The sequence below is a fragment of the Diospyros lotus genome, chromosome 15 (assembly GCF_014633365.1).
Source record: "Diospyros lotus cultivar Yz01 chromosome 15, ASM1463336v1, whole genome shotgun sequence".
In the NCBI taxonomy this organism is placed as follows: Eukaryota; Viridiplantae; Streptophyta; class Magnoliopsida; order Ericales; family Ebenaceae; genus Diospyros; species Diospyros lotus.
The window spans coordinates 16,663,786-16,733,409 of record NC_068352.1 but is presented as its reverse complement, the minus strand read 5'-3'; the positions used below and the strand labels follow the sequence as shown (position 1 = coordinate 16,733,409).

General features: G+C 38.7%; 4 protein-coding genes across 4 annotated transcripts; all 4 read left to right on the top strand.

Moving 5' to 3' along the window:
• Positions 1 to 24,474: 24,474 nt before the first annotated feature.
• Positions 24,475 to 24,885, top strand: LOC127791605 (uncharacterized). Its single transcript, XM_052321590.1, has one exon. It carries the CDS (start codon positions 24,475 to 24,477, stop codon positions 24,883 to 24,885), a length of 411 nt encoding a protein of 136 aa, XP_052177550.1.
• A 20,890-nt stretch (positions 24,886 to 45,775) lies between these two features.
• On the top strand, positions 45,776 to 48,156 carry LOC127791468 (uncharacterized). Its single transcript, XM_052321365.1, has 2 exons — positions 45,776 to 45,957; positions 46,138 to 48,156. The coding sequence occupies exon 2, from the start codon at positions 46,140 to 46,142 to the stop codon at positions 47,181 to 47,183; it is 1,044 nt and encodes a 347-aa protein (XP_052177325.1). The 5' UTR covers positions 45,776 to 45,957; positions 46,138 to 46,139; the 3' UTR covers positions 47,184 to 48,156.
• A 7,652-nt stretch (positions 48,157 to 55,808) lies between these two features.
• On the top strand, positions 55,809 to 56,957 carry LOC127791604 (uncharacterized). The gene has a single exon (XM_052321588.1). It carries the CDS (start codon positions 55,809 to 55,811, stop codon positions 56,955 to 56,957), a length of 1,149 nt encoding a protein of 382 aa, XP_052177548.1.
• A 19-nt stretch (positions 56,958 to 56,976) lies between these two features.
• On the top strand, positions 56,977 to 58,011 carry LOC127791603 (uncharacterized). Its single transcript, XM_052321587.1, has 3 exons — positions 56,977 to 57,379; positions 57,454 to 57,658; positions 57,747 to 58,011. Exons 1-3 carry the CDS (start codon positions 56,977 to 56,979, stop codon positions 58,009 to 58,011), a joined length of 873 nt encoding a protein of 290 aa, XP_052177547.1.
• Positions 58,012 to 69,624: the final 11,613 nt, after the last annotated feature.

Below are 69,624 nucleotides of genomic sequence, written 5' to 3'. Positions count from 1 at the left end.
CCACCAGTGTTCTCTCATGATCATTTGGCTTTCGCTTGCTCTTGAACCCCTGCAAGGTATTGGCCACATGAATGGTTGCCCCAGAATCAAACCACCAAGTATTCAATGGAACATCAATTAAATTGGATTCAAAACAAACAAAAGCAAGTGGTTTACCTCTACTTTTGTTCTTTGCCAACCAGTTCTTATACTTGTGACAGTCAAATTTCTTATGACCATTTTCTTGCAGAACCAGCAACTGATCTCTTTCTTGATAGTAGGTTTGGGGCCATTGCTCTTCTGATTTTTGATCTTGTTGCCACCTTTGTTATTTCTGCGATAATTGTGGCTCAAGGAATGCCCTTTCATGTTTGGCTGACTCACAAAATTCACACTACCACCAGAACCCCTAAGGATCCTCTTTTCTTCTTGGTCACAAATAGAGATTAACTCATTGGTATTCCACTTATCCTTCTGAGTGTTATAAGAAGTCTTCAATTGGTCAAATTGTGAAGGCAAGGAATTAAGAGCATGATGAACAAGGAATGACTCAGTAATGGGGATCTCAAGCTCAGTCAGTCTAGTAGTTATATCAACCATCTTCATAATATATTCTTTAACACCACCTACCCCATCATACTTCATTCCTGTCAACCTATCCATAAGTTCTCCAGCATCTGCTTTTTCAGACGATTTGTATTTTTCAGCTATATCATCAAAGAATTTCTTAGCATTTTCTGTCTTAGATATGGCGCCAATGAGAGTATGGGAAATAGACCTTTTTCATTATCATCAAACTTAAACGATTCGCCCTTCCCCATTTTTCATACCTAGCTTTCTCTTCAATGGAACTCCTCGCAGTTGGCTTAGAAGGCTCATTCTCATGTAAGGCTACGTCGAGATCCATTAAACCCAGTTGAATTTCAATATCTTCTTTCCATCTCTTAAAATTGGTTCCAGTTAGAGTCTCAATAGTCGAAGTTTGATTACCGACATTAAAAGCGCAAGGGGCTGTGAAAAAAAAAAAAAAATATCGCAAGTGAATATAGGCAAAAGATAAACAGGAATAAGCCCGAAACTTTTATGGCATTATTCTCACAAGAACTTAAGATGCACATTATAAAATCACCTTTGGGCAGAAAATATAATGCACAAGTTAAATTCTCCAGTAAGTAAATCAAGGGCAAAGGATAAACAAGAATAAGCCTTAAACCTTTATAGCATCATTCTCACAAGAATTTAAAATGCACGTTATAAAATCACCTTTGGGCAGAAAATATAATATACAAGTTAAATTCCCAAATATGAAAAGCAAGTAACTCAGAAACAATCTCTTTTGGGATAAAAGTTTCAGGTCACAATGCATTTTCACATTTACATCATGTCATCTAAATTAAAATACACAATTAACACCTTTGGGCAGAAAATTATGCACCTCAATTCAAACAACAAATATCCCAAAATAATTAAGTGAAATCAATCAACTTAAATTTCCCCCCCTTTTTTTTTTGAGTAATGGATTTATCATTTAATTATTAATTTTTAGGCTCAAAATAAAATTTTAATTTCAGACCCAAGAATATAATTTAAATAATTAAATGAGTAAAGCCCATAACAAAAATATATATATCCCAATAAACATATGGGCTAAGTTAATAAAAATATGCCCAAATAATCAAATTTAAAACCCATAACAAAATAGGCCTATGAATTGAAATTAGCCCACTTGATAAAAGGATTGCTCAAGCCCAATAAAAACAAACTTTGGATCTGCTGGAACAGATCTACTTATGGATCTCCACGGATCGAGTCAGACGGCCTAGATCCGACCCGAATAATAACCCAGCCCCATTTAAAATCCCATCTTCTTCCTTCTAGGGTTTCTTCTCAAACTGCCGCCGCCTCCACAGTCTCTCTCTTCCTCTCTGTGCGCCGCTGCCGCCATCTCTGCTTTCTCTTTGCTTCACCGGCCGCCTCGCCTTCTTCTTCTCCATTCAAGGCCGCGATCGGTGACGCGGGCCATTGGCGACAACAAACAACGCCATGGCCGACGCTGCTGCCGCCCCTTTTCTTCTTCTTTCAGCAGCGACTTCATCTCTGCTCACCGCCAGCCGCGCTTCATCTTTAATCGGCCAACAGGAAAAAAAAAAACAACGCCATAGCCGAGAAAAGCAGCTCAACTGATCGGCCATGGCATGAATCGACCGACGGCGAGAGGGTGAGCAAGGCGGGCAGAAACAGTGGGTGCTTCCATGGCCAACCTCAACATGCGCCAATGATCCGACGGCGGCATCTCTCTCTCTCAGATCGGTAAATCAGTTTGGGAAAATATATATGTATGTATATGTTTTGTTCAATCGTAGAGAGCTTAGAGAAGAAAGGGAATGGCAGATATATAATATATATCTTGTATGTATATATGTATTTAGTTGCAGAGAGATTGGAGAAATAGGGCAATGCAAGACATATATATATATGCGTATATATATATATTATATATATATATATAAGTAAATGTTCAAGGCAGAGGTGGAGCAGTTTGCAATACATGGAAATTGCGCAGTAAAAATTCACAATATGTGTATTGAAACTCACAGTACGTATAACCAGGTCCTATATGAATATGTGTTTGCTCTGATACCACATGTTAGATATAAATATCACAGTATATATATTAAAGTCACATATCATATAAAACACTGATATCTATAAGAAGAAGAATACCTCTCAGCTCCATAACAGCGATGAAGAATCTTGTTTGCAATGGCCAGCACAAATGCACTGCACCAAACCAGATCTTCCTCTTCTTCTCTACTATTATGCCTTAGCCTTTTCTCAATGGGAAGAAAATGGTGTAATAGATTGATTGATTAGAGAGAAGAGGGGACCTAGCCATATATATATAGAGCCAATAGGGTTTTACCCATCACAAAACCCTGTTGGGCCTACACTTTTTTTGCAAATCACATATGAATACAAATAGGCCTAAGCCCATTAAGGTGTACCAAGCCCAATGTCTAATTATGATCACATATAATCTATTTGGGCCTCCAGGCATTGTTAAGCTATAGCCCAACTGACTTTTTCTTAAAACAAGATCTAATTAATATTGCACACATAATGGAAAAATTCTAACAACAATTGCATCAAATAGATGTCAAAATAACTTTTCTTAATGGAGAGCTAGATGAAGCAATTTACATGGAACAATTTGTAGGTTTTGTTGTTAATGGCCAAGAGTGCAAAGTTTGCAAGCTTCAATGATTAATATATGGCCTAAAACAATTATCCAAGCAGTGGTACATCAAGTTCCACAAAACTGTATTGACTTATGATTTCAAAATAATTTATGAGGACCATTGTGTTTATATTAAAAGGTCGATGATAAATTTGCAATTCTATCTCTTTATGCTTAGTTTTTTGCTATCGTAGAGTGTTACCTATGGTTATGGATGATTCGATCTATAGAACATGTTTGGAAAAGCAACTAAGTATGAATCGCAAATTTTGAGTGAACACGAAAGAGTTTGTCCGACGTGTTCATTGGTTAGCCAATCTTGTGGCTTAAGAAAAGTAAGACTTGATTATGAATACATAAGTGAAATAATTTAGAGGGTTAGAGATGTTACAATGATGATAAAAAAGAACAAATCTAGGGCATTGTGAGTTCAAATAATTAACTTTTTAATTATTTTACTTAAGATTGAAGAAGCTCTCACGTGTAGGTTTGCTCGCTAAGTCGCATGTGATTCGTTTACTAGTATGAAAGTGTTGGTTGTGTTTTTATAGAGAATCTCGCAAGAGCAGTCTTACTCATCATGTGTGAGTGGGAGATGTTGGTATATATGGATCGGGTCGGGTGTCCATGATGGGTTGATCCAGACTCGAACCCATTTTGTTAAAATTATTATATATATATATATATAATATTGGATAAAATGTGAATGTTGAAAATGGTTGCACCATTTTGAATTATAAGGTGCACCTGTTAAAAATAGTTGCACTACTTCGAATCGTAAGGTGCAACTATTGGTTTATATATATGGGCAAGCAAAGATAATAATGGTAATAAGAATCAATGCACAAAAACTCTCTCATCAAAAGGTCCATTCTCTTCAAATTGAAACAAAAACTTATATATAGTAAATAAGATTTTGATTAAGGATGTATTTACATTAGTGATTTACACTAAACCTCAGCATTGAATCAATTGTTACTCTTGTGGAATCATCAAGGTAAGTGTTCTAACTTGATTTTATTCTATATTTCTGCATTTTAACATCAACCAATGAAATCAAAAGGGATTTAAGTGTTTTTTTTTACCATTTTTTTAAATTAAATTGTGAATTAGTTTTATTCTATCTTTTGTATGCTGATATTAATACAATATCTAAACTAATATTAATATATCAACATCTTTAAAAAGATAAAACTATTCAAATCCAATTGCTCATTAGTTTTGGATTTGGATATTTGTTTTAAGGATTTTGATGTGTTAACACCAATATGAGTTGTGTTAATGTTGCTTCTTCTTATCTTATTTTAGAAAGAATAAATTACCCAAAAAAGTACTCAACATCTAGTGAGCTCTGAATTTTAAATTGACTTTTTGATTTTTTTTTGTTTTCAATAACTATTCCTAAGCGTTTCAATTATGTACCACTGACAACTTTAAGAAAAATTCACTTATAATGTGTTTTTAAATGAGAGTCAAAACCCAATTTTAAGAAAAATTCTTTGTTAAACTTAGTTTAGCTAGGGACTATAGACCAACTCAATAAAACATTTATCACTTATTACTATAGTTGGCAAGATGTGTTGATTTTTAGGGTTGAACATGCTTTCACATTTCGATTTTCAAATTAATTAAAATTTTAACAATTGAACAAATCAAACTTCACTTACTAACCGAATTGAACTGATTAGATTTTCCTACTGAATGAACCGATCGAAGAAAACTTCAGTTCATTCAGTTAACTAAACAAGTGGAACTTTTAAAATGATATTTTTATTTTGTATTGGATCAAGTTAAACCAAAACCTATTTAGTCAATAACAATTCAAATATCAATAACTACAAGCAAAAAAGAAAATACCAAATAAATTATATTATAACATTCAACATAAAACTAAGTTTAAAAATGCAACGTTTTGTTATACTTTGATTGATTCGATTAATTGGTTATTTTAGGAAATTATTTTTCTCATTTTTTGTTATTTGAACAAAAAAAATAATATGAAAAATATTTTCTGTAGAAAAATATTCTGTGCTAAAATGGGAAAATGACTTAGAAAATTCAAAATTTATAAAATTGTAAAAAAATTTAAATGATATTATTTGAAATATTTAAAATTTAAATTTAACCATGTGAAATGACACCTATGCTGGTGTCATTTCAAATTTTTAATTTTTTGGTATCTAGGTTGCTGATTGAATTTGAAACTAGATCAAAATGCTTTCTATATAATGGATCCAACAGACAAATGATAGGGATTTGTCGTTGTCAAAATACAACAATTAAAATTTGTATGTTTCAGAGAAATCCTAACAAAAAGTCGGCAGGGTTTGGCAGAGAACAAGGTTGCCTATGCCAGGGGAACCAGTGCTAAGAGAAAGCAGTAGAGGATTGAGGCAAGCTCGATTCGTTGTTTGGAAGAGATAGGGTTTGGGCTAAAAGAGATGATAATGGTCAGCCAAGAGAGTCTTCATTGTTCAGGAGAACTTATGTGTTTCTAGAAAATATTTGCAAGACAAAATAAGGTCAGAAGGCACATGGAAATTTCTCTCGCGTTAGCCCTCCAATGCTCAAGTCAGATGGCATCATGGTGAAGTCCTAGATGTAGTATGTAGTGAAATGTCATGCTCATGAGTATTCAGGAAAAAGGGCTTCTCCGGAAGAATTGGTGTTGGGTGTTTGGAACATAAGAGATCACCCAGTGTGAGAGGAGAGAGAGTCCAAAAGTTAGAGGAAAAGCCAAAAGTCCAAAAATTAGCACTTGAATATGATGGGTCGCGACCTATTTATAGGCATTGGTTGGTGATTGGGACACGTAACACACACGTGCGAAGGTAAATACGAGTTTTCTCTCAACTGCACATGGTGTTGTCCTGGGGTTAATATCGGAAGAAAGCCTTTGTGAGAACCCCCGCCCCCTCCCCGCACGTGCGATGAAGGAATGATCCCCTAGAAGAAGGAAAGCCTAAAATAGGCGAGCCAAGTTGTGTGGGACAACGTAGGGTGGAGCTGTGCAAGAGATGGGTCTCCCTCAATCCTTCCCCAGAGCTTGGCTCAACCAGTTAGATTACTAACTTGCAAAATGTGTCCTTAGGGATTAGCCCAAGGGAGAGTGTCGTGTGGTCTTTTGGCAGGGCAAATCCAGAAGAACCCTTCTGGAAGAACATCTCCTGAGGATGTTGCTTTTTCCAAGAGAACTGCCCCAAGAGAAAGGGCTATAACATAACCTTATCCAAACAAAATTTAAGTTATTTTTTTCTATTCATACCAATATTAATAAATTAATATTCCTTATATAAGAGCACATTTTTAGATAAATGTATATCTATATATACACATGCATGCATATATCTCGTAAACTCAAAAATATTTCAGAAGGATAAAGATTTGACCCCTTCGATATGCATATTACTTACTTATTTGACCCCATTTGATCTAGTAGGGATGGTAATAGGAAGTATTGTTAGGGATCTCTCATTCAGTTTTGTACTTGCAGGTTGCATCTTTATTTTAATTCTCATTTTTGTACTTGTATTCTAAGAGTATTTTGTTTAACTTTTTATCTCTTTATCCATAAAGAAAAGGGCACTTGATGAGAAACTGTATACTCCCTGTGTTTCATTTTAATAAATTCATATTTATAATTTAAATAATTTCACAACAAATTAATAATAAAGGAATTTGACATTAATATAACAAAAAAATTAAAATAACAACAATTGTAATATTTTAGATTATTTAAATATATTAAGTGATAAAAATTACCACTTTAATTTGTCCATGGCGAGAGTGGGAGATGAAAGAGGTCATAATTAAGTTAGGTTTCAAAATTGTGAGAATATATTTAATTTGAGTTTCTTTTTTGAATTTATAAATTGAATTAATTAAATAAAATAATATACATATATATATATAATTATTACAAGATAAGATATGAGTAGTGTTACGGGTATTTCCCACTCTACTTTGTGTGGGTTGGACTTAATTCAGTGGGCCAACCCAACCACTTAAGATTCAGTAGACCTTGAGCTGAGCTCATTAAAGCGAACTCACACGCTGTTGAAGCTTGGGCTTATACGGTGGGACCCAGCAAGCTCCCGGTAATGCCTCCTAACTTATCAACGTATTCGAGAGAACTCCCAACGATCTTTGCAGTTCGTTGGCTCAGCCGATCAGCTTGCATGATGGAAGGGACGTATGCTAGGATGTATCAGTGGGCTAGGGGCTGCCCTAGCTGGACTATTCAGGCCCATTTTCTCGGCCCATGCCAGTCCCATCCTGACCCATTTGCTACAACATCATTGTAGCTGCATCTGGATTTTCGCACGTTCACCTTAGATTCCATCCTCATTAATGATGGATCTCATCTATATTAATGAGGGTCTCGTCGACACCTTGCTGCTGCATGGATGTCCCCGCCGACGCTGGCTATTCCATCCCATCATTTGTATATGTGCGGTGCATGCAGGAGGGTATGTCCTCCTATATATCAGCCAGCTCTTCTGAGAGCTATGGTATGTTCTTTCCCTTTCACGAATACCTTGCATACTTGCTTACTCGCTCATTGACTTGGGTATCGGAGAACTTTGCAAGGACGGGTCGGCCAGTCAATAGGTTGAACCAAGTATCCCGCTTTCTCCTTCTAGGATTCACCATATCAGTGCGGGCCAACAAATCACCGTCAACCAATTTCAAACGTCGACAAGCAGGTAATTCTATCTCCAAATTTGTTCTTCTCTCTGTGTCAGATTTGCTTGATGGGCATACAATGGTGGGGAGGGGGGGGGGGGGGAAGCCCATGCCTTTCTCTTATTTTGCCCACGTCAGATAAATGTGATGTTGTTCGACACAACCAATATAACATTTTCGACTCTTATCTCTAACATCTTATTTGTACTCGACCAGTACTTTAAATATCTCACTCATATTCTCCAAATAAGTATTTATTGAAATTTAACCCCTTTCCGTTGGATGAGGATTTTGACATATACTTGTGTTTGTTTGATATAATTGTATTTTTTAAGCATAACTTTTCAGTTTTCAAAAAATTTTGTTCAGAAGATAACAATATTAATATACTATTTATTTTTATAATAATTAATGTTGCTCTTTAAAATAACTACTTACTTAATATCTTCGTGTCTTTTTTAATCATTTTATATATTTACAGTAGAATAACAAAATATTAACTAAGTATTTATTATTTATTTTTAATATTAATAAGTACAAGTACAGTACTACATTTAATTATTAAGTATTACTTTATTCACAATATTTTGGTAATTCTACAATCACAATGCTTTACAACATCACAATAGCTATTTGAGTCAAAAATTAAATATTTATCTATTGAATATTTTGATTCAACTATTGAATAAAAAAATTAAAGTTAAAACACTAAAAAAATGGGTTTTTTTAAAAGTAATTTATCTTTTTCAAAATTAAAAATTCATTTGAAATTGACTTAATTACTTCTATTTTTTTTCTTTAATGTAGGAATCAGAGAAAGCTTGATACATAAATCTTTGGTAGAGATCGACATCTTCTTTCTTATAATCTAGGGGTACTAAGCCAATTGGGCATTCAAGGTGGGTTAGGTAAATTCAGTTCGAAAATCCTTGTCCATGACCTCTCTGTGGCAAATGCGATACTTATTGTGCTATCCAAGATTCGAATACGCAACATTGGCATACTCAACACTTAAATCCCATGCAGTCAACCGCTTGAGCTACCCAAGAGGTTAATTATTCCATTTTAATAATCAAATTATTTCAATTTTAACTAATGGAAGCACTTTGATTTTAGTAAATTTCTATAAAAATAAAAGTTTGATCTCTCGTCTCATTGTTGTCCTCTGTATAGTAAAATCTAAGTGGATTAAGATTGTGCCCAAACGTTTTGAGTTAATTAATGTAAGCTCCTCTTCAATCAAATAAGAAATTTAAATTAGAAAAATAAGAATTTATAATCAATGTGAATGAGATTTTTTTTTTTTCAGAAAGGAATGTTAGGAAATTAACTTACTAGTACCACCTTAGCAGAAGATTAAAAAATGAGAAATAGTGCTTTTTATCAATTAAATGCCACAAAACAATAATAATATTTATTATTAACTAATCTTTTTTTTCAAATTATTTCATAAATCTTTAATAACCTCAAAACAAATGCCACAATAAAGTATTTATTATTAACTAATAATAATATTTATTTTATTTTATTATTAACTAATAACAATAAATATTTATCAAATTGAAAAGCAACCAAACAAGGCGTTAAATAAAAAAAAAAAAAACACTTTTGCAGATTTCAAGCCACGGATTTACATTTCAATTTTAATATCAATTTGATAACTTGCCAAACATGCCTTTAATTGGAAAGATGACCTTTCACACACACAAATCAAGGAACCCTCTTGCAACTCTCAATCTAAATTTTCCATTTCATTCTAATTTCATTTGCATTTGAATACTCATTTCAATGTAAACTTTACGTGGAAGCAGAGGAATGAAGAAAACTTTAATAAAAAAAGCCACAATTTTGACTATTAAGGCATTTGCAAAAAGCTTATTTTCTGTCAGAAGATTTAAACTCGCAACAAACCCATTCTCTGGTTTACTATATAGCAACCACCACCATCTTCTCCATCACTTCCAGCGACACTTCCGTTCTTCTCTGTTAACATCTCTACCACTTGCAGAAATGAAACCGCAAGGAGAAGATGAAGAGAGATAGACAGTTGATGGTCGTTGCAGTCATCATAAAAGTGGCAGCAGTTACCCTCACAAAGAAGATGACTGACAGACTCACTCTTCACCGAATCTCCGGTATTTATATATTCTAATTTCAAATGCATACATACAACCACACATCTTCTTACAGAAAAAATACATATTCTATGTATATGTGAATACATCTACTGAATGTATATGCACAAGTGTTCCCACTGTATGTATGTATTACATATATACATCACTCAACACAGACATGTATACACATATTATAACCAAAAAACAACCAAAACTTGGGTCTAATACCAATGTTGGAAATAATGAAACAAATAAATCATTAAATCTAACCAGACTTACCTGGTTGCACAACGGAGATAGGATCAACAGTTGAATTACTGTAAACAAGATCAGAATGGATCTTGTTTGTATCCACAGCCTAAGTGCCTTGTACATAGAGAGAGTTTTCTATCGAGAGAGTTTTTCCGATGCATGTATATTTTTTTCTTTATCATTCTAATAGATACACACGAGTAGACCATCTGCCCACTTTCTCCATGAATGGAGGGAGTGGTATTCAATTGCCGTAGCAGTTTTTTTCTTTTGCAATCTCTGTCCAGATTTGGATTTGGATCCGGATTGGTGCTGGATCCGGAACCCATGACGGGCGGATCTACCCGGGTACAACCTGGATTTACTTCAGTTTCTAGGGATGGGCTTCGAGCGAATTGATGACAGAGTAGATGGAAGGCGACTACAATGCTGAGGCAATGATGATACCATGGAATGACGACATCAATTGAGCTGAGAACAAAGGCAACTAAGATTTTCTACGGTGAAGAGAACAAAGGCGTTGGCGACTACAAATAAGGCGTTGGAGATTTTTTACGGTAGTAGAAAACAAAGGCGTTAGCGACTGCAACAGAGTAGATGCGATAAAGCAGATGCAATGGGGTTAGAGCAGAGCAGATGAAATAGATGCAATATGAGACGTTAGAGATGTTTTAGAGTTTTGATGTTTCAATCTGATACCAATTTGATACAAATTCAGGTATATCAAGAAACAAAGTACATAAACAACACACAATCAACAGTGGTCAAATAAATAATATGTTAGTGTCAATTCGGTGGGTTGTGAGTTCTATTCTTATTCTACATAAGAGGTAAAAGTCTAACCTGCGATTTACCTTTCATAACGTAATCAAATGCACGAACATCAAGAGCAACACAAGAACAATCATCTCAAGCATTTACTTTGAAAAACCCAAAAATAGGGATAAAAAACCACATGCAGAAAAAGAGATTTCTCACTATGAAGATTGAGATTACAAAGCATAAATGAAGATCCCAACGAGACTATAGAAAGAGAGTGATGAACTGAAAGAATTTTTATAAATTATATTATGTTTAATTAATTTTTTATTAATTTATTATTTATTTTTAATTAATAAGTCATGATCCGTGAATGATAGAAATTATATTTATGTTTATTCAAATCATTATGAAATTTGTATTTAATTTTAGATTAAATAACTATTTTTTATATGAAAAATTATATTTACAAAAAACCCTTATATTTTTTGTTTATTTATGCCTTGCTATTTTTTTGTTTTCATTTTGTATTATATTTGTTTTCTATTTTTATTTTTGTACAATCTAGCTAAATGTCTTCTTTTAAAAAAATCAAAGTAATTCAAGGACAAAGTCATGGTTGCTACTTTAAGTGATAGCTATAGTAGTGAACAAGAGGATGACACTTGAGAAAGAAGTCACTAACATGGCATCCATGGCTCTAGAGGAGAAGGTAAAATTTAAGATTGTGTTCTCTTTATTGTTTTTAAGTTATTTTTAGTTTTTAGTTTTTTAAAACAAAGAAAATGTATTTACTTTGTCATTGTTAAAAATGTATTTTCAAAAATAAGAAAAAAATTTATAAAGGAAACTTAAAACAATAAAATATTGTTGTGGTTATTTTTAACCAAAACAATCTCTAAATTCAAAACATAGAAAATATAATCCATTTTTCGATTTGAAAAAAGAAAAGTGAGAAAAAGAAAAGAAGGAAAAAAAGAAAAAAAATTATTCTTAAAATTTAAAAATAAGATTATATATTTATTTAAAATTTTAAAAATATAGTATATCTATATTATAATTAAAAATATAAGATAATATATAGTATATTATTAAGTATATTACACATATTATGTATAATAATATTTAATATAAATTATCATTAGATGTCAACAATTTATTAATCAAATTTATTATTTTATTTTAATAGTAAAATTTTATTAAAAATAGTTAATTTTATTATTTAATAATAAAATTTATTGAATAAAATATCATAAAATAATTTTTCGCAAAATTCTAAAGTAAACGCATTTTATAATTTTATGTTTTAAGAAATAATTTTTTAAAATGATAAAAAGAATACGTTTTTCATTTTCTGAAAACTAACTATCAAAATAGAAAATTGAAAATAAATTTAAAATTAAAAATGCAAAGAGAACGCAATCTAAGGCTTCTATCTCTAAACTTACTTATGCCACATGGTCCATAGCATCAGATTTGTCACTGCGAGCCTTACACTCGTAATATTAACACTACATTAAAGCCTCCGCAAGTTACGATAGTTCCACCACCATCTAACGAAAGTAACCTCATCAAGTTGTCATTGTCTTGATAACCTCAAACTTACTCCATGAGCGTTGTTCCTCAAGACTTTACATCTCTTACAACCTAAGAGCATCTCAAACCAATCTAACTCTTGGGTCTCATGATCTTACCCCACGAGTTCATACCTCACAACGTTTAACCACAATTCGAAAGATCTATCTTTTCGCAACAATGGGTCCACGTCCATCATGATTCACTTTGCTACCAAGCTCATTCCAAAGCTTAATCATCTTTCCTTCGATGGGTCACTCACCGATAGATATATCGGGCTTCATAAGAAAGAATAAGCTAAAGCTTATGCCTATCCATCTCTTAACGACCCAACTAGCATTGATCTCTCAATCCATACCCATCATGCTAAGTCTACCTCAGGTTTCGGCACCTGTCGTCCGGAGCACCTATTGCCACCCTCCAGGTGAATCGAGACCTCACATCTCCCCTTGCATACCCACGTATGCATACAGTCACTACACCCAGCTCGTCCTTTCAACACACCTTACTTAGGCTCCCAAGACTTTGGAATTTCAACCCGGGGTCTTTACATCACTTGCCACGCCTTTGCATGCTCGACATTCGAAGTTGGCATTACTTGTGTGCGTATAGCCCATGGATGTCAAGTTGCCACAAACTCATGGCCCTCGGCCCACATACCCGTTCATACCCCTCATTGAGTGACCTCCTCGCCTCCCAAACAAGGATCTTGTGACCCTAGGCGTCATCCTCGACCCCAAATATCACAACGAGGGTCTATTCACCTCTCATCTCCCGACCTTAGGCGCCCCACCTGGCCCCAAGCATCATAATGAGAGTTTAATTGGCCCCTCATCATCATTCACATGAATGGTCTCTTAGCTCTTCACAATAAAGACTACTAATCCTATGGCTTCCACACGCACGTCAACTCATGTCCAACTCATACATTCCCAATCTAAATCCCTTTAAATCTCAACTCGACTTGTTAGGGTTTTTCACCTCATTCTAGGCCTACTAGGGTTCATTTTCCATGCACCTATCCTATCTCAGGATAGACCTCACTTCATATCGAACTAGCTAGGGCCTACTCATACTCTAGGTACATTCCCTCTAAGATCATTGTAATGATACTCTCATATCGTATCATATACATATAGCAGGCATACATCATACACGATTGCCCTCAGAGTCCTTACTGCAAGTAACCTTACTCATTTCTTGGAGTTAGTCACATGGCTCGTTAACGACTTATCTCCTTAAGCTTCGAGCTAAATCCCACTTTAGCTCATTTTATCTCAAGCGCATAAGCCTTACTACACTTCAAAGGGAAAACTTCTATTCCCTCATACATGCTTGGCCAATCCCTAACATAGTGGCGTTCCACTAATCCCCTCCCGGATTAGTTATGCCCCATGCTCTCTTTGCCCCTTTATGACTCTTGTCCCGACTCAGTTTCGTGTCCTTACACGAGCCTCCACAATTTAATCTCAAGGAATTCCCATCCTCAGAACACTTAATATCACCCAAATTCCCACATTTGGGTTTCTCGACACCAACACCCACACTTAGGTTTTTGGTTCTTCATTGCCTCGACCCGTATACCTCTTACGATATATCATTTCGATCCATGGTATTTTCCTATTCCTATAACGGGAATATCCGAGCATACCATTCAAATCATCACAGGCCTCACCACATTGACCTAATCCTTAGGGTCCTCTGACCATATGTCTTTACTTTTGAGGTCATTAAATCAATCACACATCGCAACCTCGAAGTCACAAACCAATTGTTCCCAACCCCAACTCAATAGCTAGGACATTCCAACTTATATCCAAATCATGCAAGATATCCTCGACTCCAAATTTTGGCAATCGCTCACATCAATCACTTAACCGACCATACACAACACCTCAACACGCTAGCTCTCCCCACTCATACAGCTAGCCATGCTCTAATACCAACTATAACGACCTGCTCCCACCTACGGGCACTACTGATGAATAATCGACCGGATTACTCACACACAACACCAAACTAATGAAGAGATGGACTGTGTTTCATCAGGAAACATCCTAGGTGGGGACTAGGCTTTGTCCTTCCCTTCGCTCCACTCGAGGAGTAGGTCTCAAAATATAAAAAAGAAGCACAGCGGACAGGACCCGAAACTTGAGTGAGCTTCACCTTTCTTCAGCTCGCCTCACAACAAGCCAAAGGTGACCCAGGCACAAAATTAGAACAATAAACATCTACTGAGTACTGGGAATTTATGAGAAGTACCTCTTTGATCCTTACTTGATCGTAAACTTGGCTCCACTAAATAAGCCACTATCAACTAGAAGTCTAGACAATCAATTCTACATTATACCGATTACAACAAACGGGATACCATCCAGTGCCCAACAACATACACATTTACCCACAAGGACATATAACATACCACCACATGAATACATATAGGAGATAATACAATTTACAATGCGGCAACAATGCTAGTCACCACTTCAACCTCTGACATAATCCCTGCTTGCATCTGAACTTGCAACATCTACAACACGAGGTAAAACCTTATGAGTTACATTGACTTAATAAGGGTGCAAATGAGTGTAAACAAGATAATATATGAGATGCAATGACGAGTAAGTATGCATGAATGGCGAGGCATCATTGCCCTCCGAACCCATCTATTTACCCCTAGCATGCATCTAATCTCTCCCATGGCCATAGGACTCCACTAGACTACCTATAGAACATGCACAACACACAACTGCACACAACATATATTTAACCATATTACCGAACATTCGCATGGCCGCCACCATTGGGGCCGTCCCTTACCTGGCTCGAAGCCTCTCCTACCATGAGTACGAACTCCACCTGAACTCCGGGCTCTTCTAGGATCATCGTCTCCCCGATCAAACCTAGATGCCACACAGATCCCAACCAAATCAGAAATTAAACTAAGGCTTATATTTTTGCCACAAATCACAAAAAAAATCACCCATCAACAACTTCCAACTGACCCCAACCAAGGGTTTAATCCAACCAACAATTATACTACATTAACACGATTAATGCAAATAATTTGAAAAGCAAATATTAATTTACCTCAACTAATCTGGGGGAGAAAACCGGCCAAACGCCCACACCGGCGTTGCCTTCTTGACTACCATCATGTGCCCAAATCTCCAATTTTAAGCCTTTGGCAAGCTCCTCTAGTCTCGAAATAATTTTCAGACTTTTTCTCAAATTTTTTGAGATTTTTCAGTATTTTTCTCCCTTATTTTCAGATTTTATTTTATTTTATTTTTCTTTCCTTTTTCTATTTCTCTTTTTTTTTTCTTATTTTCTTCTCACTTCTTCTTCTTCATCTGTCTTCTTCTCCCGCCCGGCCACTGTTCACCTGCGCGCACCAGCGCCGCCAGCCACTCTGCTTCGCCTCTGCCGCCGCCGCCGACCGTTGCCACGCCACCGCCTCCATCAGCTGCAGCCATGGCGGCTCGCCCACGCATCTGGTCACCCTGCATCACCTTTGGCCATCGCAGCCAGGGGCGGAGCCAGCATAGGCCCAGTGCAGGCCATGGCCCTCACTGGGCCTTTGCCCTCCATTAATTTGGCCCACACTGGGCCTTGGCCCTCCATTAACCTTGGCCCTTCATTAATTTGGCCCTCACTGGGCCTTGGCCCTCCATTAATGATGAGAAAATTTTGATCGGCTTTGTGGTTTATACTAATTTTTAATATATTTATATTATTTATTATTTTTTTCTTTAAATAAATTTTGCCCTTACTGAAAATATCTTTTGGCTCCGCCCCTGACCGCAGCCATGGCCGCCTGCTTCGCTGCAAGTCTCCACAGCCACCATTGGCCGTCACTTAGCCACTGTGCGCCACCGCAGCCTTTCACGCCTCCACGGACGATACCATTGCAGTTGTTCCATCTTCGCTTGCTACTACCTCCATCGGCCATGGCCGCTGCACAGCCACGGCCGACGCCGCTGCTTGCTGCTCGACCCTCAGCCGGCCACCCTCACGGCCTCTCGCTTCTCTCGATCTCACTTCTCTCTCATGATCTCTCATTCTCCTCTGCTCTTTTTGCTTCACGGCCATTCTCTCAAATGAGAGAACCCAATTTCACATCCAATGCAGATAGGTCCCAAGCCATAATTATGTATATATAATTATTATACATTAAATCCTCAAAATCTCCATTAATTTCACTTAAGAAATTTTTAATGTCACTTGGAAATTTTATAAATCGTACTTGGACCCTTTATGGTTTTAATTTAAATACCATCAAGCCATTTAAATTCTTGATTTATCAAAAATTAATTATCCGTGCTTACTCGATAAGGGTTGATTTCAGCTCTACGCCTACACGGGACCTTTTCTCAGCCTAAAAACGCTTCAGCTTGACTTATTCATAAAACCAGGCCACCCTTCGGGCCCCTCTGACTTACCGGTAATTTCCCTGTTGGCCCTCACAAACATTAGATTCCACCAATAATTTAAGCTTATACAGTAGCTATACCGGAAACTATTCTCGATCTGACTTCTTTCAGCGTCATTATCCTCATCTCGAGACACTTGTCAATCTCATGCCCTCTTTCTTGGCATCCAAATCTTAGGGCATTTCTTGCTATTGATTCGGCAATTTGTTACTTTACTTCTCAAAACTACCCTTAGGGCTCACCGGACTGCTCATTATCCAAATTATCAAAATGCTCATCTCTTAAGGCACCATCATTTTATTTCCTGCCTCTTTCTTAAAGGCCACTCTTGGAATTTTATCTTATTTTCTAACACTAGTAACACAGGGTGTTACAAATGGTCAAAGGAAGATTTAAGAAAAATAGAAATGGACCATAGGGCAAGGTATTTAATTCTTAGTTCTTTAATGCCTAGTGAGTGTAAAAAATTATCTTCATGCTCTACATCTCATAAATTATGGAAAGAATTAGAGAGAATTCATAAAGAAATAAAATAATTCTAAAATGAGTTTTCTTATGTTTCAATATCAAAGATGTAAGTTATGGCTTAGTGAGAAAATTAGTAATTTGAATAGATGGTTCGAAAAAATCTCAAATATTTTTAGAATGCTAAGGAAAATGAATGAAAATGCTAAAGAGTATAATAAAAAGAAAACATTAGCATTCAAATGTGAGGAGAAAAAGAAAAGAAAAAGGAAGAAAAAGAGCCAAGAAATCAAAGAGAAATGTCATTTCCGCATGGGATATGGATGATTCTAATGAGTCATTCCAATCCAAACAAGGAAAAGACACATGTATGCTTTATGGCTATAGAAGAAGATGAAGAAGAGAAAGATAACTTAGAGTTAGAAGAATTACAAAAAGCATACAAAAAAGCATATATAAAATATATATCTATTAAGAAAGAAGTAAAAACAATCAAGAAGAATCATAAAGAAGAAAATGAAAAATTAAAGAGTGAAATAAAGAACTTAAAAGAAAAATCACAAGAACTCAAGAAAGAAAATGAAGATAAATTAAATGATCAATTAATTAATCTTGAAGAAGAAAATAAAATATTAAAAACTCAAAATAATAAACTATTAGTTGAAAAGAATGCAATAGAGAAAATTTTAGCCACATTAATTTCAAAGAAAAATTTAAAACCCAAACCAAGGTACAAAACATTAAGAGAGAATGAAAACAATCTAGATGGAGACCCCAAACTAAAAGAAACAACATAGTACAAATGTGGATACCCAAAGAGGTAATACAAATAATGAATGAGTTAGATCATAAAATTTTAAATGTTGTTTCTCGTCCATATACATCAAGAATAGTTAAATTATTTGATCCTAATGAAGAAAAATTCAAGGGACCCGTTTATAAATGGGTACCCAAACCTAAAACGTGATCTTATCAAATATGTAGATGAGCATGAGGACCATGATGAGAAACAAATTATATATGGATAGTGGATACTCATCGAACATGACTATTGGGAGAGATTTATAGATCTCACTCCCAAAGAAAGAATATATGTCACCTTCTTGAGATAATGCCTAATAGTAAAGAATGACAATATTCTTTTTGTGGCATAAAATATATATTAGGTTATGAAAATCCAAACCTAATCAAGGAAATTTTGATCTAGTTGTTAGGCTTTCTAAGAATGAAATATCAACCAATAAGCCTTTACAACTCTCACTTAGATTTATTTGGACCTCCACAAATTAGAAGTTTTGGTGAAAAATATTATGTATATGTTGTAGTAGATAATTTCTCTAGGATTACTTGGTTGTACTTTTGTTTTCAAATGATGAAAATTTCCAAATCTTTAGAAAGAAAGTTAAGAGAATTCAAAGAGAATAAGATGATAAAATTGTCTCTCTAAGACGAGGATGATTTAGGTATTTTTTTCAAGAATTATAAATCTATGCAAGATCATCCAATAGATCAAATAATTGGAGAACTAAGTCAAGGTGTAAGGACTAGTGCATCATTGCACTAATATTGTAACAATGTAGCATTCATATCTAATGATTGAGCCAACTTGCATGAATCAAGCCTTACAAGATGAATTTTTGATCAAAGTTGTGCAAGAAAAATGAAGATTGAAAATTAGTTTCAAAACCAAAAGATTTTTCTATAATTGGAACAAAATGAATTTTCAAGAATAAATTAGAAGGGAATTAGGGATAATAAATCCCTTTAGGTAGCTTACAATATTGAAGTGAAAAAAAATTTCTTGTGCAAATTTCGTTTCTACTCTTAAAAAAAAAAAAAAAAAAAATAATAATAATAATAATAATAATCATAATAATAATCATAATAATCATAATCATAATCATCATAATCATAATCATAATCATAATAATAATAATAATAATAATAATAATAATAATAATGATCATAATACTAATACTAATACTAATACTAATAGAGGGTCGACCCAAATAAGGTCAAACCTTTATCTTGTTCGTGCATCGGCATCCCTCTCCCTCAAATCTCTTTGTTTTCTCTAGTATTAGACCACCGGTTGTCGCCGTCGTTCGCTCTTCCTCCTCTCACCCGATTACCCTTTTCTTTCTCACTCTTCCGTTCCCTCTTTCGTTGCTAGGGTTGTTTTCATTTGTTGTCGCCACCGTCATCACCTTTATTCTTCTTGCGTCGTCATCACCTCTCCGTCGTCTCACCAATCGATTCCATGGTGAGTTCTTATTTTCAATGCCTCTTGTTCATCTATTTGTTTTCTTAGTATCCTGATCGGACATTTGTTTGCTTTCCCTCTATGATCTTCCTCCTTCATTCGAAGCTGCCGTAACTTGGGGTCATCATGTTATTCTCACCAGGAAAGAAAAACGAGTAGTTTACGCTTTAGTAACAACTGTTTCATGTCTTATATTTCGTAGATCTCTCCGAAGTTTCATTCTAGTCTTCGAAGTTAGTTTGAATCAACGCCTATCTAGTTTTTTGAGGTAGGTTTGATTCACCTAGAGCGATTTGCCTACTTCTTTCATGGTTACTCAGATATATCATCTGAACAGTAGTGTCAGATCTAGTTGAATGAGATGTTGATCTAATATGTAGGGGTCAGATCTAGATGAGCGAGGTGCTGATCTGAGCATTGGTAACACGGATCTAAGCAGCAGTGGTCAGCCTTTCATCCCCCGTTTCATCCATCCATTGCCCACAGTCGTTCGTCAACGGCTTACTCACCAGCCAAAAAATAAAAATAAAAATAAAAATAAAAAACTAGAAGATCATGTTAGGACCCAGTTCTCTGTGCGGTGCTTGCAAAATATTAAGAAGAAAATGTACTCAATCATGCGTCTTTGCCCCTTTCTTCTACCATGAAGAATGATCTTATAATTTTGTAGCTATCCATAAGGTTTTTGGTGCCAGTAATGCCTAAAAGCTCCTAGCCCAGCTTCCAGTTGGTGATTGTTATGGAGCTGTCGCTACACTCTTGTATGAACCTCAAGCTAGGCTTCAAGATCCTATATATGGTTATGTATCTTACATTTTTGCTCTCCAATAGCAAGTCGTCGGTCTTCAATTTTATCTAGCTTTATTGGAGCAATTACTATTTGAAAACCCTCTCAATGTTCAAAATTGGTTTCACCCAGAAACCAATTCAAACCCATATTATGACAATGGATATTTCCTTGTGGATAATCCAAACCCTATTTGAAATTTTGAAAACCCACTCATTCAAGAAGAGAATGTATCATTTCCTTATTTTCAATAGGTTAGTTTGCAACCTTACCCAGTCGAAACTAGCAGCAATCAGTGGCCATTCCTAGATGACATCGATGAACTTGGATTCGTCATGTTCGACAACCAACATCAACACTGAGCATTGGCGAAATCCAAAGCAATCAACACGGATCACTTAGATTACTGCTTTGTAGATTTTGTAATGCTACTATACCCATTGACTATTTTATGATTGCTTTCTTTATAGATATATATTCTATGTTGTGTAATCTTGAATCTATGGTTGGAATGGTTAGAGTGAAATTCCATGATGGGTATGATGTACTGTTTTTGGTACTTAACATTGCATCTATATTTTCAGTACTCTTTGTTTATTATCCATCATATTGTGGATTATGCTTGATTCATGTCTCTCATGGACTGTATTGTTTAAAATTTTATTTTCTTCGTTAACAATATCTTTTTGATTTTAACAAAAAGGGGGAGAAGAATAAGATATTATGAGATGAAAGATTGTATGTATGAGAGTATGAATTGTATATTATTTTTGTATAGGGGAAGAAAAATGTATTATGATATTTTTTTTCGTGTATGTGAGGAAATAGTATATCTGAGAGATAGGACATCAAGCAGGTGCAATCAAGACAATCAGATTTGGCAATCAAGTTGGTTTTTAAAACTCTTAAAAATTATTTTATCTATTAAGCTATATCCAAAACATTTTTATGTTATTAATATTTTTGAAATTGAGAGTTTATAATATAAAATTAAGGGGGACTTTAAATTTTTTTTATCACATTAATCACCTCATAAATTATTTTTTTGTCATCATTAAAAAGGGGGAGAATGTTGGGCCAACTTGCTCATATTAATTAAGTTTTGATGATTAACAAAAATATTTTTATGATATAAATGTATTTTTTTCTCATATAAAAAAATAAATTTATTTTGAATTAAAAGTGGGTAGAAAGAGTAAATTTATTTTGAATTAAAGGTGGATTGTTTTTAAACATGTTTCCTTCTTTTGATAATTTATGTTTCAAAAGTTTATGTTTGAATTTTCATTTATTGATAATGCTTTTATTACTTATGTAAAAAGTATATCTATTTTGAATTAAAGAAGAATTACTTTTAGACATGTTTTTTTTTCTCATATAAAAAGTAAATTTATTTTGAATCAAAGAGAATTGGTTTTAAACATGTTTTCTCTTACTCATGCAAAAAATAAATTTATTTTGAATTAAAGGAGATTGTTTTTAGACATGTTTTCTTGTTTTAATTATTTATGTCTCAAAAATTTATATTTAAATGTTCAAATCTTAATTTCTCATATAAAAAGTAAATTTATTTTGAATTAAAGGTTAAACATGTTTTCTTATTATTTGAAAAAGTCTAAACATATTTTGAATTTTAAACTTCATATTAATCATTTCTTTAGTGGCTAAAATGCTTATAAATACCCCCCAAACTCATTTTTTGAGCATCCAAGTACATCTATTGCACATATTGCACATCCAAAGCTCCCAAAAGCTCACAACCTAATTTTCGAGTATTCCAAGGCTCTCAAAGATTTATTATTCATCCACTGAAGAGCCACAAGTCAAGAGGAGAAAAGTTATTAAGTCTTCTACGACAAATCCAAATTTCTCCATTTGAGATTATAAATTTATTTATTTAAATATTATTATCTTGTATAATTTGTTCTTAATTGCTTATTTGTATCCAAATGTGGATAAATTATTTGTAAACATTTAAATTATTATTGAGGATTGTATAGGCTTCCTAGATCCGTTAAAATCTAGGTGAATCTAATTTCCAAGGTAAGTTAGGGAGAAAACCTTGGTGTAGTGGTTACTTAGAGCCCATTGTAATCTAAGTGTGTATCTAGTTTCCAAGATGAGCTAGTGTGGAAACCTTGGTGATTTTGATTTAGTGGAATCCCAAGGGTGGTTAGACATTGAGAGAGTGGATTAGGTGTGTGTGGAAACACCGAACCACTATAAATTGTGTTGTGCCTCATTGTATTTATTTTTGTTATATCTTGTGACTTACATTTATTATTAATATCAAGTACAATTTATTATATTTATCAAATATATATTTTTCAATAAAATCATTAATCAATAATATTTATTAAAATTAAGAAAAATTTTAATCACTCAATTCGCCCCCCTCTTGACTGGCCATACCCTAAGGGACCAACACTAACGTTGGGCTTATATGTGAATAATTATGTATTGCGAACTGTCAAATAATGTTAAGACCAATTAAAAGTGATCTATTAAGTTTTGGGCTATTTGAGCTTTAATGGATCTGATAAGGTGTGAGATTTTAATGTGTAGAGACTTAAAGAGTAATTTCTATTTTCTTGATGGGCTGAAATAAAAATACCAAAAGATAACAACGGTTATGGTCCCTAGATCTTACGAATGATTCAAGTGTTTCTATATCTTATCGTCATAGACAGGTTGCAAAAAGAAATCTAAAGAGTTCTCTTAAAAATCGTATTGATCTTGAAGGCTAACTGCACAGTTCTAAAGAGAATAATCTTTATGGATTCAGGTATGCTTCCGCCTATTATTTTATTTATTTTTGGTGGTTTGACATGAATGTTCTTGGGATTTGGGAGATAGTTTTCACAAAGGTTTATTTCTCTACAATAAATTGTATCAGAGCCCTTTTCATGTTGAATAATTGAGAATCGTATTTTTTGATCCATGATTTAATTTTGCTATTATGGTATTTGAGAATTTGGAAACACCAATTTTAAAGAAAAAAAGCGACTGCCATTTAGCCACAGCATAAAGAGAAAAAAAAAAAAAAAAGTCGTGACCATCTGGCCGCAGCATCAAGGAAAAGCTATAGCCAGTGGCCGCAACACTAAGGAAAGCCGCGGCCAGTGACCTCGGCATTGAGAAGAGCACCAACCATCTGGTCACAACATTCAACCAGAGGCGACCCTAACGATTGCCTCTCTCCCTAAGGAATGAAACCCCTAGGGTTTCTAGACACGGGCCCATGAGGCCCGTGAAGGTTTGGGCTACAGGCTAAGCCTGCAATAATTTAGTAAATTAATTAATTAAATTTAGTAAATTAAAATATTTTTTTAATTATTTTAATTAAGAGATTATTTTTGGTGTAATCTTAAATTTGGATATTAGCAAGGTTTTATATATATATATATTGAGATAAATTAATTGAAACAACATATCGCCAAAGTAATCTCTCTTGTGAAAATTAATTTGTCTTGAAATATAAATGGTGGTCATGTAACTTATGTGAATATTTATTGGCCCAAATGAAGGTAAATGTTTAACAGAATTGCATGTGCATCTATGATAATAAATGCGTGATAATTGTTCAATTTTACATGTGATCAATAAATCGACGCAAATGAAGATTTATTGTTTGATATGTTATTATTATCAGTGTTTGATTACTACACCAAGATGCCACTTACAATTTAATATTTTGTCCAAAGACAAAATTATTAATAGAGTGCCCGATATCTTGAGATGGGATTTGCCTTTATTTGAATTTATTTTTGTTTTGAGACTTATATGAGCTTGTTTTGCTTGTTGTTCTCTGTTCAGAAATCACTTATGCTAATATCACCGCCATCATCAATTCTATTCCTATGTTAAATGGTTTTAACTTCAAGTCAGGGTAAGAGAACCTCAAGATAGTTCTCGGAGTCATGGATCTTGACCTTGTGATAAGGGTTGATTCTCTTGCACCTCTTACGGATACGAGTACCTCTCATCAAATGAGAGAGATAGAAAAGTGGGAGAGGTCGAATTGCATGTGCATGATGATCATGAAGAAGGCCATTCTAGAAGCATTCAGGGGCACAATATCTGACAAGATTACTACTACTGAGGATTTCCTTGCGAACATTGAAAAGAGGTTTGCCAAGAATGAAAAGGCTAAAATTGGTACACTCTTGAAGAGCCTAATTTCAATGAGGTGTAGGGGCAAAGGAAATATTAGGGAATACATCATGGAGATGTCTCATCTTGCTTTTAAGTTGAAAGCACTTAAGGTTGAACTCTCGGAGGAATTGCTAGTGCATTTGGTTTTGATTTCACTTCCAACACAGTTTAACTAGTTTAAGGTGAGCTACAACTGTCAGAAAGAAACTTGGTCTTTGAAATAGCTTATCTCACACTGTCGACGTTCAGATTTTGCCGACCATGATTCATAGGCCTGCAATGAATGAAACCAGCCCAATATGCAAAAGGAAAGAACAAAATAGAAAGGACACAAGGAATTTTTACGTGGTTCGGCCAGAACGGTGCCTACTCCATGACTATACTCTAGGTATATCGATAGAGTGACAGTATATGATTATTCGGCAGCTTTATTGTCTATGCGAGCTGAAGGATTTCGACTAGCGAGCTGGACGGTTAGGCTAGCGGGCTAGAAGCATTGTTGGAAGCTCGTTATGTATTTCGTTGAGAGCTCGTTAAAAGCCTTGCTGGGAGCTTTCTTGGAGCTCGTTTGGTTCCGCGATATGAGCTCGAATTTTAGCAATGTACGAGCTTGTCCTGACGAGTTTACTTGGGCCGGCCTACTGGACTGAGTCTAGCTCATAAGAGGTGGTGCGGGAAATATGTATAACACATACTGTGTTTAGGAAGAGGAAAGACTAAAGCAAGATAAGGTAGATAATGCTTACTTGGCCTCAACCTCTAAGGACAAAGCAAGGAAAAGGAAGAAGGATACAGAAGCTGCAGGTACAACACCTTACAAGAAACAACAAAAGAAATCGACTAACTCAATTGGTAAGGGTTGTTTCTTTTATGGAGCTGAAGGGCATCAGAAGAAGCATTACATCAACTATCACGCATGGTGTGCTAAGAAATGTATGCTTCTTAATTTGGTTTGTTCTGAGGTTAATTTAACTTCAGTACCAAGACATGTCGTGGATAGATTTTGGTGCAACAACTCATATCAGTGTGTCTATGCAGGGTTGTTTGAGTTGCTGAAAGCCAAATCACTACAAAAACAATCAGCATTTAGCGGCAGTTTTTTTTGCATTTAGCGACGGTTTTTAACCATCGTTAAGTATTTTAGCAGCGGTTTTTAAAAACCGTCGCAAAAAAACATGTTTTACTGAATTTTGCGACGGTTTTTTGAAATCGCCGCAAAATTTTAAAGAAACCACCGCATAAATCATATTTTGCGGCGGTTTCAAAACCGTCGCAAAATACCATGTTTTGCGGCGGTTTTTAGAACCGTTGCAAAAAAATCGCCATAAAAAATCAATTTTTTTGTAGTGAATGATACTGAAAGATACATCTATGTGGGCGATGGCCAGATGGTTCAAGTTGAGACAATAGGAAAATTTAGATTATTGTTAAGGACTAGATTTTATTTGGATCTTGATTAAACATTTATTGTGCTGTCTTTTAGATGGAATTTGATTTCTGTTTCTGCTTTGGATAAATCTGGTTATTCTTGATCATTTAGAAATGAAAAATTTAATTTGTTTCATGATTCAAAATTAGTTGGTTTTGGTTCTTTGTCAGACTACGATAATATTTATTTAATTGATACAATTACTTCATATAATGAATCCTTACAATTAAGTACATGAGGTGTAAAGATAAAATTAACCACTGAGAATTCGACTACGTTATGGCACAAGAGATTAGGTCATATCTCAAGACAGAGAATAAAGAGACTTGTGCCAGAAGAAATTCTAGATCACTTAGATTTCACAAATTTTGATGTTTGTGTTAACTGTATAAAGGGAAAACAAACCAATGAAAGGAGATTTGAAGCCAATAGGACTATGGACGTCTTAGAACTTATACATACAAATATTTATGGGACATTCCCTATGGTTGCTTGGAATGGTCAACAATATTTCATAATGATCATGGACGATTTTTCTAGATATGGCTACATATATCTCATTCATGAAAAGTCATAATCACTGAACGTGTTAAAAAATTATAAGGCTGAAGTTGAGAACCAACTTAACAAAAAAATCAAAAGTGTCAGATCTGATCATGGTGGTTAGTATTATGGAAGATATGACGGTTTAGGTGAACAACATCCAGGTCCGTTTGTTAAGTTCCTAGAGGAATGCGGTATCGTCCCACAATACACCATGCCAAGTTCGCCCACTATGAATGGTGTTGCTAAAAGACGAAACAGGACACTTAAGGACATGGTGAAGAGTATGATTAGTCATTCTACCTTATCGAAATCACTCTGAGGAGAAGCACTTAAGACTGCAACATATATCCTTAACAGAGTTCCAACTAAAACGACTGCCAAAATCCCTTATTAACTTTGGACAGGTAGGAAGCCTAGTCTAAAGCACTTGCATATTTGGGGATGTCCAGCTGAGGCTAGGCCTTATAGGTTGAATGAAACGAATTTGGACTCAAGGATAATGAGTTGCTATTTTATTGGATACTCTAAAAGATCCAAGGGGTACAAGTTTTATGATCTCATGACTAGGTCGATTTTTGAGTCTGGAAAGCTCAATTTTTTTAGGATGTCGAGTTTTCTAGGGGAGATGTAGGTAGGGACATTGTTTTTGAAGAGGAATAATATTCCCATATGTGTGTATTGGTATTGATTAGGACTTCATTCCAGACCTTATTCAAGACACAACAGATCAAGACCATGTCGGAGAACCATCCATTCAAGAAATTGTTCCAAAAGAACAAACTTTAACACCTTAAGAACCCATGCCATTAAGAAGATCCACTAAAGAGAAGAGAAGTGCAGTGCCGGATGACTACATTGTATTTTTTTAAGAACATGAGATGGAGATTGGAGTGATGGAAGATGATCTTATCAACTTTCATCAAGTCATGGAAAGTTCTAACTCTCAAAGTGGATTGATGCCATGAATGAGGAGATTAAGTCCATAAAGGACAATGACATGTGGGATCTTGTCCCATTGCCAGAAGGTGCAAAACCCATTGGTTGCAAATGGATATTTAAGACTAACAGGGGTTTGAAAGGCAATGTGGAAAGGTACAAGGCTCGTCTTGTCGCAAAGGGCTTTACACAGAAAGAAGGCATCGACTATAAAGAGACTTTCTCTCTAATCTCTTCGAAAGACTCTTTCAGGATTATAATAGTATTGGTGGCGCATTTCAATATTGAGTTACACTAGATGGATGTGAAGACAACATTTCTCATTGTTAACATTGATGAGACGATTTATATAGTGTAGCCAGAAAACTTTGTGTTAGGAGACCCAAAGAATATGGTTTGCAAACTTAAGAAATCTAGTTGTGGACTCAAGCAAGCATCTCAACAATGGTATTTCAAGTTTCATCAAGTGATCATCTCATTTGGTTTTGAGATGAATTTGGTCGATGATTGTATATACCATAAGTTTTGTGGGAGCAAACATATTTTTCTGGTTTTATATGTCGATGACATCTTGCTTGCCAATAACGATATAAGCTTATTGCACGAAACCAAGAGATTTCTATCTAAGAATTTTGAGATAAAAGATCTTGGTGACGCCTCTTTTATATTGGGCATTCAAATACACTAGGGTCGTTTTCGGGGATTCTTAGATTATGACAAAAGCGCTACACCGAAAAGTTTCTCAAAAGGTATGGCATGCAAAATTGCAAACCAGGTGATACCTCTGTGACTAAGGGAGACAAGGTTAGTCTCAATTAGTGCCCTAAGAATGATTTTGAAGAAAGATTCCCTATGCCTCAGCAGTAGGGAGTCTAATGTATGCTCAAGTTTATATGAGTTCAGATATTACGTATGTTACTGGGATGTTGGGCATATATTTAAACAATCCAAGAGTAAACTATTGAAAAGCAGCTAAAGTGGTCTTGTGATACTTATAGAGAATAAAAGACTACATGCTCACGTATCGGAGGTCGAGTCAGTTTGAGATTGTTGGGTATACTGACTTTGATTTTGATGGATGCTAAGATAGTATGAAATCTACGTCGGGCTATATTTACCTACTTGTTGGAGATGTTGTCTCCTGGAAGAGTGTTAAGCAATTAATTATAGCCTCTTCTACTATGGAAACATAATTCATATCATGGTATGAGGTATCCAATCATGGAATATGGCTGTAGAATTTTATCACGAGATTGCACATAATGGATGGTGTTGAAAGACCACTCAAATTATTTTGTGACAATAAGTTAGCAGTTCTGTATTCCAACAACAACAGGAGCTCGATGAAGTCAAAGCATATAGATCTCAAGTTCCTAGTTGTTAAAGAAAGAGTTCAGAGTGGACAATTGTCTATAGAGCACATCGGAACAAACTCCATGGTTACGGATCCGCTTACGAAGGGATTGCCACCCAAAGTGTTTCATGAGCACACTGCTCGTATGGGTGTCATGTCAATTAAAGATATTCAAGTTTAGTGGGAGTTTGTAATTTTAGATACTTTTATGATATAAATATATTTTCAGTTATTTCAATTTATGGATATGTTGAGGTTATTTTTTGTAGAAATGAAATTTTGGTTTATTTACACTTTGATTTTGGTATGGTTTGATCTCACTAAGGTTTAAGGGTGGACTAGTTGGAAATAGGCATGTTAAGATCATATTACATGAAATTTCCATGCTACACATACACATCATGATCCATGTCATTTAGTTGTATCGACATATGTGACCATTGATGGGTTGAGTTATGACAATTGTAACAAAGGTCGCTTTGATCCTATGTTGATATGATTGATAGATGGGATTGGTTATAGATGCATTTCGGTAATGACAACAAGTTGAGTTCATTCAGTTATTTTTGTAAAGCATAATTATGAGGTTACACATACGACCCAAGTGGGAGATTGTTGGATCTTTAATCCAACGTTGGGCATATATGTGAATAATTATGCATAGCGGACTATCAAATAATGTTAAACTCAATTAAAAGTGATCTATTAAGTTTTGTACTATTGGGGCTTTAATATATCTGATAGGGCATGAGCTTTTAATGTATAGATACTTAAAGGGTAATTTCTATTTTTTTGATGGGCTGAAATAGAATCACTAAAAGATAATAGGGAAGTTATCTATATATAAATAACGGTTATGGTCCCCGAATCATACAAATGATTCTACTGGTTATGTATCCCATTATCAAAGACAGGTTGCAAAGAGAAACCTAAAGGGTTCTCTTAAAAATCGTATTGATTTAAAAGGCTAATTGCACAGCTCTAGAGAGAATAATCTTTATGGATTTAGTTATGTTTCTGCCTATTATTTTATTTATTCTTGATAGTTTGACATGAATGTTCTTGAAATTTGAATTATAGTTTTCACAAAAATTTATTTCTCTACAACATATCATGTTTTTTTATGAATAGTCTTTAGATTTATCTTAATTGAAGTGTATTTTGACTTAGGGATGGCAATTGCAACTAAAATCGTGGGGAACCAAACCGAAACCGAACTGATCAACGTGGTTAAAAATTGTTTGACTGGGTAATGATTTGGTTTGAGAAAAAATCGAACATTGTTTGAATGGGTATGGTTTGGCTATGGTTTTCATTAAATCTAAACCAAAACCCGAATCGAATGTGTGGGTAATCAAATCAAACCGAATTGAATATACATATATAGATATAATATATATATTTATTTAATATATTATATATACACATAATATATAAATTGACTAATACATTTTTTTATAAGTATTTTAACTAATGCATTACAAATATATAAAATAATTAACATTTATCAATCAAATTATTTTATTTTTATCAATCAAATAATTATTAATAAAAATAACTAATTAAATATTTTAAAAAAATAAAACCTGGCGGGAGATTCTAGATCAAACTAAAAAATCATGGTTAAAAGCGAAACCGACCGAATGATTTGGTTATGATTTTTAATTTTTAAAATAAATGAGTAATGATTTGATTTTGATTTTAGTAGCTTAAGTTTGATCTAGTTATGATTTTGATAAGAATTAAAATCTAACCGAACCATTGTCAACCCTATTTCGACTTATATCTCCTACTTCATTTGGGTTTCCCAACCTTTTGCTATCTTGGTTTCTCCTTAGATAGTTTTGACCAAAGTTCTATTCCATTATGGAGTAAACTTTGACTTAGCTTAGGTAAAAGGATCAATTGTGGTCAAACTCAAACTCTTGAATGATTTGATGCTAACTAATGGCATGGCCTAATGCCTTAGTTTATTGTGCTAGCGTATCGCGCCTAATCACAGCCTATTTCCTTGGGCATCATTACTTGGGTGTGCCAAACTTGTTAATATTATGTCTACGCATGATATGTGCGCAGCGTTGGCTTGATTTTGATGATCAGTTTTGTTACACAAAAATTTAATAAGTATTATTTAAGTATTTTGGTCTTCAAGGTCTTAAAACATTACTTTGAATAATTCTTGAAAATGTTCTAAACTTATATTTTAAGTCCTGTTTCAAAATGAAAGTGTCATCATATCATCAGAGCCAGTCTTGGGCCAGCCTACAGCTCGGGCCTACAATTGAGGGGGGTTTAATTTTTTTTTAATGTCTATGTATATATATGTATAAAAAATTAATAAAAGAAGCTGTCGTCCGTACCTAAATATATACTTTTTATTTTTTAATACAATGTTTACAAAGTGGGGTACTCTTTTTCCTTCATTTGAGATTTTGTCCCATTGAATTTTTCCCAAATAAGGTTTTAATGAGATCCCAAAGTATTATTCATTATCTTTTGTAAATTATTATAATTTTAATAAAATTAATTAATTAATAATTTTTATTTTTTTATTTAATTTATATAAATGGGCACACTTGAAAATTTGTGTCCTGCGCCTTAGAAAACCCAAGACCGACTCTAGTCATCATCAAGCTACTCCAAGCTACATAATTTGTGATCATTAAGGCTGCGTTCTCTTTATTTTTTAATTTTTAATTTTGAATTTTGAATTCATTTTCAATTTTCTGTTTTGGTAGTCTACTTTTAGAAAATTGAAAACGTGTTCTTTTTATCATTTTGAAAAACTATTTTTCAAAACAGAAAATTAGAAAATGTGTTCTCTTTGAAATTTTGAAAATATTTTTTTAATAATATTTTATTCAATAAATTTGATTATTAAGTAAATTATAAATATTTAATGTTAATATATCATTAAAAAAATATATTTTAAAGTTAATGAATTTTATAATATTTTTACTCATTCCAATAATAAAATATGAAGAAATAAATAAATAAATATGTTTTGAGTTTTGAGTTTGTTTTGAATAAAAACACTCAAAACAACTTTTTGATATTTTGAGTTTTCTTTACAATTTTTTTTTTATTTTCAAAAATGCATTTTTAAAAACAGCAAAGAGAATGCGTTTTCATTTTTTTAGAAAATTAAAAACTAAAAATGACTTAAAAACAGTAAAGAGAACGCAACCTAAATTTTTAAGATTTTGAACATGACAAACTAAGTGTTTTCGACAAAGTTTTTAATCTTAAACACAACTCTCCCTCCCGTCTAATTTCTATGCCTCAAGCACCCCTTGCCACTCTCTCTAATTTGCTACCACGTGTAATTTATGATTTTTAGTTGAGGCGATGTGGGAGTCGATTGGCAATCTCATAAAAATTGTTTTTATATATTGCAACGTAAAATATTTTTATATTTATTTTAATATAAAAATAAGTATCTTAAACAAAATTATTGTTTTAATTTTTATTCTTGAATATTTTCTATACTTGCTTTTTTAAAAAAATATATTAAATTATTGTGTCAGTTTCAGTTGTATGCGATTTTATTCATTAGTTCTATTTTTGCTAAAAGATTTTTTTAAAAAAAATTAAAGTGTAAGGTATGTGTTAGTATATATTACTTATTTTTGTTTAAAAATAACAAGGAAGTCAAAACTGTCATTTTCAGTGATAGGACATACTGTTACCATTATTTTTAAATAAAAATATAATAATTTGAAAACTCAAAATTAAAAATTAAAAAAATACCCTTATATTGTTTGCTGAGTTGAGGAGGCCATTGCATCAGAAGTAAAAAATGCCCTTATATTGTATTAAATTGAGATGAGATGCCCAGAGTGAGGAACAGAAAGTATTCATCAAATCAATAAGTCCTAAATTGAAAAATGGCCATTTCACAAAATCACAACTCATTTATGATTTAATAATTTTAAAAATATTATAAAAGGATTTAATTTAAATTTATAGAAAATTTTTATGTTGTCTCCGTCGAATAATTTAAAATTTATCTAAAGAACAAATTGAGAAAAAAAGAGAGAGAGTCGTGTACCTCATGGGGGTAAGACTCACATACTCATCTTTACTAGCTTGTGTCGGACAACACAATATAAATATTGTCGATGTGAGTAACATATTATCTCTGTGGGTTTTTATTTGATAAACTATTTTAATTAAAGTATTTTTGTACATTAATCTATATTTATGAACGTAGTAATTAGGGCTGGATTCAGAAATCTATGTGTTGTTACACGATTACAACAATAAATTTATAAAATGGGAAACCACCGATGGATGACCCTCGTATGGCGTATCTGAGCGATGAGTGAGTCTCCCGGGGTAATGTGGCAGCGATGGGTGAGTCTCGCAGAGCGTTTTCGAGCGATGGATGACCTATTAGAGAATAAATCGGTTAGGAGCGCGGGCGAAAGTCCCCGCGCGGACCCTCCGATGCCTAAGTTAGATCACCGTAAAAATTGAGTATTCGAAAGTAAGAGAGTAAATGCGAGAGTCAGAGATTGCATACCGAATGAGGGAAAGTGACCTCCTATTTATAGCAACAAGAGGGGCATCCATGTGTCGCGTGTTCTGAGTTTTGTGGCAAGAATCTCGGAGAGGCTTTGACCAAGTCTCGCGGGAATAGCCTTAGGCTGAGTTTCTTGGAGGCGGTGGCGCAAGGATAGGGGGCACGTGGCACGTGGATGTCAGTGCGGCGCCTTGGGTGACCCTCACCCGGGGGTTTGCACGAGTGCAGGCAAGGAGGGCACGAGGGGTCGTGTGCGCAAGTGCACGGAATCGGGTGCGAAAGGGGGGCGTGCGCGAGAGGCTGTGCGTGTGAGCGGCTGCGCCCATGGGCGGCTGCGTGCGCGGGCGGCCGCGAGCAAGGTGTGCGCGGCCGCCCGCCGGCAAGGGCGCGCGGGGCCGCCTGTGCGCAGGGGAGGTGCACTCGGGGGTACCTCACCCCCAAGTGACCCTCTCTCGGGGGGGAGGACCGCGCGCAAATGCGCACGGCCGCCCTTGTGCAGGGGCGCGCGCGGCCGTGCGCACGCCCAGCTGCGCCCGCGCAGCTGGGCGGGGGCACTAGGGGGTACCTCACCCCCGATTGACCCTCTCTCGGGGGAGGACCGCGCACAAATGCGCGCGGTCGCCTTTGTGCAGGGGCGCGCGCGCGGCTGCGCGCCCACAGCCGTGCGCACGCCCAGCTGCGCCTGCGCAGCTGAGCGCCCCCTAGGGGGGGCACTCGGCGGTACCCTACCCCCGAGTGACCCTCACTCGGGGGTGGCCCCCGCAGGCTAGGGGCGCGGCCTCCGCCAAGCAGCCGCGCGCTGCTTGGCTGGGCTAGCGCGGGGCTGCGCGAGCGCGGAGGGCCGCGCTAGGCGCGCCCGCGCCCCTGGGTGGCCTCCTTTGGTTACCCAGGCCGCCACGTGGCGCTTCCTCAGGCCGCCACGTGGCATTTTTTTCGGGCTGCCATGCTTGCATCGCTCTTCAGTATCTTCACGCATAACAATTGCTCCCTACTCTTTCTGTCGAAAATCTCAGGAGAAAGAGTATTTTGCTTATGCTGCAACTCTTCTTACAAGAGACCACTTTCATTTCATTTTGAGGAGAAGGTTCTCTTCCGTATCCGCCTCTTCTAAGTCTTTCGGCTTTATTCTTTCTACAATGTCTTCTCAGGACCACTATAAAAGGATGACTTGGTCTTTCACTTTTTTCATTGCTCAACTACTCTCTCGTAAGGATCCTCTCAGCGTCCCAAGCTTCTTCACGGTATACTTCTTTATCCATGGCTCCAATTGCTGGTCGTAGCTTCTCGTAACCCTTATCCATGGGTCTTGTTATTTACCTCATCCATGCGTGAGTCTACTCGTGGGTTTCTTCATTATCTAAGCGTGACCCTCACCCATGGGTCTTGCCCTTAGTCTTTCGTGACCTCACCCATAGGTTTAATTATTGGCCTTATCCATGCGCGAGTCTTCTCATGGGTCTCTTTACCATCTGGGCGTGACCCTCACCCATGGGTCCTACCCTTAGTCTTTTGTGACCCCCAGGAGTCATAACTCGCTCGAAAAATTTGCTTTTCGCAGCCGCGCCTTAGGATTTAAGCACTCAACATGGGCCGTTTTAAGAATGCTTTACCACCTCCACCTCCTGCTCCCAATGTATATATATCTTTGGGACGACGGTCTTCGGTGAAGGGGAGAGAATTAGCTGGGATGCAGTCTCGTTTCCATATCCCCATTGATCATCATATTAGACTTCCTATGCCCGAGGAGACAAGTACCGCATGGAGCAGATCAAGTACCCATTGATCATCATATTTCGGGGTATATTTGGCTTCTTTAAGAGCAGGTCTTCGTTTCCCCTTATCTAGCTTTGGCATGGAGTGGCTCGATTATCATTGCATTGTCCCTGCTCAACTTCATCCTAACGGTTGGGGTCAGTTAGTTGGATTCACCATCCTTTGCCATATGATCCAAGTGCCTTCTTCCGTAGAGTTGTTCGGTTGCTTCTATAGGTTGAGGAGGGTCGAACGGAGGGGCATCTTTTTCACACTTCAAAGGATTGTGGGTTTATCTCCTCTCTTTCAAAAGCTCCAAAATAAGGTGGACTTCGAGTCCCGATGGATTGTGGTCGAGCCTCCTCCTAGCTGGAAAGCACCGCTTCGTTGGTGTTGGGATAACGAGCGGGACTTTTGGTCGGAGAAGCTTGATGACATCGGGATTTCCCGGGCTGTCTATCGCCGAGTAATTGAGAGATTATGTGCCCTTGGCACTTGTAATCTACCCGACCTGCTTACCTCAGAAAATATTGCTGCCGCAGGGTGGGGTGTTCGGCTTGAAGACATACCCGGGACCTCCACTCTCGCTTTTGTGCCACCACTGGCTATGCCCGAGGACGCCTTACAAGTTGAGGAGGAAGAGGGCGGCGAGGAAGAGGACGAGGGCCCCGAGAAAAAGGGAAGATCTCTAGGGAGTATGGTCTTTCTTGGTTATTCTTCTTCTGAGGGTAGACCCCAAAAATTGTAGAGATTATCCATGCAAGTGGTTGACTTTTATCTCTTGTTTTGTAGACGATATGAATATATTCAAGGAACAAACGCTCAGACGACGTGGTAGGAATTCTCAACAGGCTGGTGAGCAAGATCAACAACCTCCTCCTCAAGCGCTCCATGACTTGTCACAGGGGCCTCCGTCTGATACTCCTGATCCTAGCCTTCTTCCTCCGCCAGTTCCTAGCTCGTCTCGAAGGCGTCTAAAAGTGAAGAGGTCCGAGGTGAGTGTCTTGCCCAGCCTTTCTTGTCCTGAACCCTCGGTTCCCACTTCAAGCCTTTCCATGTTAGACCTTTCTGTCCCCGAAGTCGCCCTCGGGGAACCAAATCTAACCGATGCCTCTGGCTCACGAAGGAAGGGGACTGGCAGCTCTCGCTCTTCTTTTGGCAGCGAGCTTGATAGAATCAGGGAGGAGAGTCGCCAACCTTTTGTCCCTTTTCGTAGGGAACGACGAAAGCTAAAGGCTGAGCTCCCAGACTTTAGGCCTATTCTTCCTCCCATCGCTGAACCTAGACGGAATTCCGTGCCAATTCCTAACAGCACTAGAGTGAGGGGTGACCACTTCCAGGTGCAGCCCGGGCTGATTGATTCAGACTCTGTAAGGGACCCGGGGATGGGCGCCAGGATGATGTACGCTACCGTGCTCCCTCAAGATGAGCAGATTTTTTTTGGCAATTGGCCTAGCGTTGCCAACTCTCCTGAGCAAAAGATTATTGAGGTAGGATGCCTTTATTGTGCCTATATGTTGTATTTGCCGTCTGACTTGGTTGTTGGTCTTCTAATACATTGCTTGCACCTAGGGGGTTCAGGGGTTGGTGATATCCAACGCTATCGGGAGAGCTTATCATCATCGAGCAGAACAAGAGAAAGCGGAGGCAAGAGAAAACGCGATAAAGTGGAGGGATCACGAGCGTTGCTATCAAGCCGATATCAGAAAGCTGAACCGAGAGGTAGAAGACATGCGTTCCAAGCTGGCGGAAGCTGATGGTGAATCGTCAAGTATAAAGGGGGAGATAGTGGATCTCCGGAATAGCAAAGAATCGCTAACGAGAGAGCTTTTAGGAGTTAAGGAAACTCATGAAAACCTTTTGCAAGAGCATTCTTTGAGGGTAGACGAGCTTGCTCGTCAGAAGAAGCAATATAGGTCACTCAAGGACCGAAGGAAGGAAGAGATTTTAGCAGCACAGGAGAAGGCTGTGAGGGACTATCGCCTTTCAACGGACTGTCAGGAGAGAAAAATCAGTTATGGGGGCTGCTTTACGAAGTATGGATTCTATCTCGCACGCTCGTATCTGGAATTAAAACGCCCAGGAGAACAGTTCCCTGAATTGGTCTATACTGATGAGGTTGAGGAGTCTGATGTTCCTGACTGGCGAAGATATAATGATCCTGACCCCACTAGTCCCAGGGCTTATTTGAATGCTCGTTTAGTTGATAATCTAGAGAACTTGTCGGGGCCGTGGGAGCCGTATGCCTTTGCCTCAGAGGAAGTGGAGATGACAGATGCCCTACCCACAGCTGATGACACAGTTATTGCATCCTCGGGCCAAGGAGAAGGGGAGGCCCCATCTGCTCCGAGTAGCGGTGCTCCCAGTTCTGGCAGGAGGAAGCGGACTTAGAATAGACCCCCCCCCCCTTTTTTTTTTTTTAGTGTAGTAGCTTTTTCTCTGTTGAGTGAAGTATCTTTTATTTGTATGAATAAGATTCGTCTTTTTTCTTAAACAGTAGTTACAACTTGCTGATTTTTTACTATTATCTCCCATCGAAAGTCTGGTTCCGACCTTAGGGTTTTTAGACTCTTCATGCCACAAGGTGGACTATGGGCGTTTCAGCCCATAGTGGTCCTTTGGCCATTCCTTGTTCCTGTTATCGAGCCAGGCCAGTTAAGTAGGCTAGCGGGATAACCTTTTGATTTCAATGTTGAGGGGTTGCGGTGGACATATTTGTCACTTCGCTAGACCGGGCCACTTGGCTTTGAGGCAGGACGGCTATCATAGTCGTCGGGCCTATTGAGCCGTGCTTTTCTCATAGCGTATTATGTGGCAGGGCCTTTTGCATTATTATCGGGCTTAGTAGAATATCTTACTAGCGGGACATTAATTTGCTTGCTAATGCCATTTGATTTTTTCACCTCCGGGCAAGACTTGTCTTATTACTCTGCGGGGAAGCAATAAAAAAGGCTTTTTTTTTTTTTGGTGCGAGAAGGGACCAATAGCGGGTCGTTCTCTTTCATTTGCCTTGAATAATGAAGAAAGGGAAAACACAAGCATTTTACGTGGTTCGGCAAAATGTGCCTACGTCCACGGTCCCTCTTCGGGTTCATATTATTATTGCGTTACATGTCCGAAGGGGAATATATTTTCAGGTGGTTTGTGCTCCAAGTCTTACCCATGGTTTCACCCTGGAGCGTTTGGAGGATACAGGTACTAGGACCTATCATTTCTTGAATGCGGTACGACCCTTCCCAATTTGCTCGAAATTTTCCATCCTCTCGGTGTGCATTGGTGATGGCTGATTTTCTGAGGATCAAATCTCCCTTCTTGAGAGGTCGGCTCCTTACACGAGAGTTGTAATAGTTGGCAACCCTTTTATGATAGGCAGCGATTCGTACCGCCGCCCTGTCTCTCTGTTCCTCGATGAGATCAAGACTCTCTTTTAATGAATCGGAGTTTTTCGAACCGTCACATTTATCAAAAGCATCCAATCGGGGTGATCTGCACGAGATTTCCACAGGAATCAAAGCTTCTGTTCCGTACACCAGGTTAAATGGCGTTTCACTTGTTGAGACCTGACTGGTTGTTCGGTAAGCCCACAAGACGGTAGGCAATTCATCCACCCATGCTCCCTTTGCGCCTTCTAACCGAGTTTTCAAGCCATGTAAAATTGTTCTGTTGCTGACTTCTGCTTGTCCGTTAGCTTGGGGATATGCTACTGAAGAAATCCTTAGCTGAATGTCCAAGCCTTTGCAAAAATTTCGGAAAGAATCACAGTCAAACTGCTTTCCATGATCGGTGTTAATGACTCGTGGGATTCCAAATCGACATACAATGTCTTTCCATACCATGGCCTCTACTTTCCTCTCACTGATGGTGGCTAGGGCTTCGGCTTCAATCCACTTGGTAAAATAATTTGTTGCCACTAAAAGGAATTTCCTTTGCCCTGTAGCTTGCGAAAATGGGCCGAGAATATCCAAGCCCCATTGAGCGAATGGAATGGGCTGGAATGTGGGTTGTAGTTGCGATATCGGAGCAGAATGAATCGGGGCGTGCCTCTGACATTTATCACACTCTTTGACCTTTGCTTGAGCATCATGTTGTAATGTGGGCCAGAAAAAGCCTGCTCTTAGGATTTTGGCCGCAAGGGCCCTTCCTCCCAGATGCTCACCGCATACTCCACTGTGAACCTCAGTCAAAGCATAATTGGTTTCCCGAGCGCCTAAGCATTTGAGGAGTGGCATAGTGTGTGCTCGCTTGTATAGCATCCCATCTATTATTGTGAAATGAGCTCCTCTAAACTTAATTTTCTTAGCCTCTTTTGGGTCTGCCGGTAATTCTCCCGTGGTCAAATATTTGTAGAAAGGGGTTCTCCAGTCGTTAATATTCTCAATACATGCTACTTCAGATTCTTCTATACTTGGTTGTTGAAGGACTTCCACATATACTGTTCTCCCAGTAGTTTCTTTAGTGGATGCTAATTTGGATAAAGCGTCTGCATGGCCATTAAGGGATCTGTTGATCTGTACAAGCCGGAAACTTTCGAACAACTGTGCGAGTGCCTTGACTTTCTAGAGATACTGTCCCATGGCCGGCTCTCTAGTCTCGTACTGCCCGTAGTATTGCTGAACGATCAGTTGAGAATCACTGTGGGCTATCAATTGTGCTACCTCAAGTTTTCGGGCTAACCTCAAACCGGCGATTAGTGCCTCATACTTGGCCACATTATTCGAACTTGGAAAAGCGAATCTTAGAGAGTATTCAAGGGATTCTCCTTCTGGTGGGATAAGCACTATTCCCGCTCCACTCCCTTGGGAACTGGTAGCCCCATCAACAAACAGTAACCATTCTGTTATGCTCTTTTCCTTGGCCTCCTTGGAGGGTGTACATTCGACAATAAAGTCTGCCAATGCTTGCCCTTTTATAGCCTGCCTAGGATGATATTGTATGTCATATTCACTCAACTCAATGGACCATTTGGTGAGACGACCGAAACACTCAGGCTTTTGTAAAATGCTCCATAATGGTTGGTCTGTTAGTACGCTAATGGAGTGAGCTTGGAAATATGGCCTCAACTTTCTGGAGGCGTTCAATAGGGCCAGTGCCACCTTTTCTGTGAAGGGATACCGCATTTTCGGCCCTTGTAGAACCTTACTGACGTAGTACACTGGTCGATCCACCTGCCCTTCTTTTTTAATCAGTACTGCACTTACTGCTTTGTCACTTACACCCAAGTATAGATATAACATTTCCCCAGTTTCAGGTCGAGTCAATAAAGGGACTTCCTTCAAGTACTCTTTTAATGCCTCAAATGACTTTTGGCATTGCTCCGTCCACTCAAACTTTTTCCCTGTCCTTAACGTCTGAAGAAACGGGAGTTCCCTTTCGGCCGATTTGGAGAGGAAACGCCCAAGAGCCGCCATTCGACCTGTCAGCCGTTGCACCTCCTTAATTGATGTTGGGGGTTCCATATCCAGTATCGCTTGTATCTTTTCGGGGTTCGCCTCGATGCCCCTTTGTGTGATCATATATCCTAAGAATTTTCCAGACTGAATGCCAAATGCACATTTTGCTGGGTTTAGGCGCATTTTGTATTGCCTAAAGACTTCAAGCACTCGTGCCAGCTTTTTAACATGCGATTCCTTCTCCCGACTTTTCACGATCATATCATCGACATATGCTTCCATCGTATCACCCAATAATTCCTTAAAGATTTTATTCACCATGCGTTGATAAGTGGCCCCCGCGTTCTTGAGCCCGAATGGCATAACTCGGTAACAATATGTCCCTTTTTCTGTAATGAATGATGTTTTCTCCTGATCTGGAGGATACATCATTATCTGATGATACCCTGAGAAGGCATCTAAGAAGCTCATTAGATGATACCCAGATGTTTCATCCACCAGACGATCAATCCGAGGTAATGGGTAGGAATCCTTAGGACACGCCTTGTTGAGGCCAGTGAAGTCTATACACACGCGCCATTTTCCGTTGGGTTTTTTAATCATAACCACATTGGCCAACCACTCTGGATATAACACCTCTCGAATGAAACCTGCCTTTAGTAGCTTATCAATTTCTTCTTCTAACGCCGGTAGCCTATCAGGGGCGATATTCCTTTTTTTTTGTCGAACAGGCTTGAACTGAGGATCCACGTTCAAATGGTGACATATCACGTCGGGACTAATCCCTGGCATATCCCTTGGTGTCCAAGCAAAGACATCCAAATTTTCTCTAAGGCACCCCATGATTTCCTCTTTTACTGGTTTCGGAAGCTTCATGCCCACATACACTAACTTCTCGGGATCTGTGTCACTTAATCGCACTGCTTCTAACTCTTCCACTGGTTGGGGCTTGCGAGCAGTCTCTTCTTCCAGGGATTTGTGTATGGCTTTTTCAGCGATAGATAAAGTCTCTTCTTCCTTTTTTCCTTTTGTGGATGATACATAACAGGATCTTGCCTTCCTCTGATCTCCACGAACTTGCCCTACTCCTGAGAGCGTGGGGAATTTCATTAATAAGTAGCAAGAGGACACTACAGCCCTCATATCATTGAGGAGCGGTCGGCCTAAAATCATGTTGTATGCTGCAGAAGGGGCTTTGACCACCATGAAATTCGCCTGTCGAGTCACACTTTGAGGGTCGGCGCCTAATGTGACAGGTAGTTGAACAGATCCTGCTACCGAGACAGGTTCTCAAGTGAAGCTGTACAGGGGAGAGGACACTTTTCTCAACCGGTCTTGGGATATGTTCATTTGTTCGAAACAATTCCAATAGATTAGATTAACAGAGCTGCCGCTATCCACCAAAATTCTACTGATGGGGTGTTTGGCGATAACTGCAGAAATTACCATTGGATTGTCATGTGGAAGTATTACATCACCTCTATCAGCAGGGGTGAACGTGATTGGCTCCTCGTCCTCTCTCACCTCCATCACAGAGTTGACTTGGTAGGCCTGACGGGCATAGGCCTTTCGAGAAGAAGAAGTATTCCCAGCTAAGGTCTCGCCCCCAGAGATAACATGAATAGCTTGATGAGTCGGCTCATTGTCTGGGGGGGCCACCATTCTGTCATCCCTTATCCCTTCATTCTGCCGTAAATTTCGTCTATCTTGACCTTCGGGCCTTTCTTCCCTTCTTTGACGGTCTCTATCACTTCTACCTTCAGTCCTTACATATCTTTGCAAGTGCCCTTCACGAATGAGTGCTTCTATCTGATTTTTTAGCTCCCTACACTGATCAGTAGAGTGTCCCCGAGTTCGGTGATACCTGCAGTACTCTTCTTGATTTCTCCCCATGGAGCGATCTGCCTTTTTCGGAAGCTGGAGGAGACCAGACCCCTCTACTGTCGCCAATATAGCTGACCGGGGTTGATTGAGCCTAGTGTAATGATGGAATTGTGGCCCCACTGTATCCGACCTCCTGATCCGTTCTTTTCGCTGGTTTGATCCTTCTTCAATATCTCGCTCTTTCCTCTTTCTTTCTCCGTCTTCACTTCCCCTTATCGTTCTCATCATTTCCGCATGGAGTATGTACCTGTTAGCCCGGACGAACAGGTCTGCCAAAGATTTCGGAGGGTCCAGGGATAATGATTCTTGCAAAGGGGTTAGTCGTGTCCCTTGGAACATGGCAGACACCGCCATTTCAATCGGTAAATTACAGATCTCAAGTGTGGCATTTCGAAATCTGTCCACGTAGTGCCGTAGGGTCTCTTTATTCCCTTGTCGAATGCTAAGCAGATATGTCGCATCCTTCTTTCTCTGACTGTTAATAATGAATGCTTTGATAAATTCTGTTTTTAGCTGCCCGAATGAAGAGATAGATGCCTCGGGTAAGCCGTTAAACCAGGCTCGAGCATGCCCAGTTAGGGTTAAAGGAAATGCCCTGGACATTATCTCGTCGTCCTATCCATGAAGCATCATTAAAGATTCATAATTTTGCACGTGATCGAACGGGTCATCCTTTCCTGAATAAGGATTTATTTGAGGCATCTTGAACTTCCTCGGCAAAGGTTTCTCCATTACCTTGGCCACGAATGGTAGCTTTCCTCTAGATTGTTCCTCAGAGGTAGGTAATAACTTATTCTGTTGTAGGACCCGCTCAATCATCTTTTTCATATCGGCGGCCTCTCGTGCACTAAATACAGTAGGGTTATCCTCAGGCCCATCATTTTGCTTGGTCATGGGTTTTGCCTCCCGGCCTCTTTCCATCGGAGTGCTGGCTACTGTTTCCGAATATCTTCCTCGTTGTGGGCTTCGTCTTTCTGTCTTTCGACGGTCAGTTCCTCCATGATTTCCTCGAGGGGGAGATGTTTGGCTGTGATCTTCCCTTAAAGGAGACCTTGGTTGATTGTTTCGAGTTTGGACAGGTTGAACGTGGGTTTCAGGGCTTGCGTCTCGATAGGAGTCGTTCCCTGGTACCTCCTGACGAGCCCTGTGAGATGGAACTATCTCCGGGATGAACTTTCTCAATGCAGCTGGGATTGTCTCGTGGGGGACCAGACTTTGCAAAATACCAGCCATTTCCCTCAGAGCTTGTATTCCTTCAGCGTGTTGCTGTCGCAGGGCTTCGTACTCAGCCCAAGGTACGACGGATGGGATCTGCATACCTGAGTAGGGTCCCGAGAGAATATGTGGGGCGGTAAGAGGAGGCACCTGAAGTTGGGCCCCCAGTGAGTGAGAGGGCTCTGGAAGGGGCGGCTGCTGGTGTGTGAGGGATGGGTGACCCTCACGAGGGGATTGATGGGTGAGGGACGGTTGGCCACCATGGATGAGGGGTAACGGGCCATCGCGAGTAGACTGATGCTGATCTTCCGCTCGAGGGAGGGTTTCTCGTCGAGGCGATTGGGCCCCACGGGAGAGGGTCTGGCGATTGCTTCGAGTTTGAGCCATGATGAGGGAAGAGTGTTGCAGCTTTTTGTTTGCGTTTCCCACAGACGGCGCCAATTGTTGTTACACGATTACAACAATAAATTTATAAAATGGGAAACCACCGATGGATGACCCTCGTATGGCGTATCTGAGCGATGAGTGAGTCTCCCGGGGTAATGTGGCAGCGATGGGTGAGTCTCGCAGGGCGTTTCCGAGCGATGGATGACCTATTAGAGAATAAATCGGTTAGGAGCGCGGGCGAAAGTCCCCGCGCGGACCCTCCGATGCCTAAGTTAGATCACCGTAGAAATTGAGTATTCGAAAGTAAGAGAGTAAATGCGAGAGTCAGAGATTGCATACCGAATGAGGGAAAGTGACCTCCTATTTATAGCAACAAGAGGGGCATCCATGTGTCACGTGTTCCGAGTTTTGTGGCAAGAATCTCGGAGAGGCTTTGACCAAGTCTCGCGGGAATAGCCTTAGGCCGAGTTTCTTGGAGGTGGTGGCGCAAGGATAGGGGGCACGTGGCACGTGGATGTCAGTGCGGCGCCTTGGGTGACCCTCACCCGGGGGTTTGCATGAGTGCAGGCAAGGAGAGCACGAGGGGTCGTGCGCGCAAGTGCACGGAACCGGGTGCGAAAGGGGGGCGCGCGCGAGGGCGCGCGCGAGAGGCTGTGCGTGTGAGCAGCTGCGCCCATGGACGGCTGCGTGCGCGGGCGGCCGCGAGCAAGGTGTTCGCGGCCGCTCGCCGGCAAGGGCGCGCGGGGCCGCCTGTGCGCAGGGGGGGTGCACTCGAGGGTACCTCACCCCCGAGTGACCCTCTCTCGGGGGGGAGGACCGCGCGCAAATGCGCGTGGCCGCCCTTGTGCAGGGGCGCGCGCGGCTGCGCGCGCGCGGCCGTGCGCACGCCCAGCTGCGCCCGCGCAGCTGGGCGCCCCCGGGCGGGGGCACTCAGGGGTACCTCACCCCCGAGTGACCTTCTCTCGGGGGAGGACCGCGCGCAAATGCGCGGTGTCGCCTTTGTGCAGGGGCGCGCGCGCAGCTGCGCGCCCGCAGCCGTGCGCACGCCCAGCTGCGCCTGCGCAGCTGAGCGCCCCCTAGGGGGGCACTCGGCGGTACCCTACCCCCGAGTGACCCTCACTCGGGGGTGGCCCCCGCAGGCTAGGGGCGCGGCCTCCGCCAAGCAGCTGCGCGCTGCTTGGCCGGGCGAGCGCGGGGCTGCACGAGGGCGGAGGGCCGCGCTAGGCGCGCCCGCGCCCCTAGGTGGCCTCCTTTGGTTACCCAGGCCGCCACGTGGCGCTTCGTCAGGCCGCCACGTGGCATTTTTTCGGGCTGCCATGCTTGCATCGCTCTTCAGTATCTTCACGCATAACACTATGTAAGAGAGACTAAATTTATTTTTTTGAAGTATAAAATTACACAACATAAATTTTGGGATGAGCATAAATTTTTTTGACTAAATTATTAATAAAATTTATTATTTTTTACATTAAAAATTAATTTTTATATTAAAAAATATTTTTTTAATATTAAAAAAATATTTTTAATTGTGATCTGCCCTGGCCTTCAGCCCAGGGCAGCTCACGCATCCATCCGTCACTACTAATAGAGTAGATGAGTATAATTATGCCATGTTTATACTAAATAATTAAAATTGTGCCACCTTAACAAATAATTTCAGATTTAAGTAAATGCGGAGTCCACCTGAAACCTGAGGAGTATTTTCCTAATTTTTATGGCATCCGATTCATCCCGGCAACGGTTACCGAAGCTCTGCAACATCCCGAGCGAGATTCGGAAACAAACCAAAACATAAGATCTGGATCTAGGGTTGGCGATCAATTTCATCAGGTATTTTTCTCTTCCTGTTCTCTGGAATCTGGATCAAATGCACGCGCACGGATTCAAGCATTCCCATTTATGATGATTCATGTATGAAATCGTTCGATTCATTCGTACTCTCTGAAGAATTTAACGGACTGTTCAAGTTGTAGATGAAGTTTATACAACTCCGATGCTCTTTGTTTTCAGCAATGTTTAGGCGCGGAAACAAATCAAGGTCGGGGAGTGGTGGCTGGTGCTCTCCGGTGCCGGTTCTGTTTGTATTTCTGATTGTAGTTCTTCTAGGTTTTACTCTGTTGTTTCAGTACGATGGACGAAAGGGCGATTCTCCGATTGGTTTAGTCAAGCAAAAGTGGAATGGTTTTGAATCTTTGGTACAGTTGAGTCCGACTGTGGAGGCCGTGAATGGAACAGATTTGGTGTGGCAAATACCTGAGTCTCCAAAGGCGGTTCTTTTTTTAGCTCATGGGTGTAGTGGCAGAGCTCTTAATTTTTGGGACAGGTCTCAGACGTGTCCAGACTGCGTTGGATTGCCTGAGGAAAGGCTAATTGTCCTTGAAGCACTTTCTCGCAAATTTGCAGTTATTGCCATTTCAAGCGTGGGGAGATGCTGGTCATTTGGGGAGGAAAGAATGATTGTCAAAGGAATTATCAAAAGGTGGGTTGCGAAACGCAGACTTGACAATCTTCCTCTTGTGGCTTTGGGAGCCTCATCCGGTGGGCATTTTGTTTCCTTGCTTGCTACTGATCTGAGATTTAGTAGCATTGTAGTAATGATTGCAGAAGGCTTGTATGATCAAATGGATATCAGTAAAGATTACCCACCTACTCTTTTTGTGCACATGCCCAAAGATGAAGCAAGGAAGCAGAGGATAGATTCAAATATTAGGATTTTGAAGGATGAAGGCATTGACGTCGCAGAGATTAAGTGCATGGAGTTCCCCTTGTCGCCTAATTTCTTAGCTGATAGGGTTCCAGGACTTGGTGAATCAATTTCCACAAAGTTGTTTGATCTACTCCAAGAAAAGAGCTTTATTGACAAGAATGGTTATATGAGAGCTGATGGGCGGGCTATACATCTGAAAGCAGCTCTTAGGAAGAGTAAGATTGTTCTGCCAGATAAGGGTTTGATTCACCACATTCAAGAGGAACTGAATCTTGCTTATGCTTATCATGAGATGACTAGTCTGCAGTCTGAGAAAATCTTTAAATGGTTTGAATCACATATGAGCTGATCAAGAAACTAATATGTTTGATTCTTCTTCTTTGGTTGCTGAACAACATCAGTGGCAGAAGAACAATCGAGATGACTTCAAAAGACTCGAGGAGATTAGCTTATAATGTACAACTCAAATGGGGAAAGTTAGATGTAAAAGTTATTCACTACAGACTAAAAAAATTGGTGAATTATGCTAAAGGGAATGGCATGTTATCAAATGAGATAGATAAAGTTAGAAATGTACATAATTTGCAGAGACTGCATCGTACCAGAATCTTGAGTAACAGGTAGGCAGGCTGTCCTTCAAGCTAAGTTTTGGGTATGAAATTATTTTCTTGTTCAGTTCACCATTGAAATATGCATCAACCTTTGTTGCTACCAAAGATAAGATTGTAATGTAGTTTTCTTTTGAGAAAATACTTCATTCATAATGAAAATTTCAATTTATAACTTGTCCAGATCATTCAGGTATTTGCTCATCATGCTAATGCAATTTTGCTTCTTGTTCTCTGTGACTGTTTGATTGGTTATTTGGAATGACTTATCGCCTGAATTACCAGTTTTATGGGCTACTCTTAAGTTTGTGAACTTAATTGTTTCTCGGAGAAACAAATTATCACGACTTTTTGTGAAAGATGTAGATACCAATTAATGATTGTTGCCATGACTTTTATGAAAGTTGTAGCACCATGTGGTCGTGTACTTTCCATAAGATGAAAAATCTTGTCCATTTGCGTCTTACTTGTAAATAAAATGAATCTCCAGGTGCTAGCCTTTGATTGGATTATATGCAGGGATCTTCAACCAAACAAGAATGTGTGTGAATCGTTGTAATTCAGTCTCACTGGAAAATAAAGTGCTAACTAAAACATCTTTAGACTAAAGCAATTGGTGCATGCCTTGGTGTATAGGAAGCAAATTAACACGAAGGCATTTCTTGACTACATACTGGTTTTATCTTAGAAAAAAAAAAAAAAAAAACAAACAAACGAACTACATGCTGGCTAAGTGCCAAGATAACATCAAATCGTTTTGTCTATGCAGCAAGACTTTAAGATCATTTTGAACCTTGCCAAGCATTTTGGCTGGGAGCCAGGGTGAAGGTTTTTTCATGCTGGTACACATTATACTAGTTCTAGTTGCCTCTAGACCAAGAGGGAGTGTGTAATACCCGAGAAATTCTTGAAGTTATAAATGGAATTTTATGAAGGGTATAAGGGAAATTTTTGAAAGAGTAGGGCTATATGGTACACTATCACAGTTTTAAGTAATCGAATTGACCGCAGGGAGTGCCCCAGACCCTAAATGTTTAAGGGAAGTGGTATAGTATTAATGAGTGATTCGAGGCATGATTTTAGGTGTCAAAAAAAATTGGATCGGGAATGATTTTTGGTACAGCTGTGGATTAGGTTAAAAAATCAAATCAACGTAGGAAACTTCTGGAGAGTCAACAGAGTATTTTGAGGACCAATATTTTATATGTAGAACAATCTTTGAGTGATTTCAGGTTGAAATGAACGGACTTAGGGTTAACTCGATCAATCGGGCCAAAGTGTAATTTACTAATTTTGCCCGAGGGAGATAAAAAAGATAGTTTTTCTGGAATTTCGAGGATGAAATGAAGAGTACAAAACTTGTGGATCTTAATGGTAGTATTGGAAAGATTAGGGGTGTTATGGAAAGGGCTGAAATGGCATTTGGAAGAAATAAGGGGCCAAAGTATAATTAATCAAAATATAGTGTGAACACAGTCAAAATCGGCCGCCGCACTGCCACCGCATGTGGAGCCATTTTTCGGCTATGAGACGACCAATGGAGGGCTAGGGGAGGTTGTCTACGGCGTGAGGAGGCTTGGGGGCCAAGCCTTGGCCTCTGATTGGTTGAAGAATGGCTGAATTTCGCTTATAAATAGCGAGGGTTTGGCCGAAACTTTGTATAGAAGTTGGTCGAGTTTGAGGGTGAATCGAGGGAAACCAATAGAGGGATTTTGTTCTTGAAGTCATGGGCATCGTTTTTGGAGCATTTGGTGTTCATTTGAAGCTTTTTCAAAGTGTCACCGAAAAGTGCAGCGGATGCCATGGCCGAAGCTTTGGTCAGTCGTTTGGGGGTCTTCCGGGGTTTGTTTTAGGCTGAGGGATATGCTATTAAGATTAACTGAAGGTAGAGATTGAGATGAGAGGAGAATCGGGCATCACCGGTGTACCGGCGCCGGAGAAGACAACCGGTGTGCGAAGCTCACGCGCTAGTCTCACTCTTTCTTTCACGCATGGTGCGTGCGGGCACGTGAGGGGCTAGAAAATTCTGGAAAAAATCTTGAAAAATCTTGAAAAATAAGATCTAAGTGTTTGTGCAAAAAGTTTAAGTGTTGGCCTTTCCAGTTTCTTGATTGTCACAACGACTAGTCTCGTTTTACGTGTAAAAAAAGCATCGGGGGAGTGTTGTGGCTCGAAGTTGAGTATAAATGCAGGTGTTTGAGGTTTGACACACAAATCGAGGTCGTGCATGAGAATTGAGGCGTTTTGAATACTTTCAAGGTGAGTGTTCACCTCAAAACTTGCTTTATTGTGAGTGTTCGCCTCAAAACTTGCTTTATTGTGAGTGTTTACCCAAAAACTTATTTTATTGTGAGTAGTTTACCCTAAACTTGGTTTATTGTGAGTGTTCTTACCCTAAAAACTTGGTATTTGTTCTATCTAAATGTGTTGTGATTTCATGCAAAATGGTTTTGTTGCATGCGAACGGTAACCGGTGATGGTTGATTTCATTTGGGAGGTTTGTAAAATGTTGTTTATATGATGCATTGAGTTGTGATATGTGGCATTGTCATGCGTTTTGTGTTGTTCATATGGGATGTCAACCTGGAATGTTATTTGTATAGTGTAACCGTAATTCCCCAAGGGTGTTGCCGAAATAATGTATAGGGGTATCTTATGTTGGTGTACATGTCAGGATAGCTGCCTAGGTTTTCGTGTCGGGCCGTATGGCCAATGAAGTTGCACTATGACGATTGGTGGTCCATATGAGATATGAATTGGGATTCGGTAATGGTTCTTGAATACTTTTGAGTGGGAACGTAATCCTCAACGTAATTGTGGTGAGTTGGGTTCCTGCATTGATGTGACCCTCCTAGGCCGGGAGTGGTAATGATTGTTCCCGAGGTGTTGGGGAGATGCGTTGACCTTGCCCTTTTTAAGCTAGGATCGTGTTGTGTCAATGTGTCGATGTGATGATATTGCATTTAGAGAGATTGCTCTTTTCCCGTGATTGGTTTAAACGTTGTGTGGGATTCTCTTGGGCTAGGGCTTATCGGGTTATGTCGGTTTGTTCATATCTTGCATGCATTCATGAAAACGTATTTTGAACTCTCACTTAGATAATTCATTATCTAACATGGATTTTGTCCCTAAAATATTCAAACGTTCTAGATGAAAGCAGCGATGCAAAAGGGAAAGGGATTTTCGAGAAGTGATGGCGATTTATAGATAGTTTATAGTATTTTATTTTCAATTATGTTATTTATTTTGATGACGTCATATAAAACGATGGTTTGACTTTAAAGTTATGAATAAGATGATTTCCGTTGTATACCATTTGAAGTTTCGATTTAGCTTCTGCATTTGAGATGGTTTACTTGTCTTAGTCTGTTAATGATTCCGAACTAATATATTGAAAAGGTATAACGAGATCTTCGGAGAACGATTTATGTGTGGAGTTTTTGTTAGAAAAAAATATTTCCGAAATCTTACATTATCTAACTCATTGAAAAGCGGGCATTACAGAGCGCTACACCCCCTTAGGAGTTAGGAGTGGGATTGTGTGTGAACCTCGGGCCTTCTGCCCTAAGGAGCATATAAGACTTACCACTATGCATAATTGAATTTTTAACAGATATTTATGTGACCCAAGAACTTTCCCTAACCATTTTATTCCACCTAAAGAAACACAGTTTTGAAATAGACATACAAAAGTTTGATTTTCAAAATGCTCAAGATCACATTCCTACGAGGTCAAAATAGTGGTTCCTCATCTCCTGAGTTCATTCTAATGCCCTTCTTATTTTCCTGAAAGAAATAGAATTAAAAGTAAGCTCATAGCCTAGTAAATGACAAGCCTTCTATAAATAGCAATTTATAGAACAAAATGATTTTTTTGATATGGTGATAAAAATTCCCAATGCATCTAGTCGACCTCCCATTGTGACATTAAGGTTTGGTATGTTGTTATTGTTGTTGTTGTAATATAAATTCCATTTAAGGTTTAGAGAAATTCCTAATGCATGCACATTTGTTCATCTTTCCCATGGAATGGTGTAGTAAATAAAAAAAGATGATGCAAAAGTCCTAGGGAACCAATATGAATGTCCTATCTCACGATGCCAAAGGTCTTTGCTATGGACAACAGTCACTTCAGGATGTTGCCATGGGTTTTTAGTCTAAGCTGATCCAAATAGGATTACCATACTATCTGCAGCAATAGGAATCTCAAAGTATTGAGAACTGGGGGGTCATGAGTCATCCTGCCTCCACTCTAGTGGATGAATATTTTCCTTGGATTTCATGCCACTGCAGTAGCTAAATATACGCGGTTAGGAGGTCTATTCCTTTCCCACCCATCCCATTGAGAAATTAGAGTGGCACCCCAAGTAAATAGTCACCGGCCCAATCTTTTCCTTGAACTTCATTTAACATGATTTCTTTTATACCTACGCGTAAAACAATTTCCTTTTCAATCATTTTTCATTTTTTTAGCGAACATTCTGTTTTTTTTTTTTAAAAATCTATTCTCGAATATTTCTTTAGGTAACAATACTATGCAAAAAATATTTTCACTTTATACAACAAAACAAATTATGATAGAAATCCTACAGGGGAATAATTTTTTCAGAAGATGTATACATAGCAAGGCAAAGCCACTAGCATGATGTCCGTTTAGTGCAATTTACAAGAACCTTTCTTTAGCATCTAATATTTACTCAAGTTGGGATAAAAAATAGGCTTTCATTTTTTTTTTCTTTGTTTTTTTCAAATCTTCTTTTTATTTCTCTCTCTAGATTAGATCAAACTTGGTTTGATTGAGTCTTATTTTTGGGTTGAGTCAAGGCCTGTCTGGTGGGGGGCTGTTTCTTTTCATTTTGGTAAGCCAAAACATATAATGGGTTTTTGGCCTTTGTTAAGCCAATCGGAGGGGGATAGGGGAGAGGGAAGAAGAAAGTGCTGGAGCTCGACCAACAGTGAGAAGGGCATTGTCAGCCAGTTGGGAGCGGGAGAACTCACCTAAGGGTCGTGCACCATTGATTAGTAAACTTTTCCTATGTTTCTCTCTTTTTTCCTCTTTTCTTTCATTTCCTATTACACCTTGAAGATCTTTTGGTTCGAAGATAAATCAAAATAAGGGTATAAAAGTTAAATAAGAAGGTTTGGAGACCATATATCACATAAACAGTAAAAATGATCCCAAGGTCAAAAGGCCGTTTACCCCTCCAAACAAGACGTGTGATCAAAATGTTAAGAAACACCCTAATATTCCTTAAAAATATTAGTGTTGTATGCTTTAATACTAAATTTAGATGACATCTAATATGTAATAGGGATACTTATTTGATAATCTTATAATCAATAAAATGGTCATATCTTTATTCATATCTCTCTAATTCTATAGGAATGAGTCTCTAGATATCTTGATGGTCTTATTCTTAAACTATTAAGAGTATGTGACAAAGATCTATAATATAAAATTTCTTAAAGTTATTCCTAGTCTTAAGATTTCTCATATAGAGAATATGATTAATCAATTATGGACTATCACATGAGAATCTTTTATTAGTATGAGATACTAATAATAAATGATGGTAAGTCACATACCATATTGCATAAGATGTAAATAGTAGACATGTGACTAGGTATTGGTTGGACATTTGTTTAATGTGACACTTGTAACATATTACATGGATGAGAGGATTAATGATTTGTTATTAGTTTTCAATTGTGTATCTGGTCCTTTGACTGAAAGCGACATGGTTATCTTGTGCACTAGTGCCAAAGATTTTTCATTGAGGATAACTATTCAGTATGAGATGTGAGAATGCTCTCTGTGTGGTATCTGTGCAATGATATATGGAGGTAAGAGTTCGTTGATGAGATCCATTGACCTCTGATGTGAGGTGAACATTCTATGCAATCTTACTTGGTTGTGGTTGGAAAACCCCTAATTAGGATATGCATGATTGGAAAAGAGTTTTTGATGTGTCATCTCGATCACACCATACTGAATCTTAGCGTAGCTCCCGAGTCCTACAAGTTTAATCAGTCCATGGCTCTCACTCGGTTGGGATGTTAGTCACTGGAATGATTATAATGCATGGTAATAGAAAGCCCTAACAGGTTTACCTAAGGTATTGACTTCATTGCCATTAGGATCACTCTAACATTATGCTAGAGGTCACTAAGGATCTTTTGGGGTGTTGTAAGGAATTAGAAATTTTTTCATAATAGATTGAAGTGTTCGATCGACGCCAAAGAGTTTGGCGTGCCCTAATTGTTACATGGCGGTGAACCTAAAGGTCACACACAAACTAGGTAATGTATTGTATTAGTGATTCTTAGTTGTCATGTGTTCTTAATCATCACTAAGAGTTAATGATGATGGATGTCTTGTTAAAAGTTAACAAAACGATCAACAAACTATTAAGAGTTAATAAAAGGGAGACCATTAAGAGTTAATGTGTACCGTTCAGAGTTAATGGGAGGTTTTAGTTCCATTAAGAATTAATGGTGGGCCTTGATGCAATTTATGGAAATATGGAATGAAAGGCATGAAGCAGTTGACAGTGCTTCTTGAACGGTTAGCCATTTAGTTGAAATAGTCTACCAATTGTTTCAAACAGTCAACAGTTCCAAGGCGTGGGATTTGGTTTCATGAGCCATTCTTCTGTCATTTTCATCGACAAAGCATTTGATGCTCCATCCAAATGGTAATGAATGCATCTCCAAGTGCATTAATGAAGGAGAGAGAAGAGGGAGAGAAAAGAGAGGAAGAGCTAACTTCTTCTGCACGCTTTCACCATTCTCTCTTTTGTATCTCTCCAAGAAAAGAAGTAAAAACCTCTCGGCTCACTGTTCTTCTTTGTCTTACTCTTGCTCCATTGTTGTTTCTCTTTTCCTTTCTCCATTCATCTTTTCGTTGAACGTTTATTCATGAGATAACCGTTCAAATCCGAGCTTTGATTGAACTCGTTTAGCATGTGGGTGCATGAAAGGGTTTCGTTGTGACCTAGGTGTGGACTGCCTTGGTCCCCTATGCCTGTGGGGGTTGGCGTGGTCAACTAAAGTGCAAGTACTAGAGTGAACAAAGCTTGGAGGAGAGCTGGTTCATGAGAGCTTGCAAGAGATCGAAAGAGTTCGAGTCTTGGTGCATCAGTGAAGTAATCGACAGTATCCTAACGTGCGTGAGGTAACAATTACTTTCATGTTTCTTTTAATGTTTTTGTATAGCATATGGTTACCTGTACCTGTTAGTGATGTGCCCTAATGCTATATTTACATGACGTTTAGCGCTTGTGTAAATACATTTGATATATCTTTGTATATATTAATCAATGTTTTAAAAATCAGATCAAACTGGGTGGTTCGATCGGTTAAACCGGGAACTGGTCTGTAATCCGGTCCGATTATATGTATATAGTTGACCATCGTTTAAACCGGTCAAAACCGGGGTAACCCAGTGAACCGGGTCAGAACCGGAAACCGGGTTGACCCCGATTTTTTTAATCATTTTGGTTGGTACTTGAGCTAGCTAGGGTTTAATCACTTTACCTTTCTCATTTGTTGTTGCTTCAGTGCTTTGGACGTTCGCAACTCTTCCTCTGTAATTTTTCTTCTTAGTTCCATTGCTGTTGCACTGCACATCTACACCTCGCTGCTAACCTGCCATACTTCATCGCACTCCTTCTCTCACCGTCACACCTTACCGCCACACTCCTCCTCTCGCCATCGTATTTGGCCGCTACTCGTGCTTCTCATTCAAGAGGTTAGTCTAGTTTTTTTTCTTTTTCTTTTTCGAAATTTATAGTTACTTGGGGTTGAGATTTTATGCAATATTTTATTTTTCCTTCCTCTGCCTTCTTTGAAAAAACCCTCTGTTGGCTTCTCATGGGTTTGTGATAATTTTCTTGCGTGGAATCATCTTCCATTTCGTTGCAACATTTACGTTACAATTAAAGTTACTCAAACTGTAATTAAAGTTTGAATCATCCTTCAATTGCGTGGAATTTTCTTAAACTATAATTAAAGTTTGCTATTTGTTGTAGCTATTTTCTTTGTTTATGAATTATGAATTCTGTTACTAGTTTCATTGCTATTTGCCCCATTAATTAATTTGTTTATGTAATATTAATTAGTTGTAATATGTGTAATCGTTTGTGTTTTTATTTGTTTTTAGTAAATGGAAATTGTTGACTCAAGATCAACTCCAAATAGTGAAGAGCAGTCCTCAGATCAATATACTCCTAGTCAAGGAGCAACCATTAGATAGAAAAAAGACATAGCATGGAGATATGTTACTGAAGCACAAAATTCTGAAGGAAAGAAGGTCTTAATATGTACTTTTTGTCAAAAAAAAGAATGCAGGAGGAGGTATTAATAGAATGAAGCAACATCTAGCTGGAATGAAGGGAAATGTTGACTCTTGTAAAAAAGTTCCAGGAGATGTGAGGTTTTTGATTCAAGGGTCATTACAAGAAAACTTGCAAAAGGCAAAAGAAAATAAGAGTGGGCCTCAATTTGATGATGATGATGATGAGATTGAAGAGATCCAACATTTTACAACTAAAGATGGTAAAAGTGGTAGTTCTGCGTCCTCCAAAGGGAAGAGAAAAGTTGGAGAGATGACATCATTTTTCAAATATGGAGTTCAAGATTCTAAACAACCTTCCATTAAGGCTTGTGTGCAAAGTAAAGAAAGATGGCATGACACTGACATGGCAATTGCTTTATGGTTTTATGATGCATGTATTCCTACAAATGCAGTGAATTCTCCATTTTTTCATAAAGCAGTTGACAAAATAGCTAGTATGGGTCATGGATATAAGGCTCCTAATTATCATGCATTGCGTGTTAATTTATTGAGGGATGCGAAGACACAAGTCAAGCTAATTATTGATTCTTTTCGATCAGATTGGGCTAAAGTCGGATGCACAATTATGGGTGATGGATGGATGGATGCTAGGCAAAGGCCATTGATTAACTTTTTGGTGTATTGTTCAAAGGGCCTATCATTCATCAAGTCTGTTGATGTCTCAAATTTCATAACGGATGCTGAAACATTAGGTAATCTTTTTGTAGAGATTGTTGAGTTTGTTGGTCCAAATAATGTGGTTCATATGGTGACAGATAATGGTGTTAATTATAAAGCTACTGGGAGGAAACTTTCAGAGAGATATCCTACTATTCGATGGTCTCCATGTGCTACTCATTGTATCAATTTGATTATGAAAGATATGCCAGAGATGAATGATGTGAAAAATGTTGCTACTTTAGCTTCAAAGGTCATTATTTTTATCTACAATCACAAATGGACCTTGAATTGGTTGAGGATGAGGCCTGGTTGGAAAGAGATAGTTTGTCCAGGAGCTACTCATTTTGCCACAACATTTATTGCATTGAAGAGTTTGCATGATCACAAAGATCACCTACAAGCTTTGGTGGTAAGTGATGGCTATAAAAAATTTCTTAAGATTCCAAAAGGTAGAGAAGTCAAGCAAATTGTTTTAGATGAAAAGATTTTGGAACAATAGCTTGATCTTTGTCAGAATAATGACACCTTTGATACGCCTTTTGCGCATTTGTGATTCTGATGAAAAACCATCATTAGGGTATGTTTATGATGGAATGCATAGGGCTCGTAAAGGGATAAAAAAATTATTTAAAGGAAGGAAGACTTTGTACAAGCCTTATATCGCATTGATCAAGGGACGATGGGATAGAATGTTACGCCATGATCTTCATGCTGCAGCATATTGGTTCAATCCAGTTTTTCAGTATGATCAAGAAAATTCTTGCAAAAAGCCAGAAATTATGAAAGCAGTTTTGGATGTAATTGACAAGCAAAAACTTTACAAGAAGCAAAAACTAGTTGATGAGATTCCATTTTTTCGAGATAAAGAGAAAGGTTTTTCACGAGATTTGGCTATTACAAGTTGTAGGACTATTAGACCCGGTAAGCATAAATTAAACTTGTAGTTTGATATCTATTATCTAATGCATTATATTGATTTGTCTTTGTTTATTTAGATGATTGGTGGAAGATCTTTGGTTATGATGGGCCAACTTTGCAAAAGTTGGCAATAAGAATTCTTAGTCAAACATCTTCTTCGTCTGGATGTGAACGCAATTGGAGTGTGTTTGAGCGCATACATACTAAAAAGAGAAACATATTAGAGCATCAAAGGCTCAATGACTTGGTTTATGTTCATTACAATTTGCGTTTGCAAAATAGGTACGAAACCATTTTATACAAGAATTTATTTATTTTATTTGTTCTTATTTTCAAACATTGATTTAGTGATTGTTTTTACTTTTTATAGGTCTAAAGTTGACAAAAGATCTTATGACCCTGTTGATTATGAATCAATTGACAAAACTGAGTTTTGGATATTAGAAGAAGAGGAAGAAGGCGAACTTGACATTGATGAGCTAGAGGGTATGATTGAAGAACATCCAAAAAATGATGAAGATAATGAAGAAGCTGAATTTATGGTACTTAATGAAGATAATGAAGATGGCAGAGGTGGTGCTTCACTAGAGGAAGATGAAAATAATGAAGAAGATTGGTTGCAATCTCTGTTGTGAGTTTGAAATTGTGTTTGTTAGAGATAATTTGAAATTGAGAACTTGTGATGATTTTAGCATCCTAAGAAGATTTGGCATGGGCATTTGACAGGTCTTGTGATAATTTTAGTTAAAATTATATTGATATTATTGATTATGGTCTCTAAACCATTTTCAATTCCCTTGATTGCGTATTCTGGACTTCTTAGGCTGATAAACGTTTTTGTTGATTTTTTTTAGTTAAGATCTGTATGTCCTATTGAGCAATCATTCCCATGCCATTAACTATATTGATGATTTTAGTTAAAATTATTATAATTGTATTGATATTATTGATTATTTATTTTATTAGGATGATTAATTATAATTTTTTATTAATTATTTATTACAGGGTATAAATTATCTTTAATAACAGTGATGTCTTGTATGTGTGTGTCCATATTAATATATATATATATATATATGACATCATCCGGTCGGACCACTCCGGTTTAACCGATCGAACCAACTGACCCGTGACCCAGTTAATAGATCGGTTCGCTCTCCGGTCCGGTTTTTAAAACATTGATATTAATAAATGCAAGTTTTTCATCATTCATTACTTTCTAGGTCGTTGTATGAATAATCCTTGGATTTCTTGTGTGAGATTTTTACTATTAAGATGTTAAGAATATGTGACGAGATAATATGATAACGGGATTTCTTAAATGTTCCTACTCAGATTATTTAGATGAGAACTCTGATTAATCATTTTCGAACTAGCACGTAGTTTACTACCTTGATTAGTATGATATACTAATGGTTGAGGGTGGTGAGTCACATACTGCATAACATGTGATGCTAATAGTAAACTTGTGGGTGGTTGTTAGAGTACAACATATTGAACGTGACACCAATGACTGATCAATGGCATGGTGGATAATGATTTTGTCATCAAATTGTGATTGTGTAACTGATCATTTAACTTAAAGCGACATGACTGTCTTGTGTATTGGTGTGTGAGATTTACTGATGCACCGAACCATTCGATTGTGAGGTGTTTATTTATGTGGTCTTGTATTGTTGGTGCATGGAGCTAGGTGCTCACGGATAGGATCCATTACCCTCATCAAGTTGGGGCGAATGTCTTATTTGGTCTACTATTAGTGTTATAGGAAATTCCTTGACTTAGGTAGTATGATTAATTAAGAAAGAGTTTCCTGAGGTGTCATCTAGTCACACTGATGAGATTGAACACATAGTTATTGAATTTGTGAGTTTATCATACCATGACTCTCGCTCAATTGGGACGTTAGGTGATGGAAGAATTGTATTACACTGTAATCAACAACTGTAATAAGCTCAATTGAAGTTAGACTTCATTCCCTTCTATATTGTTTTGGGTTGTTGCTAAGCGTTACCTAGGGCCTTTTATAATATCTTGAGAATATGGAGAGATTCTCGAGATGGGTTGAAGTATTCGACTGACGATAAATGTAACATCCCCTCTCCTAGAACTGCCCGAGAGAGGTGCTACTAGGAAAATAGATAAAATAAAATAAAACTCTTTGATAAGATAAAATCTGGAGTAACTTAACTGATCAATTATAACTGAACATCTCAATCAAATTGAAATAAAAACTGAGTCAAAATAAACTGGAAACACAATCTACTGACTAAGGAAAATCTCTCAACTAAAAATATAAAATAACCCTAAATTGACAAGACACTATAAAACTCCTAGATATCTTTGGTCCTTAAGCGGCTCCGCGAACACACATTATTGACCACTGCTGCTAAGCCCCACATTTGGTACTTCTCTACTAGGACTTGGAATGGTGAAGAGTATAAGGTGAGCTACAAAGCTCAGCAAGTAATAAACTTGAAAGAATAACTGAAGCTGAATAGAAGAATATCGATACTCGTAAAATACTGATTGTCCTTGTACTGAGGGATATAACAATCATTGAAAAATTGCATTTACAAGATGTAATGCACATAAACTGTAATAATAAATGCAGGTTTGTAAATTTGCCTCATAGGCCCACATACTGTAATACATACCTGTTATATATATTTTTTACTCGCATGAAGCGGATTGGACTCGACCCTGCAAGCTGGCCTAATCACTCGAAGCCCAACAGGCCCATGGACGAGGTCGTCAGTTCCAGGTCACACATTGCCTAACTTCGAGCTCAGATCGTGGGACTAAGTAGGCTTTAAATGAGCTCCTAGCAATGCTCTCAATTCGATGATCGAGACCAATCAGCTCGCAGACTGCAGGACCAATCGGCTCCTAGATCGGCCATTCAGCTCGCATGAACGAAAAGATCACGGAATAATGATGGGCTAGACATCATTCTGGCTAGACTGTCCGGGCCCAATCTGGCCTCTCTCCTGGCCCATCTCTTGGCCCATGACGATCTTATCTTGGCCCTATACCAGCCTGCAACAACACTATTGTAGCCTCTACTGATTATTTGTACGCTCGCCTTACATCCCATCCACATTAATGAGGGATCAATCAACGCCAAGCTGCCACCTGGGAAACCTCACCAGCGCCGGTATACAGTCCCATCACCTGCAAAAGCACAAGACATGTGGAGAGGACATCTCCTCCTATATTTAGATGGCTCTCTTCAGATCCAAGGTACGCCCTCACTCTTTGGTTGGTTAATACTTAGCTTACTCTCTTACTTACTAGGACGTTGGAGTGTTTGCAAGTGCCGGTCATCGGAGCTTTAATCGAACCATCCACATCCACCTGGTGCAACCTCTCTTTTCCCTTTTGGCATTCATTTCTCAGAACGGGCAAAATGAATCACGATCGACCAAATTCGAACGTCGATATTTTGGCGCTAGAAGAATGGCCCGCTCTGGTCGATATTAATGCCGACAACGAGAAACACAACAGGTTTTGGAGCGATGACCAACCAACCTGCGAACCATGTTAACCAGTTTTCGAAAATTCCACGAGTTGGAGGCACGGTTGCATCTTCATTTATGCCCCCTCCGACTGGATCCGCCCCCGGCGTCCCCGGATGGTGTCCTTACCCGCTTGCGGCTCCTACCTTTGAGATAGAGGTGATTTAGGCCTGGCAGCAGCGTTAAGAAGTGTTGGAGAATACCGTCATGCAGTTCACTGACGTGGTTAGGGTACTGGCCCAAACACAAGTCCAGATAGCTCAGATGCAGGGAGGGGTCATGCCACCCATGGGAGCCCCTCAACCTCTAGTCAGAAGGCTTTCTCCAAATGAAAGAGAGGTCGGAAGAGACCTACAGCGAGCTGAATTAGTCCGCTCCTCAAACCTGCACTCTCGAAGGACAGAACAACGGTGGTGCCACGGAGACGAACAAGAGGTGCATCCCACTAAACAACGGGCATGTGTGAGTCCTCGCAGAGTTTTCCGTGGAGATGCTCATGAAGGAAGTCGACGACGTGGGGATTCGCGCTGGGGGGATAACTCAGTATGAGTAAACCCTAGTTACGTTACCCGTCATAACTCCCCTGACGGTGAGCTGAGGAGGCGACCTCCTCAGCGAGATTGCCATTCCCCAGAACAAGACCTTGTTCGGGAAGGACATCCCCCTACGGGGCGATCTGCAAACCAGGATCCCATGGTGGGGGAGCTACTGCTGAGAATTCAGCAGCTTTAGGCGAGACATGGGGCACATAACCAATGGGAAGAACATGAAGATAAGACCCCATTCTCTAGAAAAATCGAACTAGAGTCTCTCCCCTACAGATTCAAGGTCCCTAGTATCCCGCAGTACAATGGGGATAGTGAGCCATATGACCACCTGGATGCCTTTAATGTTCAGATGGACCTGCAAACTTCCAGTCCATTAGCAAAATGTCGGGCTTTCCCTGCGACCTTGGGAGACATACCCTAGGTATGGTTAAGAAGGCTCCACCCCCGTAGTATCTCTAGTTGGGAGGAGTGCCATAAGAAATTTATAGACCAGTACAGATCACTCTGAAAGCAGCTTTCCCCAACATGTCACCTCGCTACGGTTTTCCAACGGTCCGGCGAATCTTTGAAAGATTATATAGAGCGATTCAGGCGCGAAGTGAATAATGTGGAAAGCCTTTTCGACGAGAGTATCTTGACTGCGATCTCCGTCGGACTTCGAAAGGATGAGAAGCTCTACGAAAGCATCTACAGATCCCCTGTGAGGGACCTGGGTGAGTTCTATGAACGAGCTGCGAATGAGGTCAGATGGGAGGAGACCTTTTGCTCAAGGAAGTTGGATGACCAAAAGAATGAGATTGGAAGCACCAGCCATAGCAAGAAGAGTGACAATGGCGATGACGATCAGGTCGCTGAGAACTTGGGGAACGAACCAGGTTACGAGCGACCTGCGCACTAAGGTCGCTATGAGAACTATAATATCTTATTCGACACTTAGGATAGGATCTTCGCTACTGAGAAGGGTGAGGAGGATTCTAGGAGGCCTAATCCCATAAGGACGCAATCGGGGTTTACCACAATGAAGTGGGTCACAACACCTCCGAGTGTTGGGTATTGGAGGACGCAATCAGGGACTTGATCAGGAGAGGTCGCTTGCATGATTTTATGGTGCGACCAGAAAACTAGAAGCCTCAGCAACCGGCTTAACCAGAGCCTCGTCGAGCTCCCAAGTAAGATTGAGCACCTACAATCGCATGAGGGTAGCTACCATTAATAGCGGGCTATGAAGATTACAACAGGAGAATTTGAGTTCGATGCTATAACGTCAGTGATATTGAGCCGCACCTTGTCCTTCATGGAGCTCAAAAGGCCAGCAACTAGACACTAGGCCCGAACTGCGAAAGCCCCCATATTATCAGACAAAGCCTGGGAAACGGAGCATATCGCTTAGCAAATATGGATGGGCCTATTCGCCCACATACTTGGAATGCGGAGCACCTCCGTCTTTACTCCCAATGAGCGTAAGTGATTCTTACTTATGCTCTAAACTTCTTGTTGTAGTTAATTTTCATAATTTTGATTGGAATCTATGAATTTTCATTCATTGCACCTTATTCTTATTGAATTCGATTGAATATCTTTGAACATAGGGGCTGAGAGACCATGGTTTGCGAGCTGGGGCCCATTCCTCTCAGCCTCCGTGCTATGGTTTGCAGCTTATCTGAGCATTCATCTTGGTCCTCCCCCAAGTCGTGGTGTGCGAGCTGAGAACTATTCATCTTGACTTAAAGTCTTGGTTTGGAACTTACTGAGCAACCATCTCCATTAATAAATCTCGAGCTAAGGGTTTGCTAGCTGGGGTTCTTTCATCTTGACTCAAGTCATGGTCTGCGACCTACTTGGGTGTTCCCTCTCAAGTCATTAAATTTTCAGGAAGTCATGGTATGTTAGTTGGGATTGCAGCATGATCAACCTGGACATATAGCTTGGTGACGCAAGTCCAAGCCATGTTATGTTAGCTGGGATCGCAACATGATCTTCCTGGACATATAGCTTGGTGATGCAGATTAATTTCAATAGAATACAACTCTATCAAGTTCTCTACAAAGCCATGGTATGTGAGCTGAGTTCGCGATGCGATCTATCTGGGCATATATCTTGGCAAGGTCTTCAATATGATCCATATGTTATTTCATCATGGTATGCTCTCGTTTGCCACAAAGTTATAGTCCACAATCTACTGGACGTGTAGCATGAGATGGCATGATCTGTAGCTATTGGGCAGAAGTCAGGCAGATCGAGAGATCGCATAGCCCACTTCAACAAACATGCATCACCTCTCAGTCTACGAATCGCACTGAGAGCTGGGGGGGCTAATGTTATATATATTTTCTACTTGCATGAAGCGAGCTGGACTCGACCCTGTAAGTCAGCCCATCACCCGAAGCCCAACAGGCCCATGGTCGAGGTCGTCAGTTCCAGGTCGCACGTTGCCTAACTTTGAGCTCAAATCGCGGGACCAAGTAGGCTTTAAATGAGCTCCCAGCGACACTCTTAGTTTGCAGATCGAGACCAATCAACTCGCAGACCGCAGGACTAATCGGCTCATAGACTGGCCATTCAGCTCGCATGAGCGAGAAGATCACGAAATAATGATGGGCTAGACATCATTCTGGTTGGACCGTCTAGCCCCAATCTGGCCTCTCTCTCGGCCCATCTCTTAGCCCATGACGGTCTCATCCTGGCCCTATACCAGCTTGCAACAACATTATTGCAGCCTCTACTGGCTATTTGTACGCCCCCCTCAAATCCCATCCATATTAATGAGGGATCAGTTAACGCCATGCTGCCACCTGGGAAACCTCACCGGCGTCGGTATACAGTCCCACCACCTGCAAAAGCACAAGACATGTGGAAAGGACATCTCCTCCTCTTATATTTAGCTGGCTCTCTTCAGAGCTAAGGTACGCCCTCATTCTTTGGTTGGCTAATACTCAACTTACTCTCTTACTTACTAGGACCTCGGAGTGCTTGTAGGTGCCGGTTGCTGGAGCTCTAATCAAACCATCCACATCCACCTGGTGCGCCATCTCTTTTCCCTTTTGGCATTCATTTCTCAGAACGGGTAAAACGAATCACTGTCGACCAAATTCGAACGTTGACAATACCTGACTAATTTGAATCCTGCAATCATAAAAACTGTAAGCATATGCTCTGGGCATTATGCCCCTAGCCTCCTAGTCACCACCAGGCGAGCAACATATAAACTGAAGCTGTAGTTGGAACTGGTGGGATCCCCGTGGACTAGCCGCCTGACGCGCATAATACAATGCAATGCCCATATACATGCTAGCACACGATATGTAGTGCTCCATATAAAATCATGCTCAATGCTCATACCAAGATATATGCACATAATCTCACAAAATAATGCTGATCACATAATAATAAATGCTAGACATATAGTTTGATCTTCAATATATTAGAATACTAAGATTCGATGAATTATGTATTATGGTATGGGCATGTTAGATTTATCATACTTGGCATGAGAATTCACTATTTGGAAGTATTGAAAAATTGAATTTAAATAAAAACTTGAATTAAAACATCATTGGAAGCTAAATGGGATTTTTTGAAAAGACCATCCAGATATGAAGGAAGGGTACCCGGATATGAGAGAGACATCCGGATACGTTGAAGGCACATCCGGATACACTGGGACTTCTTAACTTAAGCTATTCAGATATAGACAGGACATCCGGATATGATTTAGGTCATCCGAATATCTCTCTAAGGCATTCGGATGCTACAGGAACTATTCGGATATAAAATTTCATAACTCGAGAGAAACATCTGGATATGAAACAAGGCATCCAGATATGTTAAATCTATCTAGATAGAAGGAAAGGGCACCCGGATATGAGCTTGAACTATCCGGATGTATGAAGATCCATCCGGATATCACATTGATAATATATTGGACACATCCGGATACGATACGAGATATCCAAATATCACTCACGAAACCCAATATACTCATTCGGATATGACTTGAGATATCCGAATATCACTCACAAACATTACTGGACACATCTGGATACGAAAACAAGGTATCCAGATATCATTAGGCCATCCGTATACGAAACAAGGCCTATTCGGATGTCACTCACAGAAACTAAACAAGCTATAAGATATGCAAGAACCTATCTGAATGCTATTTACAAAGTATGATCAATTCATCTGGATATGGGGACTCACATTCTAATATCTACAATTTATTTTGACTAACATGAACGCTAATAGAGACTTAAATCTGAAACAAAACTTAATGATTCTACACCATTCTGAATAAAATTTTGGGAAAACGAATCCCAATCGATATGAAACAACATAAGGATGAATCAAGGATCATATCTTGAAGAATCAATGCAAATAAAAATGCATATCTTGCTCATACATTCATTGTACGTATGTATATATATATATATACTGTCTGTAACTGTTAAAAATCTAAGAACTTCAAACGAAGAACTTGAATAATCTGAAAATGAAACTAATATGGACATGTAATGGAAGGGATTACAGGGAAGATACTTGCCTTACGATCTCCTTGATTGGATCGAATGAAACTTGAAACTCTCTTATGCGAACTGCTTCCTCTCTTGAGCTCTCTCTATTCTTCTTTACAACGTGAGAAAACTATGGTCTATGACTATATATATATATAAGAGAAGCCCTAGGTCCATATCTCCATCTCCTTATACAACTAGGAGGCTTCCAATCCAAATCCTCACGCACGACTGTTCTCAAGCTCTTAATATCACAAAATAACTTTAATTAAATAATTAAATTCTAAAGATAAATTATTAAATAATCATCATGTCCTTGCACTTATTTCTTAAATAATTAAAAGTTGTTAAGTGCTATTTCTCAATTAAAAATCTCTAAATTACCATATTGGAAAATTCTTTTAACTAAAAAATTAAATAAATAATTAAATAATTCTAAATAAATTATAGGCCCTCTAATGGGTCATCACAATAGAAGTGTTTGACGTTATTTGATTGCTACTAGGCAATGAATCTAAAATGTCACACAACATATAGTGTAGAGTTCGGTATCAATACTATACACTTATTATGTTCTCATCTTCATTAATAGTTAATGATAGTTTAACATATGTTATTAAGAGTTAATGACGTGGTTCGTTAAATGTTAAAAAACCATTTGTATCTAAATATAGGACCATGCAACATGCAAGTTAAAACTGTTGATTGCTTCTATAAATGGTTGATTGGTTTTCCCTAAAGGGAGAAGTGGTCAAAAGTTTGAGCAGTCGGTCGATCATTTTTCCAAAGAATTGGGAAATGGTGACAACTTAGATGAAACGGTTGATTGTTTCTATCGCCTTAGCTCAAATTGGTGGCTTACACATGTTGTCTTGGTGGTTATCCTCTGGGTGGTACGTGGAGTTTGCTGAAGGTTTCAATAAGAGGCAGAAATTTGGGAGAAGGGGTGAGATAGATGAAGGTTGTCTTCTTCCTTCTGGCCTGTTCTTCCCTGCTCTATTCTTCTATGTTGTTGCTCTTTCTATACTTCTTGTTGCAAGTGGCTCATTCGTTGAGCTAGGAATTTTCAAATAGTTTGAGAGAGGCTGACGTGTGTGAGTGTCTCAACGTCTTCTAGCTAGTATGGGACGAGGACTACGAGTTAATATTGAAAGGTTTGCTAAGTGTGGGCAAACTATGCCTTCCACAGTCCAAGGAGGATTCAATCTTAGTATAAAAATAGTTTCTACACTCATTTGGCATCAAACTTTCAAGTATGCTATTTATAGTATTACTTATGAAGTAATATCATGTTGCATAAATACCTAAGTTGCATATGGTTAGTGTAGAATCTTGTTTCTGCTGTGTATATTTAAAACACAAAATTTTTAAATTCACACACTACCATGTGACTATTCCAATAGTGGTATCTAAGCCTCAACTTGGTATATAATGCATATGCAAGTATGTTTGTGTCAAGGTTTGTGGATTTTCGAGCATTCGATTATTTGCAGATGATAAAACGTTTGACAATTTTTAAAGAAAAGTCCATTGTTTTTATTAAAAAACTTGTGGTTGTCAACTTGTATCCAAATGATCGACAATTTATCTTTCAAAGAGTAAAACTAATCAACAGTTTTCTGGCAAATGGTGGACAATTTTATGCAATGCAAAACCGGTTGATAGTTTTGTAGTAGTCGGTCGATCGTTTTTAACTGTTCTAGTAAACAACATTCTGATACATGCTAAATGTCATTAGATGTGTGGGATTTGCATTGTGGACAATGACATGTGGATGCTAAGCGTGGAATGTTGAGTGCTTGGATGTTAATTATTGACAGCACCATGGATAGTCTTTCAAAATTTACAGAATAGAATGGTTTGATGTGATCAAATAGGATAAATATGGGCTTGGTTGTGAATGAATGAATGTTATAGGGCTTCAAATTAATTTGATTAATATGTAATTATTATTTTATTTGGTATGTAAATGAGACAAGTCTTAGTAGTTTTTTTTAGTCTTTGTTTATAATTGTTGTAAGAGAAGATGAGAGTTGATAGGGAAGACATCAAGAGTTGATGATTTCTCGAATTGAGAAGCTATAATGCCAAGAGTAATCCATGTCGCATGAGATGTGAAATTATAGCATGGGTTAAATCTTTGAGGCTTAGGTTTAATCTGTGTTGAAGCCCATGATTCTTCTATTTATTTAATTTATTTGTTTGTTCATTTTATCTAGCATATGATGTATGATGGAATGAATGGATGTTTTGATGAGATTAGTTTTTTAGAAGCTCCAAAATATTTCCATGTGCAAATTAATATTAGATTTAAGCGGTGAATTTAATTCATCATAGCCTTCACTATCATAGGGGATCATCAATCTAATTTAGTGTGTCCAATTGAAAGGCAGCAACCAAAGGTGCACCAAAAACACCAACTCGGTGTGGATCTATGCAAGGATTTTATTTGTAAAGCATTTTTCATATGAAAAAATAACACAAGGGAAGCATAAAACATTACATAGTGGAAATTGAAATTGACCTTGCAAGACTTGATATCTATCAATCACAAGTAAAACAAAAAAGCCCAAGCCATAGGGGGTTTCTGGTATACCTTTTGGATGATGATTGGTGCTAGTTGTTTACGTGATGACCTCCATTTCTTTCTGTCCAGCGAGCTCCACTGAATCTACAAGCACGAGGGTGACTAGCCCTTATCTACAAATGTAGAGGACCTAGTTGGTCCATGCATGAGCCACAACAGAACCCTCCAACAGAGTCGTGCTAGGACCCTTTTGATGGAGGTGACCGTAGCTATATGCGGTCCCTTTCTTGGTTGCTCCTTGGTTGTCCAACAACCTTTCTATGGAGAGAAGAAGAAAGAAGCAACTGCACCGGCTTATCTTGGAGAAAGAATAAGAAGAAGTCGTAGTTGAAGAAGAAGAAGAAGAAAGAAAACAACAAGCAAGAGCAAAGGAAGAAGAATGAGAAGAGAAAAGATGGAGAACAACTCGCACGTTAGGGTAGCCTCATCCTCCAATCCACCAAACTCTCCTCAAAACCCTCTTAATCTTTGCAGCTGCCATCCTGACCTCACCCTCTCCCATGCCTACTTTCATCATTTTCATTAGGTCATTAATTGCTCTGATACGACAAAGTTGCGTCACATTTAAAGTAGAAATGATTGACCATTTTGAGGCAGTAGACTTTCCTCGTGCACCAGTCGACAACATATTATCGGTCGACAGCATGCAAGCATCGATCCACCGCTCCATGAACCTGTCGATCGATTCTATCTGCCATGCTCTAACTTTGTCCAATTGTCTCTAAGACCCTACTATCCAATAACAATCTCACAAAACTATAGATCTATGTGTTCCACACATAATATAACAACCAACATCACTATCCCATAGTGACGAAAAACACACTAATAGCAATGGACCACTAATATGCTACATTACTCAATATGTGTGTGACTTTCTAGGTTCACAACCATGTAACAATCAAGATACATCAACTCCTTAACATCGGCCTATCCCATCAGTCTACTAAAAGGATATCTCCAAGTTCCTAGAACGCCCTGAAAGATCTTGAGTATCCTCTAGCCAAGACTCAGGATGATCCTAATGCCATTGAAGTTCAACTTCATATGAACCTATTAAGACTCCTCGATTATCGTGCATTAT

Excerpts from the sequence above, each read along its gene's own strand:
- LOC127791605 (XM_052321590.1), top strand. The coding sequence starts at position 24,475 with ATGGATCTTGACCTTGTGATAAGGGTTGATTCTCTTGCACCTCTTACG.
- LOC127791468 (XM_052321365.1), top strand. The coding sequence starts at position 46,140 with ATGTTTAGGCGCGGAAACAAATCAAGGTCGGGGAGTGGTGGCTGGTGC.
- LOC127791604 (XM_052321588.1), top strand. The coding sequence starts at position 55,809 with ATGAAGCAACATCTAGCTGGAATGAAGGGAAATGTTGACTCTTGTAAA.
- LOC127791603 (XM_052321587.1), top strand. The coding sequence starts at position 56,977 with ATGACACCTTTGATACGCCTTTTGCGCATTTGTGATTCTGATGAAAAA. Across the intron at positions 57,380-57,453 it reads TTGTAGGACTATTAGACCCG|ATGATTGGTGGAAGATCTTT; the intron begins GTAAGCATAAAT and ends TTGTTTATTTAG. Across the intron at positions 57,659-57,746 it reads AATTTGCGTTTGCAAAATAG|GTCTAAAGTTGACAAAAGAT; the intron begins GTACGAAACCAT and ends TACTTTTTATAG.